This window comes from Peromyscus eremicus, chromosome 7 (genome assembly GCF_949786415.1).
Source record: "Peromyscus eremicus chromosome 7, PerEre_H2_v1, whole genome shotgun sequence".
Lineage (NCBI taxonomy): Eukaryota > Metazoa > Chordata > Mammalia > Rodentia > Cricetidae > Peromyscus > Peromyscus eremicus.
Genome location: NC_081422.1, coordinates 104,562,526 through 104,625,835, shown reverse-complemented (window position 1 = coordinate 104,625,835; position 63,310 = coordinate 104,562,526). Strand labels below are relative to the sequence as shown.

General features: G+C 49.8%; 5 protein-coding genes across 10 annotated transcripts; 1 reads left to right on the top strand and 4 right to left on the bottom strand.

Moving 5' to 3' along the window:
- Positions 1 to 5,013: 5,013 nt before the first annotated feature.
- On the top strand, positions 5,014 to 13,379 carry Tmie (transmembrane inner ear). The gene is made up of 4 exons (XM_059267136.1): positions 5,014 to 5,109; positions 7,966 to 8,083; positions 11,437 to 11,586; positions 12,313 to 13,379. The coding sequence occupies exons 1-4, from the start codon at positions 5,014 to 5,016 to the stop codon at positions 12,411 to 12,413; spliced, it is 465 nt and encodes a 154-aa protein (XP_059123119.1). The 3' UTR covers positions 12,414 to 13,379.
- A 1,472-nt stretch (positions 13,380 to 14,851) lies between these two features.
- Positions 14,852 to 21,100, bottom strand: LOC131914513 (probable threonine protease PRSS50). The gene is made up of 6 exons (XM_059267135.1): positions 20,910 to 21,100; positions 20,628 to 20,819; positions 17,868 to 18,030; positions 16,717 to 17,000; positions 15,556 to 15,722; positions 14,852 to 15,179 (listed from the first exon to the last, which is right to left on the bottom strand). Exons 1-6 carry the CDS (start codon positions 21,088 to 21,090, stop codon positions 14,943 to 14,945), a joined length of 1,224 nt encoding a protein of 407 aa, XP_059123118.1. The 5' UTR covers positions 21,091 to 21,100; the 3' UTR covers positions 14,852 to 14,942.
- Positions 21,101 to 23,075: 1,975 nt separating this feature from the next.
- LOC131914512 (serine protease 46) lies at positions 23,076 to 36,202 on the bottom strand. Its single transcript, XM_059267134.1, has 5 exons — positions 36,070 to 36,202; positions 32,521 to 32,698; positions 32,092 to 32,351; positions 30,176 to 30,339; positions 23,076 to 23,594 (listed from the first exon to the last, which is right to left on the bottom strand). The coding sequence occupies exons 1-5, from the start codon at positions 36,152 to 36,154 to the stop codon at positions 23,340 to 23,342; spliced, it is 942 nt and encodes a 313-aa protein (XP_059123117.1). The 5' UTR covers positions 36,155 to 36,202; the 3' UTR covers positions 23,076 to 23,339.
- Positions 36,203 to 41,138: 4,936 nt separating this feature from the next.
- LOC131915469 (inactive serine protease 45-like) lies at positions 41,139 to 48,312 on the bottom strand. 3 transcript variants are annotated; one of them, XM_059268766.1, is made up of 6 exons: positions 48,146 to 48,312; positions 46,227 to 46,253; positions 43,995 to 44,142; positions 43,279 to 43,553; positions 41,870 to 42,072; positions 41,139 to 41,620 (listed from the first exon to the last, which is right to left on the bottom strand). In XM_059268766.1, the coding sequence occupies exons 1-6, from the start codon at positions 48,249 to 48,251 to the stop codon at positions 41,387 to 41,389; spliced, it is 993 nt and encodes a 330-aa protein (XP_059124749.1). In that variant the 5' UTR covers positions 48,252 to 48,312; the 3' UTR covers positions 41,139 to 41,386. The 3 variants fall into 3 exon arrangements, with proteins under 3 accessions (XP_059124749.1, XP_059124750.1, XP_059124751.1); XM_059268767.1 differs by having other exon boundaries at positions 41,909 to 42,072; positions 48,146 to 48,311; XM_059268768.1 differs by lacking the exon at positions 48,146 to 48,312 and adding an exon at positions 46,343 to 47,481 and having other exon boundaries at positions 43,279 to 44,142.
- A 3,121-nt stretch (positions 48,313 to 51,433) lies between these two features.
- Positions 51,434 to 57,051, bottom strand: LOC131914511 (putative inactive serine protease 43). Of its 4 annotated transcripts, none has more exons than XM_059267129.1 (7): positions 56,934 to 57,051; positions 56,456 to 56,719; positions 56,158 to 56,317; positions 55,178 to 55,440; positions 54,326 to 54,486; positions 51,786 to 52,010; positions 51,434 to 51,683 (listed from the first exon to the last, which is right to left on the bottom strand). In XM_059267129.1, the coding sequence occupies exons 1-7, from the start codon at positions 57,010 to 57,012 to the stop codon at positions 51,582 to 51,584; spliced, it is 1,254 nt and encodes a 417-aa protein (XP_059123112.1). In that variant the 5' UTR covers positions 57,013 to 57,051; the 3' UTR covers positions 51,434 to 51,581. The 4 variants fall into 4 exon arrangements, with proteins under 4 accessions (XP_059123112.1, XP_059123113.1, XP_059123115.1 ...); XM_059267130.1 differs by having other exon boundaries at positions 56,498 to 56,719; XM_059267132.1 differs by having other exon boundaries at positions 56,939 to 57,040.
- Between the last annotated feature and the right edge of the window lie 6,259 nt (positions 57,052 to 63,310).

Below are 63,310 nucleotides of genomic sequence, written 5' to 3'. Positions count from 1 at the left end.
AGGTGAAAAATGTGTCAGTATGCATACTTAACTGGGCCACATGGGTCCTCCTCTGGTGGCCAGGTAGGGGCCTCTATGCTACACAACTCTGAGGTAGCCATCCCACTCATGACCACTTGTACATCCATCTACAAGGACATAGATGGACACACAGACACACAGAGAGCTGCGTGCAGAATGCAATGCGCTTGTGTCTTGGTACACAAGCTCACATTCATGTACATACAGGTCTGTCCCAGGCTGGGCTCAGCCCTGAGCTATTCTGGGCCGGGCCTAGGGCCAACAAGTTCAGGGACAGCCAGCTCCCAGCACACCCCAGCTGCTGTGTCACTGGCCCAGGCTAGCTAACTCCCAACCCTACCCCAGGCTAAGTCCATGGTGGCCTGGCTCCCAGCCTGGCTCTGGGACTGGGTGTGTGGAGGCTTCTCCATTCACTCCCCCCACCCCCAGCTTCTCCAAAGCTAAGCCTTGAGTTCTATTGTATCAAATTCCTGGAGAGAAATGGCCACGGGGTCTCCTGGCCACTGCTCAGTTCCCTGCCCATGGCTTCCAACCCAGAGGCCCTGGAGGCTGGATTGGGTCCCCACAGGAAACCCATATGACATAAAAATAGCACAGGAGGGACAAGTAGCCGTCTGCCTGCCTGCACTCAGGCCACCACACAGGAAGGGGATGCTGTCTTCTAGGGAGCCAGAACCCCCCCCCCCAGCCTTGATGGGCCCAGCTGAGGGGTGGGTACAGGGGCATATGGGGTGGGGCTGTAAGAAGCTGCAGCAATACCAGAGGGTGGAGAGAGCCCTGGATCAGAGGCAGAGGACTGAGTTGGGCATTGCAATTTCTGAGGCCTAAACACAGCTCCTCCCTGGGATTCCTCCCTCACAAGAGAACAGGGTAGGTCTGGCAAGATGGCTTAGCCAGAAAGGGCAAGTGCTGCATGGGCTGGCAACCTGAGTTCAGTCTCAGGAACCCACACAGAACTGCAAAGAGACAAACTACTCCACGAAATTGGCCTCCGACCTCCACGGCACGCCATGGCACTCGGGACTCTCACCACCCACCCACACATGCACACACCAATAAATTAAGGGCTGCAGGGCACCATGGCACATTCCTTTAACCTAGCACTCTGGAGGCAGAGGCAGGTAGATCTCTTTGAGTTCGAGGCCAGCCTGGACACATAGCAAGTATCAGACCAGTCAGTGTCGCATAGTGAGTCTGTGTCTCAAAAGAAGAAGGAAGGAAGGAAGGGCCGGGCAGTGGTGGCGCACGCCTTTAATCCCAGCACTTGAGAGGCAGAGCCAGACAGACTTCCGTGAGTTCGAAACCAGCCTGGTCTACAAAGTGAGATCTAGGACAAGCACCAAAACTACACAGAGAAACGCTGTCTCGAAAAACCAAAAAAAAAAAAAAAACCACAAAGAAGAAGAAGATGAAGAAGAAGGAGAGAAATCAGAGGAGATGACCTCAAAGCATAGGCCAGCATTCTGATCAGAATGTAAGTTTCATTTTACTGAAAAACTGGAAACGCACTAACTGTCTAAGGATCGAGCGCTGGTCAAATGAGATATGGCTTTGCTCTTATTCAATATACTGTATTATAGAGCCTTCAACAATGACAATAAAAATAAAGGCTAGCCTTTAGCAATGGCTTGTCACGTGCCTATTTTACAGATAAGGACGGAAGGTCAGGTGACCAGCGGAAAGGCTCACATCTGTCAGTATCCTTAAGCTTTTCATGGTGTTGTTTATTGAGACAGATCTCACAGCTTGAACTCCTGATCCTCTCTCTACCTCCCAAGGGCCGAGTTTAAACTTTAATAACTACAGATACTATATAAAAAAATAAAGCAACAAATTTATAAGAAATGTAATTTAAAAGATTAATTTTTTAAATTCTCTTATATTAACTACATTTTGTGAATTTTGACTAACATCCCCTTTTGCCAACAACTGCAGAGGGAAAAAAAGAAAGAAAGAAGTTTAAACCGTAAGCTTTCAAATGCTATTTCTTTTGTCTTTCTGTGTAGCTCTGGTTGGCCCAGAACTCACTGTGTAGACCGGGTTGGCTTCAAATTTACAGTGATCCTCCTGCCTCTGGCTCCTGAGTGCTGGGATTGTAGGTGTGTGGTACAGATGACATTTCTTACAAGTTCATAGCTTTATTTTATAATTCTTTGATTATTAAAACTTAAAACTACCACACTGAGACTTTTGGGATACGCTGTTATTCTAAGTCAATTAGATTTTGAAGCCTGTATGACGGTATTACGAGTGTGTGTGTGCATGTGTGTGCGCGTGTGCGTGTGAGTGTGTGTGTGAGTGTGTGTGCGTGTGCATGTGTGTGTGCGTGTGCATGTGTGTGTGCGTGTGTGTGAGTGTGTGCGTGCGTGTGTGTGTGTGAGTGTGAGTGTGTGTGTGTGTGTGTGTGTGTGTGTGTGATGGGAGGAGGAATCTAGGGGCACATGTTGGATAAAAAGACTTGGATTCAAAGGCATGTGAGATGAACAGGGAGCCATCAGCTCTGTTCGAGACCCTATCCGAGGTCAGCCTGAACTATACAGCAAGACCCTACATCAAAACATGAGAGAGAGAGAGAGAGACAGAGACAGAGAGAGAGACAGAGACAGAGAGCGAGAGAGAGAGAGAGAGAGAGAGAGAGAGAGAGAGAGAGAGAGAGACAGAGACAGAGACAGAGACAGAGAGCGAGAGAGAGAGAGACAGAGACAGAGAGAGAGAGAGAGAGAGAGAGAGAGACAGAGACAGAGAGCGAGAGAGAGAGAGACAGAGACAGAGAGAGAGAGAGAGAGAGAGAGAGAGAGAGAGAGAGCCTGCAGAGACACAGCCTGCTTTTCTCCCTCTCCCCCTCCTTCCCTCCATTTACTTTATTTTTCTCCCTCTCTCCCTCCTTCCCTCCATTTACTTCATTTTATTTATTTTTGCCGTGCCGGTGGTTGAACACAGCGCTTTGTGTGTGCCAGGCAAGCACTCTGCCACTGAGCTACAGTTCTGGCTTGCCCTACTTCTTGGTGGACAAACCAGACAATGAACTTTCATTTTTAAAAATTTATTTGTTTTATTGTATGTGTATGAATGTTTTGCTCGGATGTACACCACATGCTTGTTGAGTTCAGGAGAGCGTATCAAATCTCCCGGAACTGGAGTTACTGATGGTTGTGAGCCACCATGTGGGTGCTGGGAATCAAACCCGGGTCCCCTTGCAAGAGCAACAAATGCTCTTAACGGTTGAGCTGTCTCTCCAGCTCCGAGACGATGAGCTTTGAACAGCAGGGCCCTCCGGGGCTGAGCAGCAAGCGGCGGTCCTGGGAGCAGCAGTCCTGTGTGTCCTACTGAGGTGAACCAGCTTTCAAAGCCAGTAGCTGCCACACACTCCCCTTTCTCTGCCATTAACCCTGTAACAGCCACCGGCTCCTCGTTCCCTAGGTCAGAACTTAGAGGCAGAGAGGAGCAACAGATGTCACTCTGGTTCACCTGGTCAAAGCCCAACCCTGCCTCTCTAAGCGCATGCCCTGAGGATGTTTAGCTCCACCTCCCCAAACCTCCACTCCCACCCCCAAAATCAGTGTAGCTTTCTGTGGCCCTTCCTTGGCCTGGCCTGTGGCTGAGGCTTGTGGAACCAGGAGGCAGAAACCTGTTGCTAATGCTTTGGTTTTAGAAGCATTCCTGGGGGAGGGGGATATGGTGTTGTGTTGGTTTTGGATTTTGTTTTGCTTCCTGCTTGCTTTGGAAGAAGTGACCCTTAGATTTTGCCATCTACTGTTGAGACTCTCTTTAATAGCCCCCCCACCCCCCGCGGCCTGTAGTCCCTTCAACAGCAGGCCATTCGCCTGCCTGCCCTGTCCTCTGAAGTCCGAGGGCAGCTGGCCTTCTGATCCACGCTGAGGCCTAGCTCAGTCCTTATCGTCAAGGGCACATCCAGGACAGAGCCCTGTGAGACCCAGTTGTAAGGCCTTGCTGAGGTGTCCCCCCATACACAGCCTGGGCGGGTCTTCACTGCTGTTCTCCGTGAGAGAAAGATGCTGAGTCCTGGTCTCCTAGCATTCAAGAGGCTGATGGTTTTGGAAAGAAGGAAAGGGGAAATGAAGTGGGCCGTAGCATCTCCAAGCTCCCACTGTTACACTCCCCTCGGGCTTCAGACCCTCGCCCAGGTCTCCACAGCTGCTCAGAAGCTCCATCCCTGAGTAGTCAATGTTCCCACAGTGTAGGGGACCAACTTCAAGACCTTGCTAGAGTCAAGGCCCAGGCAATAGCAGGACGGTCAGCAGGGTCAGAAAATGGCCCTTCATGGGTAGCTGACCTTGTCCTGTGGAGCGGAAGCTACTGGGTCCTTCCACAACGCCAACATCTGGCCAGCTCTAACTATACTATCCCTGATTCTCCACACCCCTCCCCCTCCTGCTCTGGTGTCCAGGGTGACCAGAGCTGCCTCTGGGCAGGAAGCCAGCCCAGAAAGGCCAGGACATCCCTCAGTGCCTGTCACTATGGCAACATGCCCGCTCTGCCCCCTTCCAAGTCCAGTACCATTTTCTCCCCAAACTCAGGACCTCAGAATGGGAAGGGCCTTCTAGATCAGTCGATTCCAGCCCCTCCCCTTGTCCCAAATGGAGAAACTGAGGCCCAAGAGGAAGGGACGGGGGTGGGGGTGGGATCCTGTTGATCAAGGGCCTACCCCCAACCTGTCCCTTTCTCCCTCCCTGCTTCCCCTTCCTCAGTGTCCTTGGAGTGGAGTGGGAGGTACAAAAGTCCGAGAGCCTGGAGGAGGGGGGGGGGTGCCACCCACACCTACCCTCATCCCAGCCGTGATGGCGCAGGTGGCGTCCCAGGAACCTGACACCCATGATGAATAAATGATGCGGGCTCAACCGCCCGCAGCCAGAATCCTCTGCCGCCGCCACCACCGTCACCGCCTGCCGGCGGCCAGGAGCAGTCACCTGGCAGCCCTGTGCATCAGCCCCCTGCTCCCAGGACCTGCACCGGAGCGCGCGGCGGGAGAACATGGCCGGGCGGCGGAGAGGCGCGGGGCGACTCTGGGCTCTGGGCGGCGCCGCGCTGGGGGCCTGCCTGGCGGGGGTCGCCACGCAGCTGGTGGAGGTGAGGCACCACATCACGGAGGGCACGGGACGCTGGCAGCGTCCAGGCAGGGGGCTGAGGGTGCGAGGAGCTGGCTCTACCCTTTCTTCCTGCCCTTCTCGCTTAGAGAGAGTCCCCGGTCTGATGGCAGAGCACGGCCTCTGACATCAGGGATACAAGGAGTCTCCGTGTGTCCGTGTGTGGAGGGAAATAGCCTTGCCATCCAGTCTTTGTTTTCCTAGAGGATGGGGAGAGGGACTTTCAGCCCTTAGCTTTCTTGACTTCCAGTCTAACGGGGGATATTCGGAGCCTGGATTTAGGGTATGCTGTGGGAACTGCCCTTTCTCTATACAAGTCCTCCAGGGCCCCTACCGAAGGCAGGACCCAGGGACTGGAAGATCCAAATAGGTCCTAGTGATTACGGGAGCTGTGGAAGGTTTCTGAGCAGACACAGTGCGAACAGTTCCTGTTTGGAAGGAAGAGGACCAATGAGGAGGGGGCGCAGAGTGGGAGAGCTGGGAGGAGACTGCCCAGAAAGGAGGTGAAGGAAATGGGTGGGGCAAGCCGGCCAGGAGCCCGGCTGGGGCCACCTGCAACCGCTCCAGTAGGAGGTAGCCCAACAGGCTTACAAGTCAGGAGCTGGAGGCAAAGGGTGAAGGCCCAAGAGCCAGGGCCGGGAGCCAGGGTAGACAGGGCAGAGTGGAGGCAGTTGCTAAGAGACAGGGTGGGATAGGGAAGACAGAGACAGTCGTCCTCAGAGGGCTGAAGGGCCTGAGGGTGGCATCTCCTGGTATAGAGACCTGTACTCCTGTGTAGCATGTCCCTTCTGCAACTGACCAGGGGTGTGGAAGAGGCTGTTGGAGTCAGATGTCAGCTTCAGTACCCGGTAAGGGAAGCCAGCCTGGCTGGGGCCCCATGGAGCACACTCAGGTCTCTCACCAACCGCCCTGAGGCCCCTGTACAGAAACTGAGCTGTCCTCAAAGCAAAGGCTGGGGCATCAGGCAAGGCAGTTCTGAGGCAAGGAGTCTTCCCACTCCTAGGAGCTCATCTCCCAGCTCAGCGGAGGAAATCACATTTGCAGCCCATCTGCCTACATCTCAAGCAAGGCCCAGCCCCTCTTTCCAAGGAAGCAGGAGAAACACTGGCAGCACTGGGAACCATGTCTCCTCTTAGTCCAGCCCTGCAGTGTCCTCTCCACCAGGCTGTGCCTCTGGAGGAGGCAGGACCTCCAAAGTTCAGGACCCACCATAAGATGCCTGGTTGTTGCTAGACAGTCAGTCAGACCAACACACCAGACCTGTGAGACAGGGCACAGTAACCGCCAAGCCCCCAACTCTGATGCTGTAGTCACCAACCCAAGCACATACACACTGCTGCAACCACACATATGCCCTCTGCCCATTTATATGTGCCCAATCCCATGCATGGCATGTATCCACACACTTGCCTGCCTGCACCGGGGTTCCCCAATCCACCAAGGGATGCTGCTGATTTAGTGGGATGTTATTGCCAATTTTACCATCAGATTGGAGAGTTCTCAGAGGCAGATGGCACTACCCCACTCCAATTACAGGGAGAGAAACTGAGGTCTAGAGTAAAGGAAGGTGTCTCTGTTCTGGGCCCTCTTAGTGAGGAGCAAAGAGCTAGGAGCCATGTACCAGTCTACGGTTCAGAGACTCTGAGATGCCTAGCATAGGTCAGTGGTCTCCTCTGAGTGCCACCTGCCCTATGGGTGGCAGTTGTTAGATGAGGGAGTCACCAGATCCTGGCAGATGTCTACCCATGTTTATGGACCCCAGTGGGGGTGTGGGAACTGGGGAGGGATTGCATGACAGATCTGTCCTTACTGATCATTTAGGAGACAACGTATTGCACAAATGCCTGATCCCACCCCCTTCTTGGTCCCTTAGCCAAACTGGTTGACAGAGACAGGATTATATCTCTGGTCAAAACTAGCCTCTCAGATTCCACAAGGCACAGCCATGTCCCATAGACACTCAGGACAAAGTCATGTACCCTCGAAACACCCGGGACAGGCTGAGAATGAAGCTAAGTTGGTAGAGTGTTGGTCTAGCACACACAAAACCCTGGGTTCAACACCCAGCACAGCATCTATAAAAACAAACACACCCAGAGCAAAGCCACACTCTAAAACACATAGATCATGGGTGTGTCCCCTCATTCCCCCAGAGAAGATTGTATTTTCTAGAAACCCAAGGCAGGATACTACCTTTTAATACCCTCAGGCAAGTCCCCTTAGACCAGAGGCATCACTATGCCTTCTAGAAAACACAGACACGATAGTGTCCCTAAGTCAGGAGCCCACAGAAAGCCGAGTGGTGTCCTTCTTAGCCACACTTACATCTTTTAGCCACCTGGTGGCGCTACATTACTATTTTTCTAAGGCTAGCCTGGCTGGCCTTCTGGTGCATAAATTATGGCTTTTAGTGGGACAGGCACACCTGCATGAGGAGCGCCTTACCCCCCTAGCCCAGCAGTAGAGCTCTATTGGGAGATGAGAACAAAGCCAGTCTACCAGAGCAGCACACCTGGCCCATGAAACAGGCCTTGCCTTGTCCCTGGCCTTGGTCCTGAGACCCCATCAGAGCTGGCTGGGACAGGGTGTCCACATTTGCTCCTTTGAGCCTTGTTTCCCCAAGCATCAACCACTCTTCTAGTCCAAGTGCCTGGTGCCACGGTCTGGGACTCTGATCACTGCTTTTATTCTAAATCTGGAACTTTCTGAGGTCTAGGGTGTTGGTTGTGAATGTCTGAAACATTTTGGGGATTCTAAAATGTGTGGGCTGAGTCCTTGCTGACCCCATCCCAGCCTACTGGCCTGTGCCTGGCTCATTCCTTTCTCTGTTGACCCACAGCCCAGCACGGCTCCACCCAAGCCCAAGCCGCCCCCACTGACCAAGGAGACCGTGGTGTTCTGGGATATGCGCCTGTGGCACGTGGTGGGCATCTTTTCACTCTTCGTGTTGTCTATCAGTGAGTAAGCTACATCCATCTCTCTCCACCTGTGGTGACAGGGGGTCATAGCTCCCTCTAGCACCCTTGGCCCCTTCAGTACCCCTTGAGTTCAGAGCAGCAATTCCAGGCAGTTCAAGTAGGTCAGGCACTCACAGGAGGCCCACCATGGTCTCTGGCACCTCCTCACTCACACCAAGTCCTGTGGAGGGCTGACGGGCCAGTGGTGACCCGAAGATTTCTGCTGGACTCAGGGAAGCAGCCACATGGCAATTACGTTAATTACAGGGGACTCCACTGAATCCAGGACATGTCATCTTTCCCCATGGCTGGCCTCCTTGACGCTTTTCTTGCAGTTTGGCCAATTCAGAGAGCCCACACCCAGGGGCCCCAGCAAGGACTCCCCAGACGCCTAGCAGATGTGGCTTCCAGGCCCTGAATCCTACCTCCTCCAATGCCATTTTCCAGAAATGATTCATACCTACTTCCTTTCAAAGCAGGGGGTCCATTCCTCTCCTTCAGTCTGGACTCTTACTGATGCAAAGATGTAGCTGAGGGGCTCAGCATGTGCCCCTCCCCCCTTTCCCAGTGCGAAGTTGAGGAGGGAGAACTAAAAGTTCCATGAAAGGCAGGCCAGGTGGGAGAGACTACCAGAGCACAAAGCAAGTTCAAACCGAGGGTGGGAGGAGTGGAAAGAGAGGAAGCCCATCTGTCTCCAAAGGCCCACAGAGGCTGGGTCTCCAAAGGCCCACAGAGGCTGGGTCTCCAAAGGCCCACAGAGGCTGGGTCTCCAAAGGCCCACAGAGGCTGGGTCTCCAAAGGCCCACAGAGGCTGGGTCTCCAAAGGCCCACAGAGGCTGGGTCTCCAAAGGCCCACAGAGGCTGGGTCTCCAAAGGCCCACAGAGGCTGGGCCTCCAAAGGCCCACAGAGGCTGGGCCTCCAAAGGCCCACAGAGGCTGGGTCTCCAAAGGCCCACAGAGGCTGGGTCTCCAAAGGCCCACAGAGGCTGGGTCTTCTGAGCTGTGGAGCAGAGGGAGGGTTCCCGGAAGGGACTGCAGAGGGGATGGTATGGGCAGAGACTGGGAGGAAGCTGATCTCTATGCCAGGCCTCAGATGTCTGTGGGACATCACCAAAATGCACCCAAAATGGAGGCTAAAGTGGTATTTGCATTCTAGTGGTGGCTTTCCCAAGAGATTCTCCACAGTGCTGGCTGCCCAGAAACCATCCACTTGCAAAGGGATCTCAGAACATGACATCCGATTTGCACACGCTTCTCCTGGCACCCAAAGTGTCCTCCAGAGAGAATACCCCCTCCTCCCAGATCTGAGGGACTGATCGTATTCCCAGCTGAGGCCTAGAGAGAGTCAGGCAGCCGAGTGAAGACCCCAGAGAAAGGTGTACCTGCAGCCAGAGCCCCTGCATCCTGAGGGAGACCGCCCTTGTAATCAAAAGCAGGGCTGCGGAGCAACTGCCCCGAGGAGCCCCGGAGCAGTGAAGGGAACATCTTTGGGGTATCCCTGAGGGTACCAGCTAGGAACCTGAGGCCTCCCCCAGGCTCCACTCTGGGTGATTGGTGGAGGTGCCTGGGGCCACACCCAGTATTTGCACAGAGTCAGACTGAAGAGGCACGTGGACATCAGCCACACAGAGCATCTCCTACCCCTAACTTCATTTCCTAGAATGGGAACAGGCAGGAACAGAAGGTCCCTGGGCAGCAGGGCAGCAGCGGCTGGCTTCCATAGCTGCTGGGAGTGGTGTTGGGAAAACAGTTTCTCTGCTTCCCAGACTGCTCGGACCCAGGCAGTGAAACATTGCACACTGCCCCCCCAACCCCCGCCGCGCCCCCCCCCCCCCCCACACACACACACAAAGTCCCTCGGAGCTAGGGACTAGGGTTAAACAAATCCCCAGCTCTTTCCTGGGCCTCCACACTTGATCCCACATCTTTAGTTTTTCTTTCTCTTTGAAGGAAAATAATCAGGCCAGGGTAGGCAGGGCAGGCTTGGAGGGCCAGGCAGTATGTAAGTGTGTGAGCCCTGCTCTGGCTGCTGACAGCTGCCTGTTCTGCTTCCTCTGAAGTTCTGAGCTCCCAGGAGCAGGCAGGGTGCTCGGGGTGTCAGTGGGGTGAGCAGGCAAGATGACCCACGCCAGTAGGGTTGGAGCATAAGGAGAATCTTGAGTCCAAGGCACCCACACAGGAGTCTGGGAAAGACCAAAGCAGAGCACTTTGGGTAATAAAAGTCCGTTGCTGGCTCAGGTCTAATCCCAAGAGCCCTATGCTGGGGACCTAGTGCAGCTAGCCCTGCCCACCCTCAGCATATCTCTGAATGCTGGTGGCTCCCAGAAGTGGAGGCTTTGGGACCATCCTTCCCATTTGTCTGTCCATCCATCCATCCATCCATTGCTTCTCCCATCCTGAAAGTCTGGAACCAAAATATTTGGCTCAAGGGATATTACTTTGGTTGAACAAGATGATCCCAGACTACCTAGGTATGATCCATTTCCTCAAAATAGACCTGGCTTGTCATGCCTGAGCCCTTCTGCACCTCAGTAGCCTGCCAGGAAGTTCTGTCTGGCCATATTATTTATAATAAGAACCAGCTCCACCCCCTCCCCAGGGGCTGGGGCCACAGTGGTCAGATTGTGGGAGCCTTAGAAAAATAAACTCGGCCCAGCCAGCCAGGTCCTGGCAGCCTTGCCCTGCACATCACTAGATGGGCCAGCTTTATGCTCTGCCCCAGCTGACGTGGGCACAGCTGCCTTTAACCAGAAAAACACTCCTGGAATAACTTCCTCAGAGGTAAATGCCCAGGACAGGGTCTGGGCATTCTCACCGGTTTCTCCCCAGCCAGGGTCCAGGCTCGTCCTCCGGGATGCTGGGGAGGGTCCAGGCTCGTCCTCCGGGATGCTGGGGAGGGTCCAGGCTCGTCCTCCGGGATGCTGGGGAGGATGCAGCCACACCCTTGGGTATTTGAGGCACCTCTGCCTCTGCAATTAGGAGGCCGGAGAAGGAAACCCAGGGTGTCTTAGGAGCTCCCAGAGAGGCCTAGGTCAGAAGCACAGGGTGACTCTGGGTAGCCATGGCTAGAGCCATACCTAAGACCTTCACTTTACCTTCCTCCAGTACCCAGTGTGATCAGAAAGACTATCAGACCAAGATTGGCTATAGAATTCGTGGGGCTAGTACAAATGAAAATACTAGGCATTACACTAAGCATGGATCATGGGCAAGCACATAAAGTCAGCTTCACCCGGGAGGTCACCTCAGGCTTTTGCAGGAGTCTCTTACGTGAGAGTCAGGCCTAACATGTGGGTACCACTTAACCTGGCTGAGACCCCACCCTAGCCAAACTTGCTCTGACATCCAAACAGTCATCACACTGTGCTGTGTGTTCAACTGCCGTGTACCACGGACACGGAAGGAGATTGAGGCCCGGTATCTGCAGCGAAAGGCGGCCAAGATGTACACGGACAAGCTGGAGACTGTGCCTCCCCTTAATGAACTCACAGAAATCCCTGGAGGTAAGTAGATTCCAGTCCCATGGCAGCCAGCACTGGATCCCGCAGCCAGCCAGTTCCTCAGTCCTGCTGTCCTAATTCACCCTGTCTCCCTGCAGCTGGTTCAGAGAAGGGACTGGGCACTATCCCAGGAGACCAGAGTATAGAACTGGTCAGAGCCAGGCAACTAAAACAAGAGCCCATTTGTAGCAGGAAAGTTGTGGGGTGGGGGGAAGGCTCGGTTGGTAAGGTCTTTGCCATACAAGCACAAGGACCTGACTTTGGATCTCCATCACCCACAAAAAAAAATGAAACAACAAAAACCAGGCATGATCATGCACCTGTAAATCTCAGTGCTGGGGAGATAGTGACAGAAGGTTCCTGAAGCTCACTGGCTGGCTAGTCTTGCCAAATTGGTGGACTCCAGGCTTCTCAATAAGTAAATAAGGTAGAGAGCCAAAGAAGACAGTCAGCATCAACCTCCGGTCTCCATGTGCATGCCCACACATGTGCACACTCAGCACCGACCTCCGGTCTCCATGTGCATGCCCACACATGTGCACACTCAGCACCGACCTCCGGTCTCCATGTGCATGCCCACACATGCGCACACTCAACACCACACACAGGTATGCATACACACGCACCTCAAATAAAAAAAGATCTGAGAAGGGAGGCTGGGAAGGCAGAGAGGAGAGCTTTGGGACCTTTCCCCCCTCTCACCACTGCGGCCTCTTCCCCTACCCACAGAGGAGAAGAAGAAGAAGAAGAAGGACAGTGTGGACACGGTGGCTATCAAGGTAGAGGAGGAAGAGAAGAACGAGGCAAAGAAGAAGAAAGGAGAGAAATGAGGAAAGCATCCTGGTGGTGGCAGCTGGGGCTGGCAGGCCTTGAAGCCCAAGTTCAGGCCAGGATCCAGGCACCAGGACTCCACGTTCATCCATGGACCACAGAGGCTATGGTCTGAGAAGCCAAGGCCATGGCCGTTACGTCATGGCCCAAAAGGTGTAGGGACAAGACTTGACGAGTGTCCACCCGGACTCTGTTCCTTCCACATCACCGTCTGGGCACTTGTCTCAGGCCACTGTCCCTCTGCAGATATAGAGTGGCCTCGGACTGCTCCCCACATCCAGACAGGCCTCTGGCCCCACCCTTTTCGCCAGGGGCAGAGGTGGCCGTGAAGGAGTCAGAGATTGGCGGTTTCGGATGGCAGGATCGAACAGGTTGTGTATGAACCCGTAAGCACGGAGGGCGGGCTGACATGAGAGAGTCTCTGACATAGCTAGATAGCAGCCCTCATAGCAAGGAAACTGCCCCAGGCTTGGCAGGAATCTGTCCCAGGCTGCCGAAGTGGCCCCATTATCAGGAGGGTTCCTGACCTGGCAGAGGCTAAGCTCTGAAAACAAGACGACAGTGTGTAGAGCTGGGGCCGCTGAGGGGCTGGCATGAGGCCGAGTCTAAGGTCTTCTGGCTCAGCGGTAGGGTTTGAAAGACAAGAGGGCTGAGGCCGGGGGCTGAGCGAGAAAGCCTGGGTCTCCCCATGGCCTGCCGAGTACAGCAGTGTACAGTTCCTCTTCTGCCATGTCCCCTACCGAAAGAAGCGTCTCTGCCGAGAAGACTATTCAAACGCCATTGAGGGGTTGGCTCTAGAGGAGACAGATGTACGAGGCACTTCCAACATCAAAATGAGGAGCTCTGACCAGAGCTGGGGACGGAGACTCTGGGAAAGTTTTCCAGGAGGGAAGCCTGCTAGAAAGGTGTCCTGAAGAGATCTGTCAACAAAGCTGGGCGCCTGCTCAGCCCCAGACAAATAAAACTTCAACCTGAGATGATCTCCACCCCTGTCCCATGCTTTGCCAAGCCCTGGAGGATTCCTGTAGAAGGCGACACAACAATCCGTAATAATAGGTGACTCAGCGAGCCTGAAGTTCTCTCCCTGACCCCTGTCCCAGACTGAGACCAAAAAAAAAGGGGGGGGGGAGTGAGATGGGAGGGGAAGTGGAGAGATGCCTCATTGGTTAAGAGTACTGCTCTACCAGAGGACCTGGGTTCAATTCCCAGCACCCACATGGCAGCTCACAACTGTCTGTAACTCCAGTTCCAGGAGATCGGACGCCCTCACACAGACACATGCAGACAAAACACCAGTGCACATAAAATAAAAATAAATAAATTAAAAAAAAAAAAAGAAACCCAGAGGCCGAGGAGCAGCCAGGAGAAGTTGCAGCCGCTCCACCCCACCAAGTGGACTCGGGACAGGGAGGGGAATTGATGAGGCTCACCTGAGCTCTCTTCCACCCTACCCCATGCTCCCAATAAGTCTCTAATGTTTGGAGCCGGGTACTAGGACTCACGAGAATCATCCCTCATTCCTAACACGGTCCCATATCAACATCCTACAAGGAGAAGCACCCCAGAATGACATGAGGAAGGAGTATTGAGGGGCAGAGGGATCACAGCAGGGCCCCCATCATGGAAGGAGATCACTCTGACTAGTCAGGCACGGTCGGTCTGCTGACCTCTACCTCCAGGCTCCAGTGTATGGGCTTCTCATTCCTAGAGCTGGCTGGGGTCCTTTCTCCCCAGACAAACCAGCGCCCTTCTGTGTGGCAAGGCACTGGACGTTCAGAGGGGCGGCGGCGGCGGAGGCCACTCAAGGTCACTCAGAGCAGTAGCTGGTGCAGCCGGTGGGAAATATGTCTTTCCCACCAGATCTTTTTTGTACCTATGCCCCCAGGCCGGAAGCAGGGCTAGAGGGTCAAAGTACTCTATGGATCTTTGGGGACTTTTGGAGAGTTCTAGCCACTGGCCAGAAGGCAGTCAAGACTAGGGAGAGTCCGGCGGGGGTGGCACACACCTTTAATCCCAGCACTCGGGAGGCAGAGGCAGGCAGATCTCTGTGAGTTCGAGGCCAGCCTGGGCTACAGAGAGAGTTCCAGGATAGCCCAGGCTACACAGAGAAACCCTGTCTCAACAAAACAAAAAAAACCAAAACAAAACAAAAAAATAACAAAACAAAACAAAAGACCAGGGAGAGCCTAATTCCCACTGGAGTCTCACAGAAGGATCATGTCACTTTGCATCTAGAGGTCTGGGAGGGAGGTCCCCGCAGCCCCAGCTTTGGCCTAGGTAATACATCCCAGTCTTCCCACTTCCCCTTCACATACCCCTCTACCTTCTGCACCAAATCTTCAGAGGCTTACACTTTTCAGTTTAAGTGCCCAGAGTCCCTCACCTACCCCACTATGTACACCTGCTTCCCACTAGAGCGGCTCAGAAAGAGGAGACATGGGAAAAAGAAGTGTTTAATCTCTGCTAGTCCCTGCCGATTGCCACACCCACAGCAGCACTCAGTAGGAAGGGAAGGGGACCTGGCAGTGTCACAGAGTACCAAGAAGGCTGAGGAGCAGAAGGAAAGCCAGGAGCGACGTCCTGGAAGGGGCTGGAAGGGCCAGGGCCTCCCCACTAAGGTGGTCCCAGATCCACCGCTGGAAGGAGGAGACCTGTAGAAAGATGGGCGGGGCCTCGCTCTTCTTGCAGCCTGGGCCCCAGCTCATCATCCCCACCAGGTACCATGTGCCGCCAGAAGAGCAGACCAAGGGCTCGCCAGTTATCTCCTGTAAGGAGGGAGGAAGTTAAAAGGCATCAGGGAGGTGACGCCGTGCCTGAGAGGGACATAACCCCACTCAAGGAGCCAGCCCAGGGTGTTTCCCACCGGGTTCTTTCCATAGCCGCCCAGTGTGAACAAAGCGGACAGGTGCTCCTGACCCATTATTTCCTCCTCAAAGGACACTCACTCCTTAATCTTAGCTCCACACCCACCCCTCCCATTTCCATCCGATCCAGTCCACCCCTTTCCAGCCTCTGCACCCCTGCCCTCGCCTGCCTCTCTCCATTCACCCCCCTTCCCCTCTCCACAGCCCTCAGCTCTGCCTCCTGCACCCCTCCACCCCTTGGCCCTCGGGATAGATGAACAGGGGCAGAGGTCCTCACGTAGCAGAACTTTTCCCTGTTGTTGTCCGAGACACAGATCATCTGAGATGTGATGATCCGAACCAGAGAGGAGATTCTGGAGAACTTGTGGTAGAAATGCTCACATTTCTTGCTGTTCAGGATGGAGACTTCCTTCTCCTGAAGGGTTTGGAACTGGGGCCACCTGCCTGTGGGACAGGTCCCCATTCAGGGTTAGCCACTGACTGTGGCCCACAGCTACCAGTTCTGTCTCTTTTGCATGGTAGCCACAGAGATGTCTCCACGTCTGGGGGATTTTCCCCTCCGGCCAGCGGGTCCCAAGGTTGCCCCATACAGAGGTGCTGGAACAGACAGTCCACACCGATCGCCTCTGCTAGTCCTCTTCCAAGTGCCTGCCAGCACTCTCAGGGTCAAAGCCTTTCTTTTCAAAGCTGTCCCTAGAGCTACCTCCTCACTAAGGTTGACCAGACCCGCTCCATGGAGACCCCACTCCACCCACCCCCATCCCACAGCATTATTTCCCATCCCACCCAAAATATATCTGAGCTCCTGGGAGACAGGAAACTTGCGATCACTCCCAGATAGGTCACAGAACAGGCTGTTTAGAGGGCAAATCGGATCCTCAAGGATACAGAGAAGGGCATCTCTCTTGTGCATTGGTGGCTCCATAGAGAGAGTAGATATTCCCAGAAGCCATGAGAAAAATGATCCCTTGAATGGGTATGAGAGGACAGCCTGTCTTGAGGGCCTTGCTCCTATACTGGAATCACAAGGATCGAGGGTCACTGAAGGGAAGGGATGTGAGTGTGACTTGTGTGACTCTCAACTTCCAGACACAAACTGCAGCAATTCTGGGAAGCCTTCTGCAGAAATGGGAACTCATCCTCTTGTACTCTACTCGCCGGTGCCCTAGGGTTGTGTATGGGTGACAAGCTATTGTTCTGAGACCTCCTTGCTGCCTTGGTCCCGAGACTTCAAGGGCGGTAATGACCATGATATGTTCACTGACAAGACCCTCAACTGGGGGAGACTTCCGAGATGAGAAAGCAAACAAGGAGGTTCCTGGATCAGCCAGCTCCTTAAAGAAGGTACTCTGGAAATGTCCATTCATGGGGCACCCCAGCCACATCCAAGTCCTTTCTCCCACCATGCACCCCGGGCTGGGCTGGGGCTCTGACTCACCATTAATCCGGGGATATCCCCAGCCTGTCACGGTGCAGCGAGAACTGTCCTCCACCATATATTCCAGGCCAGGCAGGCAGATGGGCCACACATATTTGCTGTACTTGAGCCCCCATTGGAGTTTGAGGAGGCTGATGTCGTTGGTCCGGCCGACCCAAGACCAGAACCGCCTGGGTTGGTAGCCGCTGTTTATGAAGATCTGACGTACTGGCACGTCTGTGCTGGTTACTGTTGTCCGGTTAATCCATGGGCTCCCAACCCTCACTGTATAGTTAACGTGTTGCCTACGGGAACGGGAAGGGGGTCTTCCATCAGCTCTAGGCTCCTGCCTCAGCCCCCAGTCCTGCCCTCCACATCACTGTGGCCCTCTAAGCAAATCCAGGCAGGCCACCCCGGGCTTCATGGCCCCCTGAGCCTATTCCTCATGACAGAGCCCTGCACACACTGTGTGGTCCTCTTGTTTTGTGGAGGAGGGAATGGGAGATTCAAAGAAGTGCTGTGGCCTGCTCAGGGATGTACCCTTAGGAAGCGGTCGAGTTGGGATATAGACTCCATTTCCTCACAGAGTTCCTGTGTAATGACCACGGCCTAGATCTCAAGCCACCCTCCACAGGACACCTCTTGAAGTCACTATGTTGATCCTTATGTCAATGGAACCTGTCTTCACTGGTCAGTCCTCAAGGGAAACACAGACACTACTCTCAGGAGTTCCCAGACCCCACAACACTGGCACAGCCATCCTTTTGTCTCCACACAATCTATGTCTGTCTTCTGTCTCTGTCCACCCTGAGAGGTTCCAAGCCGGGGCCTCTCTGAACCGGGGCCTCTCTGAGGAAAACTAGAAACTATTGATTGACGAAGGGAAGAGAAGAACCTGGAGGTAAAGTGGGTGGAACGGGAACCCTCAGGTCCTCCGAGCCTCCCTTACCTACGGATGGCTGCTCAGGACTGTCGGGCAGGTAAAAGGGCAAAGGGTGGGCACATGCCAGAGGCTGAGCCCCAGGAAGGAACCTGTGAGACTCAACCCTCCCTTGCTCAGAGTGAGGACGAGGCTGGGACTGGCGCTGTGGGCTCCACGCAGGACTGGGTCTCCAGCATTCCAGATGCCTTTCCACCCACCCACCCACCCACGCACCTGGGCCCCAACTCACTGGGTCAAGCAATGGGCCATGGTCAGCACCCACTGGGAAGCAATAAGGGTGCCAGCACAGATGTGCACGCCGTTAGCCCGCACACTGACCATCCATGGCCACCGCCGAGTCATGGCTTCTGGGTCTCGGAGAGTAGGGTCTGTCTCATGGGAGGAGCCACAGACTAGAGGAAAAAAAGAGCATGAGGAAGTGATAAGCTCACCGGCCACATCTTGTGGCTCTGTCCCCACTCTCCCCTCCCTCCAGCCTCCCCAGCCACTCACCTGTTTCTACCCACCCTATGGAAAGATAGCATCCATCCACGGACATCTCCAGCTTTAGCAAAGCCTCCGCACTATACCCAGGTACCTATTTCCTTGTTCCTACAGCTCAGGCCCTAGAGCACGGCAATAATCAGCCTAGTGGAGGACTCCGCTTCAGCCAGATGTTCACAAATGCACCTGTATTTCTATCTGGTTGCAGATTGCTCCTCCTGCTTGAGCCAATGCAGACCCCACCCCTTCTCTGGGAATGCCCTCTTGTGATTCATGGAGATAAAGACCGATGGCCTAACAGTGAAACAGACTGAATGAGGGAGCAGGCACATCCCAGAGAGGAGAGCAAAGTGACAAAAGCTGTGGAAGCTTGCTTGGCCTCCTTGGGACTCAGCCCTAAACTACATCACACAGCCGTCTCACAAAAACTAAGCGTCTGTAGAACCAAATGCGGTGAGAATTCTGGGCCCTTCTGGAGAGAGGCGTGCCAATGACGGAGGGCACTTCAGAAAAAGTCCTGAGACTGAAGAGGGGGTTCAGAGAGATGGCTCAGCTGTGAAGAGAACGGCTGCTCCGGGCGGTGGTGGCGCACGCCTGGAATCCCAGCACTCGGGAGGCAGAGGGTCTCTGTGAGTTGGAGGCCAGCCTGGACTACAGAACGAGTTCCAAGACAGTCAAAGCTACACAGAGAGACCCTGTTTCTAAAAATAAAAACAAACAAACAAAAAATGCACTGATTGCTCTTCCAGAGGATAGGAATTGGGTTCCTAGAATGCACATGTTGGCTCACAACCATCTGCAGCTCTAGTTTTGGGGGCTCTGGTGTTCTCTTCCGGCCTCCAGAGGCATCAGGCATACATGCATACATGCAGGCAGGCAAAAACACTATATGAATAAAAATAAAATAAAGGAAGTTGAAGGTGCCCGTATTTAGCTTCCACTCAAGTATTTTCTAAACAAATCAGTGGATTGTGAAATCAAGTAAATGGGTTATGGCCAGCATATTTACATATTTGTTTACATATTTATGTATTCATTTGTAATGCTGGGAATGTAATTCAGGGCCTGGTAAATGCTACTCATGTGTTGCACTTTATCTACATCATTTTCACGTGGATGGGTGGATACACACACAAGTGTGTGTGCGTGTGGAGGCCCGAGGAGGATTTTGAGTCTCTCATCACTCTCCACAGTATTCTGATACAGGGTCCCTCACTGAACTTGAAGCTGGTTTGGCAGGCTCCTCAGCCAGGGACCAGGATCCCAGCAATCTCCTGTTTCTGCTCCCCACCCCTAACCCCAAAGTGCTGGGGTTACTGGAGCAAGAGACCCTACCCACTCAGCTTTTAGCTTAGATTCTAGGTTTTAACTCAGGTTCTCACGTTTGTTCATGTGGTAAGAGCTCTTACCCACTGAATTATCTCTCCAGCCCATCACTGCATTTTATTTATTTATTTATTTATTTATTTTTTCAGAGCTGAGGACCGAACCCAGGGCCTTGTGCTTGCTAGGCAAGCGTTCTACCACTGAGTTAAATCCCCAACCCCCATCACCGCATTTTTAAATGATACTCAGCTAACAGACCATCAGCATGTACCACATACAGTACCTTGATGTCCCCTGCTAGACTTTTCTGAAACAGTTAAGTGACTTCACTGAATCCCAGGATAATAACTATTTCTCACGTGGGTCTCAGCTACAGATCCCTGCTTATGAAAAAGTGTGCTGGTGCATTGGTTAGGTTTACATGTCAACTTGCACTACATAGAGTCTTCTGAAAGAAAAGCGTACACTGACCAATTGTCTGAGTCAGATCGGCCTGTGAGTAACTCAGTGGCAATTATTAATTGATGTTGGATGGGATGGCCCTGTGTGGAGGGGCACCGTCCCTAGGCAGGTGGTCCTGGGCTGTGTAAGAAAGCTAGCTAAGCATTACCCTGTGGGAGAGCGAGTCAGCAAGCAGCCTTCCTCCACAGTTCCTGCTTCAGGCTCTTGCCCTGGCTTCCCTCCGTGATGGACTGTGACCTGGAAGTGTAAGCACTGCCCCCCAAGTTACTTTATCACACCAACGGCAAGGACATTAAAATAACCAGGTGTGCCTTGCAGACCCCACAAGAGTTCTCACACAGCCTTCTTGGAGTTGTGGGCTGGGAACCGAGACAGGGTCAGACCAGGTCAAAGGCAGGCCCGCAGCAGCTCAGACAGGCATCTGGCTAGCAGCCAGCTCTGGACACCTCAACAGCACCCCCCAACTCACCACTCTTCCCATCGACTTTAACTTTCCGTGTCTCCTATTTAGCTCACCTGATGAAAGGCCTGCTGTAAGCACAGGACCCTGACGGCAGGACCAGGGCCTGGCCCAACCTCCAGTGCTCAGTAAACACTGGTACAGCGGCTTTCCCATCCATGGACTCTCCTCTCCTCTGGGCCCTTGATCCCTTGACCCTTCGACCTCAGGGATCCCAAATCCCTGAGAGCTCTCGGGCCTCTCCTGCCCAGTACTCACAGGGGAGATCGCTGGGTTGCATCCCCGCGATCTGTGGCGCGGTGTCCGGTGGCTGGGTGGTCTGTGCAGGGCCCTGCCGGGGAAGGCGAAGCCTGCCTGAGGGACAGGTGGCTCTGGGGTCACAGGGGCCGCCAGGGCCGGTCGGGACTGCGGTGGGCAGCGTCCCGGGGAACTCGCCTGCGGCCAAGCAGCCTGCGGAAGGTCAGGAGCGGGTGAGAGGCGGCCCGGGGTGTGGGCGTGCCCGCCGGGGGTGGGGGGGCGCTGGGGACAGGCCGGGCTCACCTGCCGGCCGCCGAGGCAGGAGCAGCAGCAGCAGGAGCAGCAGCAGGAGCAGGGCGCCGGTCCGGGTGCGGGTGCGAGAGGCCCCGGGCCCACGGGGACCCTGAGGGCCCTGCCCGCGGACCCCTGCCCAGCACCCGCGCTCCATTGCGCCGCTAGGTTCCTCCGCAATGGCGCCCTCCATCGGGCGCTCGGGTGCCCAGGCTGCGTGGCGCCCCCTGGGTGCCATTCGTTGGGGCGCTCCTGCAGAATGGCGCGCAAGCTGTGCCCCGCTCCTGGCTGGTGTCTTCCCTCACACTTGGCGGGCCCTTTCTCTGGGTCACTTTGCTTCAACCTCAGCTAGCTCCTAAGCTTCCATGCTATCTCCACCAGCAGCAGCAGCGAGAGGAAGGCCAACCCTGACTCCCCTCAGCGGGCATCCTTATCTTCCTCTTGAATGCTGACATGATAAAAACAAAAAACAAAAAAAACTCTAAGGCATCAAAGAAAGAAATTGAAGAAGATACCAGAAGATGGAAAGATGTCCCATGCTCATGGATTGGTAGGACTGATATAGTAAAAATGGCCATCCTATCTTGAAAGCACAGGTCATTGTCTTAGGACACTGAAGCAAACTGATGTGTTCATTAGGGTCTCACTATGTAGCCCAGACTGGCCCCAAACTGACAGCTATCCTACCCTGGCCTCCCAAGTACTGGGGAGATAGGTGTGAACCACCAAGCTTGGCTTCAATAACAGTTTTTAAAGCCCACACCACTTGAAGCGGTGTGCTTCCTAGATCCACTTACTGGGACCATAATGGAGAGGTGATGGTGTCCATCGGTCAACAGCGAGAGCAGAAGGTCACTGGACATTTGAGGGACGTGTTGATGGCTCAGCAGCACAGTCAACACATTTAAAAAGTAATGTGGAGGGGCTGGAGAGACGGCTCAGAGGTTAAGAGCACTGGCTACTCTTCCAGAGTTCCTGAGTTCAATTCCCAGCATCCACATGGTGGTTCACAACCATCTACAATAAGATCTGGTGCCCTCTTCTGGCCTGCAGACAGAACACTGTATACATAATAAAGAAAGAAATATTAAAAAAAAAAAAAAAAAAAGTAATGTGGAATACTACCGGAAGCTCTGGTGCAAGGATATGGGAATTTTCCAGCCCAATAGACAAAGTGAAAGTGGGATCAAGCTGGAACATTCTCACTTTTGTCAAGACCTACGCTCTCAGGAGAAACTCCTGAGCAGGCCATTTAGTGGCAAATGCAGACAGGGCTGCCACATTTCTGACCTCCCGATGGGGACAGGAGAACTGCTGCTCTGAGCTGGCAGATCCGAGAAGGTCACTGATGGAGGTGGGTGAATCAGCCCAAGAGCCCAGGATACAGTCATGTCCGTCACACATCTCAAGCAGGAACTCACATCACCCACCCCTACCAGAGAGAGAGGAGGGACAGGCTGGGATCTAGAACCACTCAGGGGAAAGTTAGGGGTTGGCAGAGACCGGGAGGCACCAGAACCCAGCTAGGAGGGGCAAGCCTGTGATCCGGCCCTGGGAAGTCTCCTAGAAAGAAGTCAGCCCTTACAGAAAGGCCTGAGGAAAGACGGTCTCAGAGACACAGGGAAGAGGCCTTGGGAACATGGGAGCTGCTGAACTGCTGGGTTCACGGAGTGGGGACTTCAAGTCCCAGTCAGCAAAAGAGGGTGCTACAGGCTGGAGAGGTGGACCAGTGTGTACTGCTCTTGTAGAGGACCTGAGTTTGAGTCCCTGTAGTCACATGGGGTGGCCCACAACCACTTGTAATTTCTCCAGCTCTGGGAGAAATCTGACACTCTCACCTCCACATGCACATACATACATACATACACATAAAAGGTTTTTGTTTTTGTTTTTTGTTTGTTTGTTTGCTTTTGTTTTTCCAAGACAAGGTTTCTCTGTGTAGCTTTGGAGGCTGTCCTGGAACTTGCTCTGTGGACCAGGCTGACCTTGAACTCACAGAGATCTGCTTGCTTCTGCTTCCTGAGTGCTAGGATTAAAGGCGTGCGCCACCACTGCTGGGCTAGAGGTTTTTTTGTTGTTTTGTTTGTTTTTAAGATAAAACTACAAGGGAACAACATCCCAAGATCACACACCATACCTATGACAGACATAGAGTAAGATTATCCAAGAAGGCTCAGCTTGAGAAACAGCCAGGTTTTATGAGGGGAGTGTTCTAAGGGGCTTTGGTCAAAGTCAAGAATGTGATAACTTCAAATGGCTCAAAAGGTTCAAGAGCATCTTCATTGAACAACTGGAGGGCAAACCCCACAGTGGGTCTAGGACCCTTCCCCAGAGTCCCTCTGTCCTGAAGTCCTTCCTGTTCAGCCTCCGGTGTCCACTTCTGAGGGCGGAGCAGAGAGAAGGGAGAAGCAGTCTGTGGGAATGACTGTTACAGAAACAGGCTCACAAGAGCCACAGGGAGCCCAGGGAAACCAGCAAGATGTAGCCAGTGAGGATGAACGGGCTCAGGAAGGGAGGGACAGCCATACTGGCAAACCGCAGGTCGCCGATCTGTCTCTTGATCCACTGGGTGAAGTGGGAGGTGCTGGTGTAGATGCTTGGGAATTGGCGGCGGCCGCAGCCGAAGTTCCAGCTCACCACCCCCATCTGGATCCAGGTCTTGTTCATCTGGCAAACCAGGGAGCTGCCAGAGGTGTCCTGCGGGCGGGAGAGAGGGAGGGAGGGAGGCTTCAAGAAGCAGCAGTGTTTGCTAGATTAGGCCTTTGTTGTCCCCAAGAATGAGGCCTGCCTGTGAGCCTGTCCTGTGACATATAAATCTGTGCTAAGGTCCAAGCTTGGGTCCACACTGACCTCTCCACTGTTCTGCTAGCTCTCTGACGGTTGAGCCCTCCCGCAGCCCCGGGGGGCCTCCAAGGTACAGTTGTTGCTCTTTCCCATGGTCTTGCTTACAGGGGGCGATCTTAGAAGCACCAACCAGCTTCCCTGCTTGTGTGTACAGACAGGTGCATGCAGAAAAAGACTGTTTACAGTGTCATACATCAGAAGGTAACAGTAGGTTTCTTATGATTTTAAAAATTCTTTTGATGGAATTTCACTACCACCCAGTGACAGAGCATTCGCCTATGATGCACGGGACCCTGGACGCTATCTCCAGCATAAGAAAAAACAAAACAAAACAAAACAACAACAACAAAAAAAAAGCCCTTCTACATTTCTCTGTAACATTTGAAACTTTATGAACCAGGAAAAGAGTTTAGTATATTTATCCTTTAACATAACGGAAAAGATTCCCAGGACATGATGTTCTGAAGGACACGGAAGACAATTAACGAAAATAACAATAAAATTCTGCCAAAGGACAAGAACAGAGGCTCCACTAATGCACAGAAATACTGTTGCTGGCCAGGTGTGGTGGTGCACTCCTTTAATCCCAGCACTCGGGAGGTAGAGCCAGGCGGATCTCTGTGAGTTCGAGGCCAGCCTGGTCTACAGAGCGAGATCCAAGACAGGAACCAAAACTACACAGAGAAACCCTGTCTTGAAAAAACAAAAAACAAAAAACCAAAAAACAAAACAAAAACAAAAACAAAAAAGAATGTGGTTTTTTAAAAACTTGTTTTACTTCTTTTCCCACTTTCATGTATGTGTATATGTGTGCTGTATATGTTTGCATGTATGGGGGTACATGTACACATGTGTATAAGCTTTCATGTAGAAGCCCAAGGCTTAAGTCTGGAATCATCTTCCATCACTCCCACCTTATTCATTTAAGCAGATCTCTCAGTCAAATCCAGTGCTTTCCCCACCCCAGATTGCTAGTCTTATGAGTCAGCTTGCTCTAGGGATCCTATGACCACACCATCTGAGGCTGGAATTATCTGCAGGCTGCCACACCTACTCAGCATTTATAGGTTCCGGGGATTTGAACCCTGGTCTTTACCATTGTACAGTAAGTACTTTAACCTCTGAGCCACTGCCTTGTGCCAAAAATAGCATCTTAATTGCATGCACGAGAGTACAGGAAAGTAAAGATTCCTCGAAGCCCCAAACTTGAATGGGGAGTGGAATCCAGAAAGTCAGGAGATCCCAGGAGTTGGCTTTTAGTCCAAAGCCTGTATCAAATCCTGTGAGAGCAAGCTTCAAGTTCACAGCCTTGTTCACAGGTTCAGGAGACCAAAGCACAACTTAGAGAGCCTTCCTTGCTTGTCATCATCCAGAGGAGAACTCCAAAGGAGGAAGCCTGGGGAAATACCCTGCCCAAAGCTACCCTGCAGAGGAAGGGCAGAGTAGAAACACACACCACACATGCATGGACAGGCTGGTTTCATACTGTGTGATTCCAAGAAATGAGTTGAACTGTTTGAAGTAGTCCGAGGAACAGCATGCACGTGGCTGCTGGCAGAAACCCAGAGACAAAGTCCCAGGCTTCAAGGCCTGAGAGGGGAACTGCCCCTGAGGCTCCCAGATCTACACAGCACTGTCTTTCAGGTTTGCTAGGAGGAGAAGAGATGTTGGTTGTTCTAGTTTTCATTCTCCAGACACAGTTAAAAAACATTTTGTCTCTATTCAGTATAGAGTTAAGCGTAAATAAGATTAGAACCATGACAATTATTAAATTACTGTTAGAAATCGACCCGTTGAAAGGAGTGCAGGGCTTTTTCAGTTCCTTGGCAATCGGATTCTAAAACAATACTGATGAACGAGAGGCCAGGAACTACATGGACTTTTTGGAGAAAGAGGAGAAAATTGGAAGCCTCAGTGTGGGGGCAGATTTGACCAAGCAGACAGATATATTCCAAAGCTTACCATGATAGAAATAGGATATGTACTGCCATACAAACAGGAAAGGCAACCAACAGGACAGTGGAAAGCCCCATAGCCTGATGAATGCTTGCGAGGGGACTTAGTACATGTTACTGAGGGTAAAGAAATTGGCTCTTAGAATAGAGATGAATGAAACTGAATCCCAGCACAAACCCCAGAGCAAAACTCTAAACATGAACAGTGAAAAAGACAAAACTAATTAAAAACATACAGAGCCATATATTTATGTCTTGAGATGAAACACATCTTAAAAAGAGGTTTTAACAGACTGGAGAGATGGTTTCTAGGTTATGCACATGTACTGCTTTTCCAGAGGATCCAAGTTTTCCCAGAACACCCGCACTGCGTGGCTTGCAACTACTTGTAACTCTAGTTCCCAGGGATGGACACCATACAGTTGTGTGGACAAACCCACACACAGACAATACACACACACACACACACACACACACACACACACACACACACACACACAATTAAAAATGAAAATGAAATCTTTTTCAAAAAGAATCTTCAAAATCCACAGTCCTGAAGAGGAATATGTTCAGCCTAATTACATCTAAATAGAGACTATCCAGGAAGTAAAAGACACCAAATATTGTTGAAAATAGATGATGAATTAAGATAGGACATTTGGGGATAGAGATGTAGCTCAGTTGGGAGAATGCTTACCAAATATGCACAAGGACCTGGGTTTGATCCTCAGAGTTACATGAACATGGTGGTATCCTTACAATCCCAGCCCTCAGATAGAGGCAGGAAGATCAGAAGTTCAATGTCATCTTCAAATACATAGAGTTTGAGGCTAGTCTGGGCCACATGGGTCCTATCTCAAACAAACAGACATCCTGAGAAGAATAAGGGATGATCTGGATATGTAGGACAATATTGTTTATCTAAAATAAACTATATTAAGAGCACTAAGTATTCTCCAAAGACAGAAACATCTTTAAGGACATGCATTAAACAGAAGGGAGTAGACAGATGCCTATAACAGAAAGACGAAGGAGAAAAAACAAGCCATAGTGAGGCCAGCAGTTATAGTATGGGAGTCGTTGTTAGAGGTCTAGAGGCGGAAAGAACATGTGGAGAGAGACACTAGAGGACAGACAGACAGACATCTATTGCATGTGGACACTTGGTTTTCACACCAAAATATTTTTGGTATGAATATATATATATGTATATATATATATATACATATATATATATTTCAATGGAAAAATGAAAGCTAACCTTCAAAAATGTTACAGTGGAAACAGAATTTAAATCTATAATTAGATATAGAAGCATATAATGCCACATATTGCAAAGCCCACAAAATGTTGCCTAAATGTTGCAAATTTTAGTTAAGGACTGCAAGAAGTTTTAGCATCAAACAAAAGAAGGAAAATAAATTATTCATTAACATCAACAATCATTTGTCCATGAACATTAGGCTCAAAACACTTGAAAAGGAATTAGTAAGGATAATTCATGTATTAGAAAGCAAAGAAGTCATTCAATTGGGAAATGAAGCTGGCGGCGGCCGGGATAACACACACCATTACCCTCTGGTTTGAATAAGAACAGAGAAGAGGATCTATGCCTAGAAAATGTTGTCTCCCAGAACCTTAAGACTGTTTACAACCTCTGTGGATTTAAATCCAGTTCAGGTGAATTATTGCTAAGAAAACGCAAATGATTTAGACTAATTCAGAAGGGGACAGAGGAGGGTCAGGGAGGTGAAAGCCGGGTGGCCTGAGTGTAGTCCCTGGGCCCACATGGGGGAAGGAGAGAACCAGTTCCCACAAGTGGCTCTCTGTGCACCATAGCATCTACGCACCCCACCACACACAGATAAATAAATACGTGTAATTAAAAAGTTTAAGATTGCAGAGTGATGGGAAATCGATTAACCCAATGACTATGAGTAAAACAACTTACAATAGTGTCTAAGAACAATCCCTCAACAGAAAACATGTCTGTCCACGTCCTCCCGGCAACTTCAACTCAACCTTCAAGGGGGAGGTAATTTCTGATACTTCAAATGTTCCAAAACATGAACAACTTATTTCCCAAGTGAAGTACATGTAGGTCTCACCCTAGAACTTAACAAAGAGAATGACTTAGTCTAAACACCTTTAAAGAAAAGATTGGGGGGCTGGAGAGATGGCTCAGAGGTTAAGAGCACTGCTTGCTCTTCCAAAGGTCCTGAGTTCAATTCCCAGCAACCACATGGTGGCTCACAACCATCTGTAATGAGATCTGGTGCCCTCTTCTGGCCTGCAGGGATACATGCAGACAGAACACTGTATACATAATAAATAAATCTTAAAAAAAAAAAAAAAAAAAAAAAAGAAAAGATTGATTTATTTTACTTTATGTGTATGAGTATTTTACATGCATGTATGTCTGCGCACTGCATGTGTGCCTAGTGTCCTTGGAGGTCAGAAGTGGGTGCCAGATTCCCTAGAACTGGAGTTATGGATGGTGATCAGCCATCATGTGGGTGCTGGGAACAAACTGGGGTCCTCTGCTAGCACAAAGGGACGTAACCAGTGAGCCATCTCTAAACTTAAACTGGACCCTGGCTTCACCAGGAGTAAAGAAGGCTCTGTGGTTTATTCTGCGTGACAATTGCTTGTTCCCCGAGGCCAGAACCTTTCCTGGACCTGACTGCACCCTAGAGCCCAGCAATGTTTGTTGGATGTAAATAAATTAAACCCAACTAGTTGTTTTTCTAGAATGTTGGGCAATCTAGATAATGTTATCAGGTACAAAAGCAGCCGAGGTAAAGCCAGAGGCTACCCTGTCACTCCAGTGAGACCTCTGGGAAAACTTCCCACTGTCCTTCGGTGCAGCAGTGATGAATTCATTTCTTTCCACAGACATCCTGTCAAGTATTAAAACTACTTTTTAACGGGTTGGGGATTTAGCTCAGTGGTAGAGCGCTTATCTAGCAAGTGCAAGGCCCTGGGTTCGGTCCTCAGCTCAAAAAAACAAAACAAAAAAACCCTACTTTTTGACTTACATACTTTTTGGCATATAAACCTTTGGTCCAAGAATACTTATTGTTTTTCTTGTACACAAATATGTTTTCTTTAAAGAACTCTGTTTTCCCCCAGAGGAGTTCTGTCTTTTAAATTCAAGAGAGTAGGGACTTTAAGAGGGAAATTAAGACATGTGCTCAAGAAGATATGAATCTGGGTGTTGGGGAAATGGCTCAGCCGTTAAGAGCCTTTGTTGCTCTTGCAGAGAACCCAGGTTCAGTTCCCAGTGCCCACCAGGTGGTTCACAACCATCTGTAACAACACTTGCAGGAGATCTAATGCCCTCTCTGGCCTTTACAAGCACCAGGCATTCACACATTACACAGACATATATGTGAGCAAAACACCTATATACATAATATAAATAAAATATTTTAATAAAAAATGAAGTATGTATCTCAAAAACAATATTGACTAGAAAAAGCAAGTGGCTGAAGCTTACAGAATGATATCATTTCTGCAAAACTGTCTGCTTATGCCTGGCCCAGATCTGCAGGCATGTGGCTAATATTCAGGAGCACTAAAATGGCTCATGGAATTGGGCATGATGGTGCAAGACTTCAATCCCACCACTCCAGCATGCAGAGGCAGGTAGAACTCTGTGAGTTTTAAGGCAAGTCTGGTCTAAATGGTGAGCTCCAAGCCAGCTAGGACTACTTAGTGAGTGCCTCTATAAAAAATAAAAAATAAACACAAAGAGTTGGGGGCTGGAGGGATGGCTCAGAGGTTAAGAGCACTGGCTGCTCTTCCAGAGGTCCTGAGTTCAATTCCCAGCAACCATAAGGTGGCTTGGAACCATCTGTAACGAGATCTGGCGCCCTCTTCTGGCATGCAGGCATACCTGCAGGCAGAACACTGTATACATAAAAAATCTTTAAAACACACACACGCACACACACACACACACACACACACATACACAAACACACACACAAAGAGTTGTCTGTAGCAGGGACAAAAACCATTTCACACCTGTGGTGTTTTGGATGAGAATGGCCCCGAAAGGCTCATGTTTGAATACTTCCTTCGGAAGGATTAGGAGGTGTGGCCTTGTTGGAGGAAGTGTGTCACAGGGGCAGGTTCAAAAGCTTCCCACCATCCCCAGTGTGTTCTCTGCTTCCTGTTTGTGATTCCAGGTGCTGCTTTAGAGACAGGCCTGCCTTCCTACTTCCACACTCCCCGCAGGGACAGTGATGGGCTGCCATCCCTCTAGGACATAAACCCCATACAAACTCTTTCTTCTGTAAGTCGCCCCAGTCATGGTGTTTCATCACAGTCATAGATAACTAACACAACTTTTTTCTTTCCATACCAGAAAACAGAAACTCAGACTTTTGTACTGGGTCTCTGATGAGCACATGGAAAGGAAAGCATGACCCCCATACTGCCTGCTCCCCACCCCGTCTGCACATTATTCCACACCTGACAAGTGTCCAGGCCCCATTCTGAGCTCGTACACAGCATGTCATTCCCAATGAACGTCTTCTGGTTCTTCATCAGGAGGAACTGGTACCGATGATTGCAGATTTCATTGTTCACGATCCTGACAGCCAAGCCCTGGACACTGTAGGGGGTCTTCTTGGCCTCTACAGAGAGAAAGATCTAGTCATGACCTCCACTTTGGAACCTATTTCCAACTCAGAGAGTCATTCACATTTGTGTATGTGAGAGGCAGGTGTGGTGGTGTACACATCTTTAATCCCAGCACTTGGGAGGCAGAGGCAGAGGCAGAGGCAGAGGCAGAGGCAGAGGCAGAGGCAGAGGCAGAGGCAGAGGCAGAGGCAGACAGATCTCTGTGAGTTCAAGGCCAGCCTGGTCTACAGAGTGAGTTCCAGAACAGGCTCCAAAGCTACACAGAGAAACCCTGTCTCGAAAAACAAAACAAACAAACAAACAAAAAAAAAAAAAAAAAGAGAGAGAGAGAGAGAGAGGCAGGGTCATGTCCTGAGATGCTCATTCATAAAAGCTGCAGGTCGAAGCCTGGCTTTCAAAAATGTCCCTACTCATTAAGAAAGTTAAGCCAGGGGCTGGAGAGATGGCTCAGAGGTTGAGAGCACTGGCTGCTCTTCCAGAGGTCCTGAGTTCAATTCCCAGCAACCACATGGTGGCTCACAACCATCTACAATGAGATCTGGCTCCCTCTTCTGGCCTGCAGACAGAACACTCACTGTATACATAATAAATAAAAAAATCTTTAAAAAAAAACAAACTTAAAAAAAAAAAAAAAAAAAAAAAGAAAGTTAAGCCAAGAACTGGGGATGACACACACCTTTAATCCCAGCACTTGGAAGGCAGAGGCAGATGAATCTCTGAGTTTGAGGCCAGCCTGGTCTACAGAGTGAGTTTCAGGATAGCCAGGGCTATGTAAAGAGACTCTTCCTCATAAAAAAAAAAAAAAAAAAAGTGGGGTTGGAGATTTAGCTCAGTGGTAGAGCGCTTGCCTGGGTTCGGTCCTCAGCTCCGACAAAAAAAAAAAAAAAGCAACAAAAACAAAACAAAACAAAAAAAGCAACAAAAACAAAACAAACAAAAAAATAAAACAGCAACAACCAAAAACCAAAAAAAAAAAATAATAATAATAAAATAAAAATAAAAAAAGAAAAGAAAAACCCAAAAAACATAAAACAAAACAAAAGAAAGAAGCTAAGTGAAAGTCTCCCAGGGATGGACGTGAAGTGAAACCTACATACGAGTGAGAACAAGGAGATATTTCCCAACCATTCAGGTGTTGTGAGAATAAGCCGTGGTGCACTGCTCTTAGGAAAGGTGTTAAGACCCTAGAGGCTAGATGTGGCACGTGCTGCCTGCTGAAAGGTTGGAGGAACTCCAGATAACACCAACAGGGCTGCCTCTCTGAGAATCATGCGTGCGTATTGACGAGAGGCCACCCTGGTGCTTCAGAACATATACCTGCAGACACAGATCCCTTGTGAATAGCCAAAGACTTAAGTTCCCACTGTGCTGCAGGCTAAAGACTTGGTGTAGGATCTAAGTTAACTTGGGGGCTTGGTGAGATGGCTTAGCAAGTACATCAGGCTTGATGACCTGGGCTTGACTCTCCGGGACCCATACGATAGAGAGAGAACCAACTCCTTGAAGGTTGTCCTCTGACCTTCAGGTATACACTGTGGCACATGTACTCCCACACACATACACATAAGTAAGTAAACAAACAAACAAACAAATAATTTTAACTTTGGAAACCAAGGTCCTCACAGGCCTCTTGTCTCTCTGCTCAAATACTGCATCTATCTATGGGCGGATGAACGTGCTCAGGAAATGCTTGCAAATGACAGAGTACAGAAGAGAATGAGTGACCTCTGCTCTACTGCACTCACCTTTAGTCTTTTCTTGTCCCCACCCGATGACCCAACACATGGTGCCAACGGCTGGCTTGAAGTTGATGGTGGGGAGACAGATGGGCTGGACCAGGGGGGACAAGGCAACAGGGTACTTGAGCTTCAGGATGGCGATGTTGTGAGACATGTGATTGTTGAAGTTCTCGTGAATCACAATCTTAGTGACCATGAGCTCCGAGCTGTTATCTGGGAGGTTCTGGACACCCACCTTTACCGTGTAGTTAGCCGGGTCTTTGGATCTGCAGGCCCAGGAAGAAGAAGATCGGCAGTAAGACCAGGAATGGCTACAGAGATAGGGTTCTGAGCACTGGCTGCCTAGGGTAATGTTCTCTATTCCTAGATCCCAGATTCACCACGACCCCCAGGCCTGAAAGAAAGGCCCCAGACCAGGATGAACCCCAGGCTGACCTTTGTAAGCAGTGTGCAGCGGTGAGGATCCAGTGGTGGTGGATGAGGGAACCGCTGCAGACGTACATTCCCAGAAAAAGAATGCTTACTTGCCATGGCCACTTGCCCACTTCTACCATCTTCCCATTTACCATCCTGCAGGATATGTTGGTCTGACCGCAGGACCAGAACCAGGGCCCTGAGGAAAGAGGTGGAGAGAGGGATACCCAAGGGTAGCCCCACAGGCCATGGCAGATTGTCCAAGTGTCTCTCAGCCATGGCCCACGCAGTCACTGCCATCTGCACAAGTCGGGGACTGAGACGACTGCCTCAGAAACTGGCAACGCAAACCTAGAGGCAGCAGGTGGCCCGTTATAAAGAAAGCCCCCAAATAATGGAGACAAACTGTCTGACCCTTGCTATGAACCATCACCCCAGGACTCATTCCTGCCCATAGTTCACCCATGACTTGGGGAGGAAGAGGAGGAGAGGACCACTAGAGGGTTAATATAGTCAGCCAGGGGCAAGTGATGGGACCTAGTGTTCATGATTCCTGTTGGTTGTCTCTAAAAATACATAGACAGTGTTGTTTTATTGTCCAACTACAGTCATAGCTCACACCCTGGAAACAGAGAGGCTCGCCTGCCCCTCGCTGGCCTCAAGAACAGGGATAGGAAGATGGCAGCCTGCATGAACTGGAGCTGAGATTGAGATTTCATTTTTGTTTTTGTTTTGCTTCTTTATTATTTTATTTTTATGTGCACGAGTGTTTTGCTTGTATGTCTGTCTGCACATCATATGTGTGCAGTACCAAGAGAGGACATAAGAGGGCATCAGATTCCCTGGAACTGGAGTGACTGACAGTTGTGAGCCACCTGGCCTGGGTGCTGCCAGTCAAACCCTGGTCCTCTAGAAGAGCAGTCGGCACTCTTGACTGCGGAACCATTCCAGTCCCTGTTTTTTGTGTTTTGTTTTGTTTTGTTGTTTGTTTGGTTTTGTAAGACAGAGTCTAGTGCAGCCCAGGCTAGCCAGCCAAAGTAACCAAGGGTGATAGTGAAATCCCGATCTTCCTTTTTCTAACGTCCAAGTGCTGGAATTACAGACATGTGCCATCATGCCCAGTGAGAGTGAGGTTTTTTTGTTTGGTTTTTTTTTGTGTTTTTTTTTGTTTGTTTGTTTGTTTTTGTTTTTTTTTTCTGAGACAGGGTTTCTCTGTGTAGCTTTGCGCCTTTCCTGGAACTCACTTGGTAGCCCAAGCTGGCCTCGAACTCACAGAGATCCGCCTGGCTCTGCCTCCCAAGTGCTGGGATTAAAGGCGTGCGCCACCACCGCCCGGCCTCTGTGTCCTTATATCGGAATGGCTCTCAGCTGAACTGTGCTGCTCAAAGCCTAAAAGCTTAACCAGCCAAATGCTTCTAGTTTCTGGTCCTTACACCTTATATACCTTTCTGCTTTCTACCATCACTCCCTGGGATTAAAGGCTCGCTTTCTGGGATTAAAGGTGTGAGTCACCATTCTTGGCTGTATCCTTGAACACATGGATTTCTGCCTCTGGAATGCTAGGATTAAAGGCATGTGCTACCACTGCCTAGCCTCTATGTTTAATATTGTGGCTGTTCTGTCTCTGACCCCAGATAGGTTTATTAGGGTGCACAATATTTTGGGGAACACAATACTACCACATTAGGAGGTGTGGGTTTGTTGAAGAAAGTATGTCACTTTGAGGTTTCAAAAGCCCACACCAGGCCCAGTCTCTGCCTGCAACTCACGGATCAGACATGAGCTCTCAGTTACTGCTCCAGCACCATGCCTGTTGTGGCCATGCTTCCCACCATGGTGATCATAGACTAAGTCTCTGAAACTGTAAGTAAACCCCAATTAAAGGCTCCCTTTTATAAGTTCCTTGGTCATGGTGTTTCATCACAGCAACAGTACAGTAACTAAGACCTTTCTGCTTCTGTTCGAGTCTATCCCAATCAAGACTGTTCAACTTTGGTAGTCAGGAGAGGGCTTAAGAAGTGTGCCCTTTCTTTTCCCATAAAGCTGCAACCCCAGAGAAGCTGAGGTTCTACAAAAGAGCTCCACCATCCCCACAGTGACAACTCTGGGGGCAAGGCTGGCCCTCTCCCCAGTGTTCCCTACCCTCTGTAAGATCCTTGGGTCTCAAAGAACAGCTCTTTCCAGAACTTGTGTCCAAGACAGCACTGACCTTGTCCTTCCTCTAAACCTTGTATAGGACTAGTGGGAGTCAGCCTGGAGATAATGCCAACACCAGGGACCAGCACCAAGGAGGGAGTCTGATGGGTTGTTTTTAATATTTCCATTATTATTTTTAACCCTGCATGTATGTCTGTGCACTAATATGTGCATGTGAATGCAGGTGTAGAATCCTCTGGAGCTAGAGTTACAGGCAGTCGAGAGCTGCCTCAGATGTGGGTGCTGGGAATCAAACTTGAGTCCTCTGGAAGAACAGTACACTCTTAACCACTGAGCCATCTCTCCAGCTGGGATGGGTTATTAGTAGGTGCAGTGTGCTGCAGACCAACCTTGCCCCAGGTACAATGTTGCCCTTGCATCTGTAGCAGACACTCAAGGATTCAAATAGATTCCACTTCCAACCTTGGTACCCTTTATTCTAGTTCTGGAAGCTAGGCACCATCACTTACAAAGAGGATCCTGATACTCTTTTCTGCATTCATAGGTGGCCACCAGAAGATGTGTATCAGCTTTGAGGTCTTCATTTCTGTAAGGTCCTAGCTGACTCCTGTCCCCTCGCCAGAGGCAAAGCAGTTAGCACCCATGCTTGTGTCTAAAGCTGCACATACCCTAACCATCCCTAGAGTATCACTAATACTTGACAGGAGCACAAAGCGTTCAGGGTAGAAGACTGCCCACTTACTCATTCAGTCACTCATTCAACAATGTGCTAGTCCAGGAGAAAGAGTGTCACACAGGTGTGGAAGAAGACAGTGCCCACGTTGGGGGATATATTCCCCATTCACAGTTATCACCTCAGTTAGCTCACTGTCAAGCACAAAATGTACAGCCAGCAGGTGACCTGAGGTAGGGCTCCTACCACAAAAATTACCTTTCTCAGGAAAAGCCTGGAAATCCTCTGCCACCTAAATATTTTCAGTCCCAAAGCATCTATTGGAAACTGTTGTTGAATCCTGGTTCTAAAACTCACAAACCACTAAAAGTGGACCCAGATTTCCTGTGTGAAACAGAGCCCCCAGAATACAGTGCTGAGGTGTAAATTGTCTCGCCAGAGGACACTCAGACAGTACAGTCGTTGTCATAAGTCCTGAGACTCCCAGACAAGCTCATCCATCCCATGGATGCTGGTTTCTCATTTTTGTTCCTTTATCTGTTCGTGATCATCCTGAAAACTGGAACTGGCCCCACACTGTATGGGTCATGTGGGTCCCGAAAGGTCACAGCCCACGTCCATTTCATCAGTCTACTGAGGATGCACCCATCCCAGTACTGACCAGTGGAGGCCCTGTGGGCAGGACAGTGGATGTAGACAGCAGGCTATCAGATCCCTTCATGCCTCTGTCCATGCCTTACCTTCCACATAGGGTAGATTGTCAAATCTGGCAGAAGAAAGTGCTTGTGGAAGAAGACCCTGAGGACCCACTGATCCACACGCCATGGCAAGAAGTCCAGCCCTTATCGTTCCTTAGAACAAGATGGAGCATCTCCATGGTGCAAGGATTCTAGAATCCAGTTGTTTATTCAGGAGTGTAGAGAGCAGGTCTCTGCCCTAGGGTTTGGGGCTCACCCTGCTGAAGTAGCCTCAAGAACCTTCCACAGCCATGAATGGAGGCTGTCAGAAACCTCTCTGGAACAGTATTTTGGGGGCTCACCACTGAGCCTGCAACCACACCTGATCCATTACAACATCCGCAGAACCCAGCTCTCAGCCTTGATGGTGCCCTCACATCTAGCTCTGAGCCTATGAACTTGTCCCATGTTTGGCTCCTGATGGCACCAGGTGTGTGGTTTGTGACAGTGCCTTGTGGTTAGTCTATGAAGCTCCTGCTTGTACACTATAAAGATTTGTCACTTGAACTGGTTTAATAAAACGCTGATTGTCCAGTAGCCAGGCAAGAAGTTTAGGTGGGGCGACCAAATGAAGGATGCTGGGAAGGAGAAGGGTGGAGTCAGGAGTCGCCGGCCAGATGCAGAGGGAGCAGGAGATGAACATGCCATGCTAATAAAGGTACTGCCATGTGGCAGAGCATAAATAAAGAATGTGGGTTAATTTAAATGTAAGAGTTAGCAGGTAACAAGCCTGAGCTATCCACCAATCATTTATAATTTATATTCAGCCTCTGAGTCGGTTATTTGGGACCAGGTGGTTGGGACAAGAAACTTCCATTTACAAGCTCCCCCAGTGTTCACCTCTGCCGTCTCTGAGGAGCCCCTAGAGGTGTGGAAACTGAGACACGACTTCTTCCCATAGTATACGACTACTGTGTAACTAGAGACTTCCTTTTGCCCTCAGGGACTGTATTTTCAAAACAGAGCAGGTCTTGGGGAGGGTGTAGGGTGTGGAGCTGGCCTGAGACTTCTGGAGAAGCAGCCACTTACAGGCTTCATGGTTCAGCAGAATAAATGGTGTCTAGGGACACCTCCCCACCTCTCCACTTGAGGTAGCCAGTGTCCATGACTGCATCCCTTTCTGCTGAAGGCACAGAGTGACACATTTTTCACCCGCTGCTGAGGGAGATGACCTGGCGTGATCGTTGGTAGAGAACTATTTAGTAACGCAGACGTATGGAAGCCACAACTGAACCTCCACTCCTGGAAACATTACGGAGTTGTCAGGAGGACAAGACTTCACGGGGGCTGTGGGGAGCCTCTGTGGAACTGCCCACCTGCGGCCTCAGAGAACAGACACCCAACCGCTCCCTACCACTGAGCAGTCCACACACTGACAGAAAGGGGTCAGAAATGGAAGTGCACCTGCTGTGTGATGGTCAAGAAAAAGCAAATCAAACTTTTTTCTTAGGAGTGTGTGGCAGAAATGCAGAAATGGTGATTCCTACAGTCAGATGCCCTCGACACAGCAGGGAGATACACAGAGTGGAGAGAAAGTGGAGAGAATTCCAAAAAAGAGAAACTTTTTGCCTCTGTGAAAATAATACTTTATTTTAAAAAAGACTTATTTTAGTGTGTTTGCCTGAATACACACACACACACACACACACACACACACACATACACACACATACTGCCTGTGTTCTGTTCCCACAGAGGCCAGAAGAAGGAGACAGAACCTAAGTTACAGACTGTAATGAGCCACCATGTGGGTGCAGAGAACTGAGCCTAGGTCCTCTGTAGCAGGAGCGAGTGCTCTCAACTGCTAAATCATCTCTCCAGCCCCATCTTTCAAAATACTTTCTTCTGAGAAGGAAGAGGGCATTTGATCAATAGAACAAAGACAATAAAATAAAAACCAAGTACATTTGTAATCAATTAATGAAGATGTATACAATTCTATTTTATGAAAAATTATTATGTGTGTATGGGTAGTTTTGCCTGCACATATGTCTGTGTTCCTGGTACCGAAGGAGGCCAGAGAGGACATTAGATCCCCTGGAACAGAAGTTACAGATGACTGTTAGCTACCACATGGTGTCAGAATTGATAATGATGTCTCTATTTGTTCTCTTATTTGGAAGCCTCACCTGAGGGGACTCTGCTGCCTGGGACTCTTTATAGGAAGTCCAGCCAACTATTTCAACAGCACTTCCTAGTCAATTTCTGCTAGGTGTTTTAAATACCAGATTCACTGGTGCTTATCTATCTATCTATCTATCTATCTATCTATCTATCTATCTATCCATCCATCTATCATCTATCCATCCATCTATCATCTATCCATCCATCCATCTATCCATCTATCCATCCATCCATCCATCCATCTATCTATCATCTAACCATCTACCTATCACTTACTATTTATTCTTTTAGTTTGGCTTGTTATATACTTAATAAATTTACTCATTTAAACCTAAAGTATGGCTGTCATAGACCATCCTCCAAACTATGTAAAACAGAACTCTAAGAAGAAACAGACAGATCCTTATTTTGTGAGAAGGCTCTCAGAAATACACAGATTGTGCAGGTGTAAATATATGAGGTGTTGACAAGAATTGAAGAATACAATTGACAAGCATGAACCAAGTAGCTGTAGCTCAACTGCCGGTGGCCATGGCAGAGGAGCAGCAGATGGGGATTGACTTCAGGAGATCGGCCCGCCAGAATGCAAGGCAATGACAGGCAAATCTCAGATAGGCAAGGCCCCGAGGGCTTCAGCTCCAGAAGGTCTCTTGCTAGTGGTGTGTCTTTATGTTTGCCGCTGCCATTTTTCTCTGGTATCTGGCACAGTGTGAATGGGGGGTGGGGGTGGGGGGATGGAGGGGGGGACCCCCACCGCCTTTAATGCAGTGTGATTATCTCATGGAAATACCCTGTTCTGCTGGCATTTTTACCTGTAGATTATTATAAAGATGGTTTCCTCTGAAGCTGTACTGTTTAAAGTGTTACCCCTGCTCCTGATGAAGCAGGGGCTGCAGAGGATAGAAATAGGAACAAGGAAGTGTCACGCCGCTAGGGCTTATGAGTTTCTCTTGAGGAGCCGTATAGACTATGGTTTAGGTCAGTGATTAAGAAAAACAACTAAGTCCCAGGAGTTAGCTCAAGTTTTTTATGATATTGGGAAATGTGTTTATGGGTTTCAGTGTGCATCATAGCTAAAATAAAGCTTTAAACAATTAACTTCATATAACTAGAAAACAAAGAATTGGATGGTTAGTTAAGATAATTGGACTGAGCTCTAAAATATGGAAAGTGAAACTAGTAACCTGTTTTGTGGCAATTACAGAAACCTCTGCCTATGTAAATGGTTATGGCTGAAAGGCTCCTGATCTATGAAAAGTCTTGTTTTTCACCTGTAATATGTAAAATGGTTAATCATGTAAGGGATATGAAAAATATGTTGTTTTTACTTGTAGTCATTGTAATCATTCACTTAAAAAATAAAATGTAACCACTGTTGTTCGAATCTTAGATGGTCTTTTAATTAAAAAACAAAAACAAAAATAAAAAACCCAGTACCAGATATTGGAGTAAAAGCTGAGAGATCAGAAGCAGAGCAAGCCACAACCACCACCTATTTATTACCTCATGAACTCCACGAATCATCTAACTGAAATCCTCTGAGTCTTCACCTAAAAGGGTCTGAGCTGAACTACCTTAGTTCCTGTTTCTCACACCTTATACACCTTTCTCTGCCCTGTTGTCACTTCCTAGGATTAAAGGCGTGTGTGCTTCCTAGTACTCAGATTAAAGATGTGTGCCACCACTGCCTGGCTGTTTCCAGTGAACTCACAGAGGTCCAAATGGATCTCTGCCTCCTGAGTGATAGGATTAAGGGTGTGTGCCACCACTCTCTGGCCTCTATGTCTAATCGAGTGGCTGGCTCTGTCCTCTGATCCTCTGGCAAGTTTTATTTGGGTACATAATATATCACCACATAACCACAGTGTAACTTTTATATTGCTTGAAAGATTCTGTTGAGGTATATAAGCTGTAAGGGAAAAAATAAAAGAAGAAAGAAGGAAATCACCAGGAAAGATAAGGAAGGAAGACATCAGGAGGGATGGAGAAGGAAGACATCAGGAAGGATGGAGAAGGAAGACATCAGGAAAGATGGAGAAGGAAGACATCAGGAAGGATGGAGAAGGAAGACATCGGGAAGGATGGAGAAGGAAGACATCAGGAAGGATGGAGAAGGAAGACATCAGGAAGGATGGAGAAGGAAGACATCAGGAAGGATGGAGAAGGAAGACATCGGGAAGGATGTAGAAGGAAGACATCAGGAAGGATGGAGAAGGAAGACATCGGGAAGGATGGAGGAGGAAGACATCGGGAAGGATGGAGAAGGAAGACATCGGGAAGGATGGAGAAGGAAGACATTGGGAAGGATGTAGGAGGAAGACATTGGGAAGGATGTAGGAGGAAGACATCAGGAAAGCAGAGGAAGGGAAACATCAGGTAGAAGAACAGAACAAAAGAACAGAGCAGAACAAGGACAAAATAATAATAATATAAAGAAGCAGCTTTCATTCCTCAGGAAAGAAGTCTGTGTGTTTTTCTCACTGACTCTGCATCTCATTCCCAGTCTCTCTGACCTAGAGAAGGCTGGTCCCTCTGCATCAAACTTTGTTCATAAAGTGTTTTCAATTCAAATGCACATGGAACACTCAGATTGGGCAATTAGGCCTTGATGTGTTTTCTAATTCTCTACAGTAAGTGCATCACACTTTTCACAAGCAGTTTTAAGAGAAAAGAAGGAAGGGAAGGAGGGAAGGAGGGAGGAAGCTAGCTAGCTAGACTCTGGCTGTGGATTATTCCCACTGTTGGCCCATATGGCATATTTCAACTGCCCTGACACTGTGACCACTGTTACAGGGAGGAAACTGAGACCACAAGCCCAGGCCCTTAGTCCTCTGTCCCAGGACTAGAAACACAGCAGAAACCATGAGCCCCCACACTAGATGCCTACCTACCCACCTGCCCTGACCCCCACAAACACCCCCAAAGAACAGAGAGGGAAAAGGGTCAGCTCATGCTTACACATATTTAATCTCTGCTCTTGTCTTAAATTCCAGAATGTTGCTTCCAAGCCACAGTCCCCTTCTCCTGGCCACTCAAGGCCTAGTCATTCACCACACCCCTCCCTGAGGACTCAAGCTCTCCAGGGACCACTCCGTTCCTGCCCTGACTTCTGTGGAATATGGACATGCAACCTCGATCAATCATCTACCTAGTGCCATTTAGCAGAGGCAAATCAGGAAGAGGAGGTGTGAAGAAGTCACAGACCCACTGGGAGCTGCAGCAGCCAGAACAGGAGTAGGGGGTAGGAGGCCCTGCAGGGCGCTGGCAGTGCCCCGTGGTTCCTTTGCTCCTGGATCCATCTGGTAAATTTGCTGAGGCGAGTGTATACACCTGGATTCTGAGCTTCGATGCAAGCCTTCTTCCGCGATAACACCCCAGCCAGAATCCATCTTCCATCAATTTCACAAGCCAACGGCCCCCCAGGATCCTCCTAGGCAAAGACAAAGGAGGGGGTGGAGGCTCTGCCGGGACCACAGGACCTTCAACACCACCCCTCAGTTTAGCTTGAGAGAATCACCCCTCCAGGAGCTCACTAGCGGGGGGGGGGGGGGGGGGGGGCTTCAGCTTCTCAGTTGGAGACCACACTTAGGAATTGCAGCCAATAGCAGTCCCAGAGAAAAGATGATCAGAACAGAGCTTGGTGCTGGTCATGGAAAAGGGGCCAAGCCCCAGGACTCACCCTCAGAAAGAGAGTTGCACAAAGCCCCCAGAAACTCACATAGCACGAGTCCACTCCATAATTAGTGGCACAGATCATGTTCTTCCGGATAAGGGGGATAACTCGGGGATAGAAGGACTTCTTGTGGAAAACACGGTCACACTTTTTGTTGTCCATAATGAATACCTCTGCCTCCCAGAGCTCTGGAGTCAGTGTCAAGTTGTCTGTAGGGCACATAATGGATAAGTTGTGACCCCCCACTCCCTCCACTCAGCCCTGCAGGTCCGCTGAGCTCTGCCCCACCACACCTAGGCACCTCCCTTCACGTGGTCTTTCTTTACAGTGTAGGCCTGACACAGGGAGCCCTTCACCACACAGGGAGTCCTTCACCATGCGAGGCTTGGTTCAGAGCCCCTTCTCAAGGAAGCTTTTGCTGCTAAACCCAGAAGGCTACCAAGTCCCAGCACGGCCACTTACAACTTGGGACTCCAACCCTGTGATTTTTTTTTTCTTCACCAGCATTTGTTCCCTTAGTCCCAACTGACAGCTGCTTCTCTAGGCATTTCTGGTCATCTATCTACTCAGAGCTTGGCTCAGATCCCCTGCCCTTGACCTCAAGATCCTCTGACAAGGTCTTTGCCTTGCTTGCTTTGTTTTTTTTTTTTTTTTTTTTTTGTTTTTTTTTTTTTTGTTTTTGGTTTTTCGAGACAGGGTTTCTCTGTGTAGCTTTGCGCCTTTCCTGGAACTCACTTGGTAGCCCAGGCTGGCCTCGAACTCACAGAGATCCGCCTGGCTCTGCCTCCCGAGTGCTGGGATTAAAGGCGTGCGCCACCACCGCCCGGCCCGCTTGCTTTGTTTTTAAACAGTCTCATACAGCCCAGGCTGGTATCAAACTTATGTACCTAAGGCTGGCTTTGAACTCATCACTCCCTGGCTCCACCTCCCTCATGCTGGGGTTACAGGTGGCATTCATCAGTGTACGTGGCTTTGTCACTTTCTTTGTCAGCCTCTTTACCACCCACCCCCATCCCCCACTCTGTGACTCCCTTTCCAGCAGGGCGTGCATTCCAATGCCAAGGGCTCAGAGCACGGCAGCTGTTTCAGTTGTGGCTGGAGTGGGGTGGGGGGTGTGGGTGTGTGGGGGGGGTGTGGGGGTGGGGGTGGGGGGTGGGGGGAGAGAGGGAAGGAGGGACTGGATGGCTTCCTAGCTCTGAGTTTCTGTGCAAGGCAGATGATTATGCTCACCCCGCCCAAGCAGTGTTAGTCTGACTGCAGCGCCTGTGTGAACTGTGACAGTGAACACCATGTGACCAGAGCTTAACACACTCCAAACCGCAGGCTGGAGACCACAGCCAGAGCCTCCTCAAAGGCGCCACAAGGGATGGGGCAACAAAGGCCCAAAGGGACATCCCCAAACCCATCCAACTTACCCGAGGAGTGCTTCTTAGTCTGCCCCCAGCCAGTCACCCAGCACTGAGTCCCAACCTTCAAGTTGAAGTTGTACTCTGGGAGACAGATGGGCTGCACATACTTGTTGTAGGTGATAGGAATATCCAGATGGAGAAGGGCAATATCGAATCTGAAGAAGTTCCGGCCCCAGTACTTGGGATGTAAAATGATGTCACCCACACGAATCTTCCGGGCCCAGGAAGAGCCTTTGGGTTGCAGCTTGCTGCTACCCAGCATCACTGAGTATTCTTTGTTGCTGCAGGAGATACAGAAGCCCACCTGGCAGACATCCGTTTCCCACACAACTATGCACCTGCCTCCTCCCAGGACCCTTCCTTTCCCTGAAGTCCCGCGAGACATACTCTGTCCACTCCGTCTGGATTAATTCAGTCTGGGCATTCATGGTCAAAGTCATAACAGCCCTTTCATTCACAGTCCCATTGAGTCAAGGTGTGTGGGTGTCACTCCTGGGGTGGGGGTCTGGGTTTTCCTGTTGCCCAGCTTAGGATACAGTCTCTGTTGTTTGGGGTTCCACCCCAACGTAGTCCCAAGATCTGTGAGATCCTGAGCCTGACTCTCTCCCTGTGCTGGTGACTCTTCCTGTCTCCTTCATCGTTTCATAGAAGTACTGAGGAAGCTGGGCTGGGCCCATGGTAGTGCTAGGCCTCTAGAGCCTGGAATCATGGGTCACACTCACCCTTGGATGCAGTGAGCTGCAGAGATCACCCAACTGAAATCAAGGAGGGCCCCTCCACACACGTGTTCATTTTCTATGCGAACGCTCACTTCCCAGGGCCAATGGCGGATCTCCTTCAAACTGTCTGGCCACCAGGGCTTGCCACAAACTTCAGAACAAGCATTGCAGAGAGTACAGTGTCCACAGAGAGGAAAATCAGAATGAGGAGTAACAAGTCGCCCTCCAGGGTCAGGTTGCCAAGGCTGTTCTATCGGGGCTTCTTCCCATTTCAAAGAGAAGACACTGAGGGACAGAGGACAGTGGACCCCAAAGGCACCGAACTAGACAAAAAATGACAGTCACAAAGATAAGAGCAGGAAGGAAGAGACAGAGAGACCAACAGCTGGAGAGTGAGATTAAGATCCACAGAAGGCCATCCATGCCGAACCTCACAACAATGCAGACACAGAGCAGGAGTTTCAAGATGGAAAACGCTTCTCTTGCACTGGACCATGTTCTTGGAAAGCTGTCCTGTTGGCTGCATCTCTCTGATGCAAAAAGTCCCTACACTGGTCAGAGTGGGAAAAAAATAGCTATGAATTTCTCTGTGAGAGGTCTTTACCCTCAGCAGTCTGGACTCCACAATTATTAGTTTGCCTACTGGCCTACCAGTCAAGGTGTATGTATGAATGAAAGAATAAATGAATGAATGAATGAATGAATGAATGAATAAACATAGGTGCAGAGATTCTAAATAAAGTACAGTGTGCTGCCAGGAGTGGTGGCACTCACTTTTTTTAAAAAAAAAGATTTATTTATTATGTATACAGTGTTCTGCCTGCATGTGTCCCTGCAGGCACCAGATCTCATTACAGGTGGCTGTGAGCCACCATGTGGTTGCTGGGAATTGAACTCAGGACCTCTGGAAGAGCAGTCAGTGAGTGCTCTTAACCACTGAGCCATCTCTCCAGCCCAGCACGCACTTTTAATCCCAGCACTAGAGAAACAGAGGCAGGTAGATCTCTGTGAGTTCCAAGATAGCCAGGGCTATGTAGAGCAATCCTATTTCTAATAAATAAATAAAATAATAAAAACAAAAAAATAAAGAAGAGGAAGAAAACCTCAAAACATTTTTGAAAAGAAAGGGTGAGTGAGAGGGAAGACTATGACAAAGTAAAATCACAAACATGTTGAAAGTGTTGTAACAAAACTGACTGCATACTAACTGGGAAAATTAGCAAGGGGCTAGAGAGATGGCTCAGCCATTAAGAGCACTTGCTGCTCTCCCGGGCTTGGCCCTCAGCACTAACATGTTGACTCACAATCATCTGGAACTGTAGTTCCAGGCGACTTGGCACCCTCTTCTGACATAAGGCACATACACACAGGCAACACGCCAGCCCAGAAAATAAAAATGAACAAAAACAATTTTATGTCCAAATAAAAACATCTTTAGGGGCTGGGAGACCGCTCAGCTGGTAAAGTGCTTGATGTGTGAGCACCAAGACACGACTTCAGTCCCCAGCACAGAATAAAGCCCGGCATGGCGGTACAGGCTTGTAATCCCAGTGCTGGGGAGGCAGGACAGGCAGATGCCCGGTGCTCGCCAGCCAGCCAGCCAGTCTAATCCTAACCGGTAACCTCCCAACCAATGAGAGACTCTGTCTCCAGAAACAAAGTGAGCAGTGCATGAGGAACAGCACCTGAATTTGACTTCTGTTCTCTACATGCATTCGTACACATTCTCACACACAAGCCTGTGCACCTGCGCACGCGCGCACACACACACTCCATCTTAAATGAGACTGAATTACAGAGGGAAACCAGGAAGGAGTGAGGCTTGGCCAGAAGCAAGAACATAGTGAATTAACCACTTAGTCAATAGTGAACCGTAGTGGAGTCCTGATAGAATCCAAGGCCATGGAGACCTATGGACTCCCTGGATCTAAGGGGAAAGACAGGAAGCCCCAGGAACCAGGCTCAGCAGACAGTGCCCCAGGAAGCTCCTTATGAAACTGGAGGAGAGGCTCAAGCCTGAGCTGAACTCAAAGTAGCCCTGCATTCTCATGGAAGACCTAGGTGCTCTTTCTTCTAAGCAGTTCGGGTCATGTCCTAGATTGACAAGTGCTGTTTAGGAAGTACATCCAACACTTGCTTCCTACCAAGCCAGAAATGCTAGTTAGGCAGAGACGTTCAGAACGCACTTTCCCCAGGAACTGGAACTTTCCCTGCCACAGGGACCCACTGACCCACCTGGTTGGTTGCGGTTCTCTTTATCACCTGAAGGAGAAAAGGAGAGCAGACATGAAGCTCTAACTTGCAAAGGGATGGAGTAAAGCGGTGCATTTTTTATTAATTAGTCCACTCACTCGTTCATCAAATCGCCCCTAATCTGATGCTGTTCCCCAGTCTGAAGTCCCAGGCTGGGAAACACCTGTATCAAATAGAGCCTGTCTGGGGACACATGCTGCCCAGCTGTTGAGACAGTAAACACATAACTACCACGTGAGATCAGGACTGGGACAGGGCCAGAGACGTCAGGTGACTCCAGAAGAGGGGGCAGGTTTAAGAGACAGTGGAGAAGAGACAAACAAATAAAATTGATTTAAAGAAATCCCTCCAGGGAGAAACACAATAGTATATTCCAGAGCCTTTGGAGGACAAAAATGATGTCTGTGGTGGAAGAGAAAAATAATGGCAAAAAAAAAAAGTAAGTAAATAATGTCTGGAGATGAGCATCAGAGGCCAACCAGAGAGGGCCACATGAGCCAGGCTGAGAGGCTCTGGGAGGCCAGTGGAGGTATGGACCGTGTGGACTGTATTATGAAGGCAGCAGGGCAGAGCCAGGAAAGTAGTGAGACGGACGATAGTGAGATCTCCATAGAGTCTCTGCAGAACTCGGGCAAGCAGTGAGGGATCTGGAGGAGGCTCTGAGAACAGACGTGATGAGGGACGTGGGTTGGTCTAGAGGCACTGGTTTCTGAATTCAGAGACGGGGGGCTGCCATTCACTTCACTAAGACAGACAACTAAGAAAGCAAGCCAGTTTTCAGGAAAATGAGAGTCTGGCATGGACACCAAAGAAGTGAGATGCTTCGGGATGGTTCCGGGGAAGAGGTCCAGCAGGTGGGTGTGCCTGCAGGCCATTGTTTTAGGGGTGCCTTGACACACTGCAGCTCCATGCCTGGGGCAAGTGGCAGGACATAAACCAGGGAGTCGAGAGGGGGAAGGAATCAAACAGCCCCTTCCGAAACATCCTATGTCAGAGGTAAGCAGAGACTGGGCATGGCGTGGGCATGGAGGAGAGGGATTCTACTGAAACCCAAGACTCAGAAAGCTGGGAAGGTGGCATGTGCTTGTAATCCCAGCACTTAGCAGGTGGAGCCAGGAGGTTCTGGACTTCAAGGCTATCCTCAGCTACATGGAAAGTTTAAGGTTATCCTAGGGTTCATGAGACCTTGGCCCCCTCCCCAAATAAAAAGAGAAAAAAGGATTGGAAAGGGTTGGGGGAGGAGCCACGGGAAATAAAAAGAGGGGGGGACAATAAAAAACCAAACCAGCAATAAGGACAAGGACAGGTCAGGAATGGGCTGAGGATTGCGTGGGAAATAAAATGCCAGAAGGAAGCACGAAGTGATAATGACTCTCGGGGAAGGCTGGCAGCACACTGGTCGGGATGCTCGAGCAAAGCAATGAATCCGCTTGGACGGATGAGCGTGACCTGTGTAAACAGCACCTCTCAGCCCCAGCTCCAGCTCCACTCCGCTCCGCAGGCATACTCCCACCGGCGAAGAAGTGGCTTTGGTTAGTGTTACAGAGTCCTTAGGTTTGGAGGGATCACTGGGGACTGGGGGGAAGAGTCTGAAAAGACAGCACTCGAGGGCTGGTGATGGGAAGAAGCCAACGTTTAGAATATCATCCTTTTGAGAGGCTGGAGATATGGAAGGTGCCTGAGCATGGAGGAAGAGGCCAGGGATGCTCCTCGCTGCTGTCTCCAGGAGGCCACAGAGCGGTTGTGACCTGAGGAACCTAGGAATGGGTAGCAGAAGAGAGGTGACAGCGAAGTGGGGATGGCGCACACAGGTTCCAAGTGGCTGGAAAGGAAGAGCCAACCTGAGCAAGACTGGAGAGGAGAGGACCCAGAAGGGGCAACAGAGAAGGTGCCTGCCTCACCTGAATTTGAAGGCGGAGGCAGCAACATCAGCGTCACAAGACAGGTTAAGACCCAAGGCCTCAAGGATCCAGGCCAAGCACCCAGGCCACACAACGACGTAGCCATGAGTATCTATGGGCTGCGGGGACAGCACCAGCGTGCTGCCACGTGCCCACACCCCGTACGTGATGACGTCTTAAACAGGTGACGTGATAGCACCCAGAGCCTGGCCACGCCCCTTCAGGGCCTTCGAATTCTCGCACCTGGACCCCATCTGGTCCTTAAGATGATTTCAGATCCTTTGACTGGGAGTGGATCTCAGATTACAGATCTATGAAAACAACCCCAGTGCTCTAAGAGTGTGGCGGTGCATCCGGGGCCGAACTGGTGAAAGATCCCTGAGCCAGGAACAGCCTCTTGTCCAGCCTCAGGCTATACTCATGTTCTCTGGGCCTGTTGTTGCCCAAGGAGTTTCATGGTCACTATTGACAAGGACCGGGAAAGCCCAAGAACAGAAAATAACAAAATTGCTCGGGAAGATGGTTTTGAGAAAGTAATGGCTGAATTGGATCTAAGACTAAACCAAGGAGCAGGCAGGGTTGGGGACAGGGTGCTGAGTGAAGCAGAGCAGCTGTCCTCTTCCTCAGACCAACAGCATGAAGGATTGTCACCACTGAAAAGGAGCAGCTGTTTGTGCCCAGCCTTGGGCATAAACAGGGCTTTCCATGGTGGGATGATCTCTTGGGATCTTCAGAGCATAGATTGTGAGATGTCCACCCAAATTCCTGTTTCCTGTTTAGTTCCAGGTGTCCAGCAGAACTCTTGAGATCCTATCACCCAGTCTGGCATTTAAACATTGTTTGTGTGTTTGTTTTTGAGACAGGGTTGCTCTCTATAACAGCCCTGGCTGTCCTGGAACTCGCTCTGCAGACCAGGCTGGCCTCGAACTCATAGAAATCTGCCTGCCTCTGCCTCCCAAATGCTGGGATTAAAGACGTGTGCCACCACCACCCAGTCAGCATTTTTTTTTTTACTTAACCACAGTGGTGGCCCTCACTTCTAATCCCACTGGAGAGGCAGAGGCAGGTGAATCTCTTGAGTTCCCGGCCTACCTGGTCTATAGAGTAAGTTCCAGGACAGCTAGGACTGTTACACAGAGAAACCCTGTCTTGAAATACAAAACCAAAAATTGTTAATTTTATTTTTTATGTGTGTGAGTGTTTTGTCTGCATATATGTCTGTACACCACATGTGCCTGACGCCCACAGAAGCCAGAAGGCATCAGATCCCCTAGGGCTGGAGTTACAGATGGTTAGAAGCCACCATGTGGGTTCTGTGAATCAAACTTGGGGTCCCATGTAAACTCTTAACCACTGAACCATCTCTCCAGCCCCCCAGCTTGGCATTTAAGTGAGTTTGAATGAGTAACTTGTGCCACTTACACAGCAAGGTAGGCAAGAGACACTTGTCCTTCTGCCAGCATTTGGTCCCCAAAGTTAGTTCCTCTCAGCAGCTACACCAGCAGCACCTTAGGAACTTGCTAGAAACCTTCATCCTCAAGCCTTGGCCCAGACTTCCATGATTGAAAACTTCCTTGGTGAGACCAATAATGTGGATTGTATTTCTCTTTAGACAGGGCCCTCTCTGTGTAGCCCTGGCTAGCTTTGAACTTGTGGTAATCCTCCTGCTTCTGCCTCCCAAGTGTTGGGATTACAGATGTGTCCCATCACTCCTGGCAGTAATATGGATTTTAACAAGCCCTCAGAGTATGCTCACACAGGTGAAGAATGGACCATGAGGCTAAGAGCAGAACTATATGACGGGGAGACTCTCTCTCTTGACATAGACTAACTTGCTGTAGTGAACAGCGTGAAATTTGTGGTGTTAGTCTATGAAGAGCCAGTGGTTTCTGCAGGGTGGAGGTGGTTGGGGGTTTTGCTGTTGTTTTGACACAGCACCTCATGTATCCCAGGTTAGCCTCAAACTCAATTTGTAGCAAAGGACCGACTGATTGTCCTTGCCTCTACCTTCTAAGTGGTGGGGATATGGACAAACACTACCTCCTCTGCCCTGGGTCCAATGGTTTCTTCAAGTATCTGGTGATGCATGTGTTCATTAAGAGGTGGGTCTGACAGGGCTACATAGTGATATCCTGTCTCAAAAATTAAAAAAAATAATAAATAAAAATAAAAAAATAAAGAGGAGGTTGATGTAAACGTGTCGGATTCATCCAACCTTTGGCAGTGGTTGGAACTGAATGCACACCGAAGCCATGGGGAACAGACAGTGAAACACGGAGCCCTGGAAAGACAAAGGGTGGGGGGGGGGTTGGAGGAGACTGGGGAACACATCTACAGTCAGACTGTGTATGAGATGGAGGAAGCTGTACGGAATGCAGTGAATCTCTCTTAAAATCCTCCTGACTTTGGGAGCACGGCCCTTGGAAATAAAGTCAGATGAATAGCAAGAAGGGAAGGACAAATAAATAAATAAATAATAAAAAGAAGAGAAAGAGGGGTTGGGGATTTAGCTCAGTGGTAGAGCGCTTGCCTAGCAAGTGCAAAGCCCTGGGTTCGGTCCTCAGCTCCGGAAGTAAAAAAAAAAAAGGAAAAAAAAAAAAAAAAAAAAAAAAAAAAAGAAGAGAAAGACTGTTTCTCAGGCCCCAGCTTCGTTCTTGCTCCCAGTTCCTGCCCCCTCCCCCAAGCCCCTGCTCCCAGCTTGGAAAGTGGTACAGCTAAAGTTCCTGCCCAGACGCTGATCTCTGATAACCACACCAGGCACGCAGGTTGCAGGACCGCCTACCAAAACTACCTATAGGACTCAGGTCTGAGCTAGCCAGCCTCATCTTTTCTGTGCTTTACTACAAACTGCAAGTAACTTCCCCAGGTAAATGGGGGTCCAGTTCTCTGAGCGGCCAAATACCCAAATACCCCAGGTGAGCAGAGCTTTCCGGACACACAGGACACGCTCCAAACATTTATTCGGCTCATATTTGAAATCTCCTCACTCCAAAACTGCCTCAACACAACTTAGGGTGACCCTGGATGTGATCACCTGAGGAAGGGGGTGCCGGGCAGGATTGTCCTTTCATGAAACCTATGAGGCAGAGCTTGTACACTCACTGACAGACCCCACAGGGAATTTCTGCCAGCCTCAGATACTTAAGTCCCAGCTTCATACCTCTGCAGGGAGCTGGCAATGTTCCCCTCCCCTTCCTCCCTCCCTCCCTCCCTCTTCCCTCCCTCCCTCCCTCTCTCCCTCCCTCCCTCCTCCCTCCCTCCCTCCCTCCCCCCTCCCTCCCACCCCCTTTCAGCAGTCCCTGAGCGGTGTGATACAGGGCCAGTCTCTCTAGGCAGATGTCCTCCATAAGGTTAAGAGTCATTGTGCTCCACCCAGCAGTCAAGCTGGCCCTGTCATTGGGGTCAGTTCACTCTCATTCCCACCAGGCAAGAACAATCAGGTATGGGTGTGTCTGAGACAAGTGACCCAAACATCAGTCGGGACACTCGGCCACAGTCCATTATGGCTCTCCCCGGGGCAATGGATCCTGACTGGAATCTGAAGACGGGGTAGAGAGAGGGAAATGAGATTGGAGAAGAGGCCTAGTGGGAGACTCAAAACCAACAGGAAGACAGTGGGCTAAGGGGGTCACAGCATTACCAGGATGGCCAGCTGCAGCACCAGAGACAGGGATAGGACCAAGACTCCCATGGAATCCACACAGGAAGTCTGACTTAAAATATATTTGAGCCATTCATCGTATTCCGCGATGTCTGTGTAAACTGAGGGGACAGAGACTTGACCACAGTTGATGCCCCAGCTCACAATCCCCACCTGGATCCATGTGTTGTCAGATTCACAGACAAGGGGGCTCCCAGAATCTCCCTGAAAAAGAGGAGAAAGAAACCAACTGCAGGGAAGGACAGGGAGCAGGCTGGCTGCATTGAAAGGTGCTGGGAAGACTTCCTCGGGCCCTAACAGCTCTTCCAGGCCTAGCTTCCCCTCCCCTCCCCTCCCCTCCCCTCCCCTTTCTTCCTCCTTCCTTCCTTCTTTCCCTCCCTCCTTCCTTCCTTCCTTCCCTCCTTCCTTCCTTCCTTCCTTCCCTCCCTCCCTCCCTCCTTCCTTCCTTCCTTCCTTCCCTCCCTCCCTCCCTCCTTCCTTCCTTCCTTCCTTCCTTCCCTCCCTCCCTCCTTCCTTCCTTTCTTTTTTGAGACAGAGTTTCTCTGTGTAAAAGCCCTGGCTGTCCTGGATCTCGCTCTGTAGACCAGGTTGACCTCAAACTGACAGAGATCTGCCTACCTCTGCCTCCCGAAAGCTGGGATTAAAGGCGTGCACCACTATGCCTGGCCCTAGATTTATTTAATGACTGAGATTTAACAGATTGAATGCTTATATGAGAACTGTAGCATCCTCCGAGCAATGCTACACCTTCTCTGATGATCAGGTGCATAAACACAAGATGCAAAGCCAGTCCAGCCCGGTAGAGCAGTCATATATTGAAATTTACCTTGGGAGTCCCTAATCTACAGATCCAAACCCTTTCTGGAGAACTTCTAAGCCTGTCGTGACTCATGACTCATGACTGTGATAGCCCTGTGCTCTAGAGTATGCCACCTGCAGAACCCTCTCCAGCATCAGGCTGGTGTCTAGCTAGACTGGTCAGTCCTGGGTTTTGAAAAACATGAGATATTTTGAGCCTCATCATTGCATGGAGGTGCTGGAATCTTTATCACAGCCTCAGAAATTCTCTCTGCCCTAACCCCATTGAGTGACCTGCTCAATGTCAGCTGCACTGCCTGTAAGAGCCTGAGATATTTCCACTGCAGCACAATTCTGCATGGCCTTGCCCCACCCTAAACCCAAAGCCCTACAACCAGCCACCTCAAACACACCTCCCTCACCACCTCAGGCTCTGCTCAGGACTCCTAGATGATGCAACAAGCTCAGAAGTCTTCAGGCACCGTCCCCCCAAGGGGGTCACTTATCTAGAAGGTAACTCTCACCGTGCCCACCCAGCTTCACCTCCCAGTCCTGGCTGGGCCAATCTAGGAATTTGACATAGCACTCCAGGCTGTACATATTCCAACTCTAACACTGCTTTTTGTTTTGTTATCTGCCGCTGCTGCTGCTGCTGCTGTTGTTTTCTTTTTTCTTTCTTTCTTTTCTTTTTCTGGTTTTTCAAGACAGGGTTTCTCTGTGTAGCTTTGGTACCTGTCCTAGATCTCACTCTGTAGCCCAGGCTGGCCTCGAACTCACAGAGATCTGCCTGGCTCTGCCTCCCGAGTGCTGGGATTAAAGGCATGCGCCACCACATGCCTGGCCGTTGTTGTTTTCAAGGCAGGCTTTCTTTGTATAGCCCTGGCTGTCCTGGAACTTGATCTGTAGTGTAGATCACGTTGGCAGACCACACTGGCCCCAAACTCAGAGATCCGCCTGCCTCTGCCTCCCGACTAATGCTGGGATTAAAGGAGTGCACGACCACCGCCCAGCTCCAACTCTAACCACTTGTATGACCACATTGTGATCCCATTGCTCCAAATATAAAAAACTTTCTTCAGCATCGGACCGCTGAACCCTTAGACATGCCTGTGCCCCATCACAACAATGACACCCTCCCCTTTCCAAGAAATTCAAATGTGCAAAACCCCTTCTGAAGAGGGCAGGCTTATGCAGAGGGAAGAAATGAACCTGGGGATCCTAGAGGTACTCACAGAAAGAGCTTCAATTTATCTCCTTGGATTTTGCCTTCCAGAGATTTATAATGTCTATGTTGCAAGGGTTAACTAAGAAAATATGGGTCAAATGATCACATTGGCATGGTTGAGTGGCACATAAAACTCAGTGCAAAACACTGCATTATCACCCTCGGATTTAAATGCTTTGGCAAAGTCACTAGGTAGCAAAGACTAAACCTTTTAGAAGGACCAGGCCAGGCCAACTCATGGAAAACGTGAGGACTCATTCCATAAACCTTAACGAAGGGGTCTGTACAAGATGAAGCAGCATGACACTGTGGCTCACAGTGTCAGGAGGCAGAGGCAGGAGGATCTCTGTCAGTTTGAGGCCAGCCTGGTCTACATAACAAGTTCCAGGGCTACACAGTGAAACCCTGTCTACAAAAGGAGGCGGTGATAGCAGGTAACTCAAGCCTTTGAGGTGACGACCAAAACATACAGGCTTTAAGGGGCCCATACACTAACCCAACAAGGACTCTGTCCTGAGTCATGCTGGCCGCAGATCATCCCTTGCATCACTACGTTTTCAGATGTCTTCAACTGTCTCTGGAACAGCCGATTACAATGCTTCTGGAGAAGAATGTTCTGCTGAACCTCCTGAAGGGGAACTGAGGCGAACACTGTATCTACAGAAAGACAATTTAGGATCTGTACCAGGAGGTGGCAGGAGCTACCAGCGTCTGCTCGGTGCCACAGGGTGTGCGAACATACAGTTGATCCCTTAAGACAGACAGGCCAGCCGGGATGGTGGTGGCGCACACCTTTAATCCCAGCGCTTGGGAGGCAGAGGCAGGTGGATCTCTGTGAGTTCGAAGCTAGCCTGGTCTACAAAGTGAGTTCTAGGACAGGCTCCAAAGCTACACAGAGAAACCTGTCTCAAAAAACAAAAAATAATAAATAAATAAATCAGACAGACAGACCATGCACTGGACACCTGTCCCATAGGAAACAGACAAGAAAAGTCTTGCCAGCTAGAAAATGACAACCAAATGTCTGCCAGAGTCTTTGTGGTAGGAGGGTCAAAGGTCCTGTGCTCTGCTCAGCCCAGGAAGGAGGAAGCTCAACCCTTCGGGGGAAGAACAGCTCGAACTGGTCAGTATCACATGACTCCAGCCCAAATCTACCTTCGACAGAAACCATCACACTCAGGCCCTGACACAAAACTAAAATCCCTAACACAGTTGCAATTCCTTGCTGTCCCTGTGTTCTCCTCCCTCCTCCCCTGCCAGCCAGCTAGGAACTCGCCCCTCCCCGCCTTGCCGACCAACCCTGGAGCACCAGGCTGTCCCACCTGTGCTTCCCACCTGCCAGGCTCACCATTTTCCCTCTGGTGGCCCCAGCCGGTCACCCAGCACAATGTCCCGTTCTTCACCTGGAAGGGCTTCCCAGGGAGGCACACAGGCTGGATAAGTGAGGAGTAATTCACAGGGCTGGCCAGCAGAGCAAGAGCAATGTCGCTCTTCATGGTTTGAAAGTTAAAATTGGAAGGATAGACGATGTCTTGGACTGGGACCAGAGTTGCATTTTCAGACTCAGAATTCAACACATTGTCTCCCAGCATCACCTTGTACTCCTCCTGGCTGCGAGGAAAGCACGTGACCCTTGCAGAGGTCCTTAAGGGCTTACACACCCCCTCTATACACGGCACTTGCTTCTCAGCCTAGCCTTGTATGGATGCCAAGCATCAACCCTCCTTCTCCCTCCAAATCACGTCCCCTTCTCCAGGACCCCTGACCACCCTTGCCTGCCCAGCAATGCTCCAAGTGTGGTTCTTAGACCAGTATCACCTGAAAACCTATTAAAAATGAAGATGTTCAGTGTCACCTGAAACTGAATAAGAATTCTGGACTGTCATTCCTTTTTACAGATGATAAGGAAAAAAAAAATCTCTCTCTCTCTCTCTCTCTCTCTCTCTCTCTCTCTGTCTCTCTCTCTCTCTGTCTCTCTCTGTCTCTCTGTCTGTCTGTCTCTGTCTCTGTCTCTGTCTCTGTCTCTCTCTGTCTCTCTGTCTCTCTGTCTCTCTCTCTCTGTCTCTCTCTCTCTCTCTCTCTCTCGTGTGTGTGTGTGTGTGTGTGTGTGTGTGTGTGTGTGTGTTGGTTTCTCTTTGTAGCCCTGGCTATCCTGGAACTCACTTTGGAGACCAAGTTGGCCTCAAACTCATACAGATCCACCTGCCTCTACCTCCTGAGTGCTGGGATTAAAGCGTGTGCCACTACTACCCAGCTAAAATAATTTTAAGAGATGGGGACAGGACACAGCTGGATCAGGGGCCCCAAACCAGGTCCCTAAACACTCACGCATATATGCAGTGGGCCGCAGTGAGCACCCATTGATGGCTGATGAGGGAGCCTCCACACACGTGTTCATTTCTTCTCTGCAGGCTCACCTGCCAAGGCCACTTCCTTACTGCAGACGGCCTCCCATGATGTAACTCCATAATTCTATGGCCACATGGTTCTAAAGCGGGATTAAAGTGAAGCCATTACCTCCATCCCACACACGGTCGAGGTCATCCTCAGGAAGGGACTATCTCTCCAGCCCTCCAAGGGCAGGAGCTGACCCTGCCTCCCCAGGCAGACTGGGTTGCCCTTTGACCTCTCAGACAGGCCTGTAGAGCCCTGGCACCAGTGGCAGTACCCGGAAAAAACGGTCCTACTGGAGAGTTACTTCTGGATTCCAAAACATCTTTGGATGTGGTCGGTGATGGAGTCGCTGATCCTGGAGTCCCAGTAGGGTCTGGAGACACCGGAACTACCGAAGGATCTGAAATACTCAGGGGTTTCATGCGGTCCCGCTGTGCCGGGGCCGCCGGACTTGCGGGCATCGCTCTGGAAGCCCCCCTGGGTCTGTAAGCACCACCTAAGGAAGAGACCAACAGGAAAAGCTCAGGCCGAGGCGTGCCTGCGCCTGCGCGGCTGCTTGCTGCTAGCCTGACAGCCCCAACAGCACCGGCACGGCCTGCCACCAACGCCAACACCATCACCATGGCCACCCCAACCCAAGCCAAGCTCCATGCAGCCACACCTCCGCCACGGGTACCACCCGGGACCCCTGTCCCCAGCCAAGGTCTCACTAAACAGAGGCTGAAGAAGCTGAAGCCAGACCAGGAGGGCCAGGAAGCCGCCCGCGTCACCCCCGCAGAAGCTACCCATCCAGGCCTTGGGCTCAAGCAATCCCGCTCCTGGCACTCCCGCTCCTGGCACTCCCGCCCCCCGCAGTGGCTCGCGCAGATGCCTTTGTGTAGGCCTGACGGCTGTGTGGGCTCTGTGCGTGCAAGTCCAGAGTGGCTCCCTAAGACATCTGATCGCTGAGCTGTTCACCAAGAGCTAGGTGGGTAGCACTGTCGTGGGAGAGACTTTGAAGGCATTCTAGATCTTATCAATATTAAATAGAAAGGGGGCCGGACCACTTGCTGCTCTTGCAGAAGACCTGGATTTCGTCCCCAGCACCCACATTTTGGCTCACAACTACTCAGAACCCCAGTTCTGGGGGATCCCGTCTCTCTTCTGACCGCTGTGGGCACCAGGCATGCTCAAGGTGCATGCATACAAACACACACACACACACACACACACACACACACACACACACAAACATGAAGACAAAACTCTCATACACATAAAATAAAAAATATTAAATGAAAGGATATTAAATAAAAAGACTACCTCAGTCCCAGACAACATATCATCCTAACAGTTTGATAATTTCCTTTTTAATCTCTGGGGGTAAAATAAGACCATACACAAAACCACAGAAATACACAACTTTGGTAATCCATGTAAAGCGACTATGCATGTATCTACAATCCAGGTCAAGACACAGGACTCTGCCGATGGTTCAGGAGCCCCTCCACATACCTTCCATGGCACAACTAGAGGCTGTGCTCATTAAGCTTACTTCCATATCATTAATTACTTGTGTTTCCTGTAGCCCCCGTCCCCAAACATGCTTCCCTGCATGCTGTACCCGAGTCTGGAAGGGCTGTTTTACACTTAATGTATCTTGAAGAGATGCTCGAGACTGCACTTCCTCCTCTGTCCTCCACACTTCCTGTGTAGAAGCTCCTGCAGTCTAGACTCTTTGAACTGCACATATTCTTATTCTTCTCTATTTCCTGCAAGTCCAAGGAGGGACCCAGGTCCCAGCCCTCTGTCGGCCACACAACAAGTGTGCATTCTATTATTAGGATACACACAATGTCCACATGGTTTTCTTTAATTTTTTTTTTATGTGTATGTGTGTTTCACCTGCATGTATGTAAGTGTACTGCATATGTGCCTGGTGCCCATGACGTCCAGAAGAAGGTACCAGATCCCCTGGAACTGGAGTTATGGATGCCATGTGGGTACTGGGAACTAAACCAGGATCCTCTGCAAGAGCACCCAGTACTCTTAACCGCTGAGCCTTCTCTCCAGCCCCATCACATGATTTTCTTTTGCGACTTTACAAATAGTTTGATGATTTTGCCTAGAAACGCTAATCTCTTGGGGGTATTGAAAAATAATGATCTCATAATTGCAGCATTTTTCTTTAAGTCATCAGCTGGGAACATTTTATCAAGAGCTTGGATATTGACATGTTTTACAGGTTTTAAAGAATTGCAACTGTCATTCCTACTGTGGTGGGTTAGGAAACTCAGCCCAATGTTGCATCTTTACCAACCAGGAAGTGGAATCCATCCAGGTGTGGTAGCTCCTGCTTTAATGCCAGCACTTAAAAGTGAGAGGCAGTAAAAAGGCAAGTTCAAGGCCAGCTGGGCTAAATAGTGAGTTCGAGGCTTCCCGGTGCTAAAAAGTGAGACTTTGCCTCATTTTCCCACCCTGTTGACGCTAAGAGGACTTCGTGATCTGCCTCTACCAACAGAAGCCACGTTGTGCAACTTCTGAGCTTAGAGGTTAAGAGTCCTTAAAGCGTCTGCCTTCACCCATTCAGACACTGTCCTGAGGCCCTGGTCCTGCTGGAGGATGAGAGCCTTCTCAAGAAAGCTGAAGCTTCCAGACTAAACTCAAGACCATCCAGGACACTGTGCTCTGCTTTATAAAGACATCATAAGTGCTGAGTTAGCAAATACTGAACCCTTGCTCTTACTGGAAATTCAGGCTTACACTCCTATGAGCCTCTCTCTACTCACGGCATTCTCAGTCAGCGTATCACCCATTTCTAAGTGTGGTACTCTGTAAACAGCTCACTACATCCACTGTTAGTTGACTGCACTCCCAGCCCACAGCGCTTTAACCCATGCTTGAGGAAAAGCTGCCCCAAGAAAACTTCCCCACAATGTACATCCTAGCTTTCTTGCACTTAGGAATGCTAAGCAGCATTTCAGATTATTGTTGAGGTTCTTTGAAACTGAAAAGAAAATACCAGCAAAACCCACAAATATGTAAGAAAAATGTGGCGGTAAACACTTGTTTAAACGAGAGCCCAAGGAAGCAGGAAAATTATCAGGCGACTCAGCTCTTCTGAGGAGCATGCGTACCAATGTCTCAGTGTTTCCACGGCTCTGTGAATATCCACAATGAAATGTCGAGCATGGAGGAACACTGCACTGTGTGAGGACACTAAATTTGGGACGCTGTGTCACCAGCAATGGATCCCTCAAACTTTCCTGAGGCTTGTATTTATTATTCCGTTTTTTTGCCAAGCACGGTTCCCGGAGGCAGTCTTGACAGAGATGAGCGCAGTGGCTTGGGGAGAAGTGTGGTGTCATTGGGAGACACCACATAAGAGAGCAAGCGAGGCAGGACGGGAAATTCAGAGGAGGTGAGCTACAAGTAGCTGTGGCTAGGGTCTCCGCTGGTCACACCAGCAGCCCTTCCAAGTCTTGCCAAGTGTAAAGGGATAGGCTTCCCCTCTCTCTCTGCATACCAATGATTGTGTGTGTGTGTGTGTGTGTGTGTGTGTGTGTGTGTGTGTGTGCTGAGCCTGGGAAGAGATGTTATCTTAGTGGGTGAGTTCCTGGCAGCTCCACATGCTTTTTCTGAGAGGCCAACGCTGAGTCAGTCTCTCAGAAGCTGGAGGCAGGTGTGACTTCTCAGCCAATGGCGTCTAACAGGTACACTACTGCTCACTACAGAGTGCCTGTTCTGATTAGTACTTGACTCATTCGGTTAGGATCCCAGTGGTCCTTTTTTATTCTTTATTTGTGTGAGTGTTGGCTGCCTGGGCCCGTGGAGGTCAAAAGAGGTCATCTGATCCCCTGGGACTGGATTTTTAAGGATGGTTATGAGCCACCATGTAGCTGCTGGGAACCGAACCCAGGTCCTTTGCAAGAGCAACTTAACCACTGAGCCATCTTTCCAGCCTTGACCCCAATGGTTTTAATAGTGATCTTACCAGCTGTCTGGAACGCTGGTAAATATCAGATTCCTTTTAGGCATTTCTTACTCAAACCTATACATTTTTTCAAGCCTTCTCTCTGGTCAACCCTGGGGGTAATGGTGTCTCAAGATCATAAAATCTGGCCACTAGAAATGGTCATTGATATCTATTCCTCTTGGCCTTTATGACCAGAAACTGCAGGCACTATCTGTATGTTTTCTTACGCTTTTTGTAAAATCTAGTGTGTTCAGTAGAACCCATTGTCTGCCACTCACCTCCTCCTTTCTCTGTGTCATCTCTTTTAGAGAGAGGTTCCACCCAACCACCATGCCCCTTATGGGGAGTCTTTCCAATAACTTCCCTCTGTCTGGGATTAGTCCATGTTCCTCTACTCCAGTGGAGGACAGCCCTAGTACAGCTGTAATTGAGACAGCTGAACACAGCACCAGCCAGGACATTTTACAAGCTGAAATATCCCTGCCGTGCTCCACTGAGGAGATCCCCGGGGCAACGGATCCCGGCTGGAGTCTGAGGAAGATGTGGCTGCACAGTGCTTGGCTGGGATGGGGGTGGCCACAGTGGTGACTACGGGCTCTGTTCTTCCTCATGGGGAACTAAGAGCCCCAAGGGGGAGTCCAGAGAGACGCTGAAAGCCCATAGGCCCCAGCACTGAGGAATCACCTGAGATTCCCAAAGATTCCAGATCCTACCACGGCTCCTGTGTTCCCAACCCCCGCAGGACTCCGAGAACAGGGTTTCCTGCCACGGTGGCCACAGAGGAGGAGTCTTAGAATCCAATTGCGCCTCCCAAGCACTGCCTCTTGGTGTCAGGGCTCTCTCTACAGGCCTGCCTAGGAGATCGAAGGGCAACCCGGTCCAGCTGGGGAGGTGGGATCAGCTTCTGTCCTGGGGGTTAAAGAGGCAGGTCCTTCTTGAGAATGATGGTGGCTGTACTGGCAGCCTATGTGTGGACATGGGTTGAGAATATGACGCAGAAACCGCTAACCAAACCACAGCAATAAACCCTGAGGAGAAAGAGACTAAGTTGTTGTTTGTTTGTGTTTTATTTGGTTGTCTGGTTTTGTTTATTTTAGTATTTTATTTTGTTTTGTTTTGTTTTCCAAAACATGTTTTCTCTGTATAGCCCTGGCTGTCTTGAAACTCGCTCTGTGGACCAGGCTAGCCTCAAACTCATAGAGATCTGCCTGCCACTGCCTCCCAAGTGCTGGGATTAAAGGTGTGTGCCATGCCGGGCGGTGGTGGTGCATGCCTTTAATGCCAGTACTTGGGAGGCAGAGCCAGGTGGATCTCTGTGAGTTTGAGGCTAGCCTGGTCTACAGAGAGAGATCCAGGACAGCCACCAAAACTACACAGAGAAACCCTGTCTCGAAAAACCAAAAAAAAAAAAAAAAAAAAAAAAGGAAAAGGTGTGTACCACGATAGACAGCTTCATAAAGAGTCCCAAGCTTGGCCGGCAACATCTGCATATGTACAAGCCACCAAGATACCCAAGAGGAAGGTCAGCTCTGTGGACAGGTCAGTGAGGGAAGGGCCCCGCACAGCTTGTTGTCTGCTAAACTTGTATTGCAAACACGGAAAGGAAGCTGAAAAAGGGAGCAGAAAAGGGTGCATTTTGTCTTCACACACCTGAAAAAATAAATGCAGACAAAAGGGACATGACACGGCCATTGTGCTTATGAAGTCACTGCGGCTGTGGTGGTCCGTCATGGTCAAGGTGACAAGATCAGTGAGCATTTCAGCAAGCAGCAGTCACTGAACAGGGACAGCGGGGAGGGGAGGTGATGAATAAAAAGGAAGACAGAAAGGAAGGGCAGGAGGGAGGCAAGTGGTGAAGTGGGGAGGGGGACCTGGTAAGCAGAAGCAAGACTCACTGCATGCATGTGCGAAACTGTCAAAGAGCAAACAAGCTACTTTTTGAAAAGAATTGCAGCTAAGTATTACCTTATTAAAGGTTCCTTCTCAAGATTATGGACTAAGGGGTGGAGAGATGGTCCAGTGGTTAAGAGCACTTGGGTCTCAGCATCCCTGCCAGGCTGCTTACAAGTGCCTTTAACTCTAGCTCCAGGAGACCCGATACCCTCTTCTGACCTCTACAGACACTCATACATATGTGGTGATTTATGTTCCCCAAAATATTGTGCACCCTAATAAATTTATCTGAGGTCAGAGAACAGAACAGCCACTAGACAGACATAGAGGCCAGAAAATGATGGCACTCACACCTTTAATCCTAGCATTCCAGAGGCAGAGATCTGCCTGGATCTCTGTGAGTTCAAGGCCACACTGGAAACAGCCAAGCATGGTGACTCACACCTTTAATCCCAGGAAGTAATGGCAGAAAGCAGAAAGGTATATAAGGTGTGAAAACCAGGAACTAGCCTGGTTAAGCTTTTAGACTTTTGAGCAACAGTTCAGCTGAGATTCATTCTGGATGAGGACTCAGAGGCTTCCAGTCTGTGGAGACAGGATCAGCTGAGGAATTGGCAAGGTGAGGTGGCTGTGGCTGGTTCTGTTTCTCTGATCTTCCAGCATTCACCCCAATATCTGGCTCCATGTTTGATTTAATTATAAGACCCTCTAACAATTCATGTTACATATATATACATAAATAAAAACAAACCTTTAAAAAAGATTATGGAAATAAATTTAGACAACCTTAAAAAGAAAAGAGTGAGAGAGAGAGAGAGAGAGAGAGAGAAGCTGGGTGGTGGTGGCACAAGCCTTTAATCCCAGCACTTGGAAGGCAGAAGCAGGCAGATCTCTGAGTTTAAGGCCAGCCTGGTCTACATAGTGAGATCCAGGATAGCCAGGGCTACACAACACAGTGAAATCCTGTCTCAAAAAACAAACAAGAAGAAAAGAAAAAAGAAAAGAGAAAAACAGATAACCTGAAATACACAAACACATCCTTGCCATATAGAAAGGGCTACATTGGTGAATTCTAGCAAACATTTAAGGAATAAAAAATACCAAGTCTACACAAACTTTCTCACAATAATTACAGAACAAAGAATATTTTGTCAAACAATTCTATAAAACCAGCATTACCCTTTTTTTAAGCATTTGAAGAAAAACAAAACTTTAAGCTGGCAAGATGGTTCAGTGGGT

Bases quoted from the DNA above. Each gene is read 5' to 3' on its own strand.
- LOC131914511 (XM_059267129.1), bottom strand. From the start codon at position 57,012: ATGGGTAGCTTCTGCGGGGGTGACGCGGGCGGCTTCCTGGCCCTCCTG. The intron at 56,720-56,933 runs GTGAGACCTTGG...TCTCTTCCTTAG, and splicing joins GCTTCTTCAGCCTCTGTTTA to GTGGTGCTTACAGACCCAGG. The intron at 56,318-56,455 runs GTCAAAGGGCAA...ATCCCGCTTTAG, and splicing joins TCTACAGGCCTGTCTGAGAG to AACCATGTGGCCATAGAATT.
- LOC131914513 (XM_059267135.1), bottom strand. From the start codon at position 21,090: ATGGAGGGCGCCATTGCGGAGGAACCTAGCGGCGCAATGGAGCGCGGG. The intron at 18,031-20,627 runs GTGAGTACTGGG...TTTTTCCTCTAG, and splicing joins GCAACCCAGCGATCTCCCCT to TCTGTGGCTCCTCCCATGAG. The intron at 15,723-16,716 runs GTGAGTCAGAGC...CCTGTCCCACAG, and splicing joins GGGATATCCCCGGATTAATG to GCAGGTGGCCCCAGTTCCAA.
- LOC131915469 (XM_059268766.1), bottom strand. From the start codon at position 48,251: ATGGCTACGTCGTTGTGTGGCCTGGGTGCTTGGCCTGGATCCTTGAGG. The intron at 46,254-48,145 runs GTGAGGCAGGCA...TTTCTCCTTCAG, and splicing joins GCCTCCGCCTTCAAATTCAG to GTGATAAAGAGAACCGCAAC. The intron at 44,143-46,226 runs GTGGGTCAGTGG...CTTGTTCTGAAG, and splicing joins AGAGAACCGCAACCAACCAG to TTTGTGGCAAGCCCTGGTGG.
- Tmie (XM_059267136.1), top strand. From the start codon at position 5,014: ATGGCCGGGCGGCGGAGAGGCGCGGGGCGACTCTGGGCTCTGGGCGGC. The intron at 5,110-7,965 runs GTGAGGCACCAC...GTTGACCCACAG, and splicing joins TCGCCACGCAGCTGGTGGAG to CCCAGCACGGCTCCACCCAA. The intron at 11,587-12,312 runs GTAAGTAGATTC...CCCTACCCACAG, and splicing joins ACTCACAGAAATCCCTGGAG to AGGAGAAGAAGAAGAAGAAG.
- LOC131914512 (XM_059267134.1), bottom strand. From the start codon at position 36,154: ATGGCGTGTGGATCAGTGGGTCCTCAGGGTCTTCTTCCACAAGCACTT. The intron at 32,352-32,520 runs GTCAGCCTGGGG...CTGGGCCTGCAG, and splicing joins GCTGCACACTGCTTACAAAG to ATCCAAAGACCCGGCTAACT. The intron at 30,340-32,091 runs GTGAGTGCAGTA...TTCTCTCTGTAG, and splicing joins GGGACAAGAAAAGACTAAAG to AGGCCAAGAAGACCCCCTAC.